The sequence below is a fragment of the Mauremys mutica genome, chromosome 11, assembly GCF_020497125.1.
Source record: "Mauremys mutica isolate MM-2020 ecotype Southern chromosome 11, ASM2049712v1, whole genome shotgun sequence".
Lineage (NCBI taxonomy): Eukaryota > Metazoa > Chordata > Testudines > Geoemydidae > Mauremys > Mauremys mutica.
This window is the reverse complement of record NC_059082.1, coordinates 39233381-39304060: the sequence shown is the minus strand read 5'-3', so window position 1 is coordinate 39304060 and position 70680 is coordinate 39233381. Positions and strand designations below refer to the sequence as shown.

At 52.2% G+C, this 70680-nt stretch overlaps 2 protein-coding genes across 2 annotated transcripts; both read right to left on the bottom strand.

Annotated features, from left to right (window-relative positions):
- Positions 1-22739: 22739 nt before the first annotated feature.
- On the bottom strand, positions 22740-32084 carry LOC123344757 (COMM domain-containing protein 4-like). The gene is made up of 8 exons (XM_044981240.1): positions 31913-32084; positions 30241-30312; positions 29498-29563; positions 28492-28531; positions 26263-26382; positions 25635-25715; positions 24657-24833; positions 22740-24381 (listed from the first exon to the last, which is right to left on the bottom strand). Exons 1-8 carry the CDS (start codon positions 31913-31915, stop codon positions 24341-24343), a joined length of 600 nt encoding a protein of 199 aa, XP_044837175.1. The 5' UTR covers positions 31916-32084; the 3' UTR covers positions 22740-24340.
- Positions 32085-46238: 14154 nt separating this feature from the next.
- Positions 46239-70355, bottom strand: LOC123344434 (zona pellucida sperm-binding protein 3-like). Its single transcript, XM_044980651.1, has 3 exons — positions 70176-70355; positions 46460-46578; positions 46239-46369 (listed from the first exon to the last, which is right to left on the bottom strand). Exons 1-3 carry the CDS (start codon positions 70188-70190, stop codon positions 46261-46263), a joined length of 243 nt encoding a protein of 80 aa, XP_044836586.1. The 5' UTR covers positions 70191-70355; the 3' UTR covers positions 46239-46260.
- Positions 70356-70680: the final 325 nt, after the last annotated feature.

Below are 70680 nucleotides of genomic sequence, written 5' to 3'. Positions count from 1 at the left end.
GTCAACCCAGGAAAACATTCTCTGAGCAGCTGGCACAAGCTTCTTTGGGGTCTAAATACAAAGGAGGCATTTTGAACTAGATCCAAATCAGAACCAGAAGCCCAATTTCCCGATTCCTCCCTGTGCCTAAACCACGAGAGCGTGTGTCCACTCTGCATCACAAGGTGTGCTGTGCTGCCAGTCATGTTGGCATAGCACTTCGTGTTGCCGGCTTACCCACCAGCCTGGCTTGGCCTTTGCACCACTCCTGCCTAGCAGCTCATGTCCAAGCTGTGTAGGAGGCCGCAGCTGGCATGCGATAGTTGGTGAATGGAGCATCAGTACTTTAGTCCAACAGCATTTAAGAAAGTCCAGCTCAGTTTTCAGTGGCAAATGCATGGTCCCAGTCCTAGAAGGGGGAGGGGGCAGTACCGGATTTACCATGGCGCCAGGCCCAGAGTCAGAAGGGGCCCCAGCCAGCCCGATCCCCCAGCTGGCAGAGCTGGCCAGGAAAGCTGCCTGCCTCTTCCCACCCAAGCCCCCTCCCCTGAGCTACCCTCCTGGGGGACTGCAGCAGGGGTCGGGCCCGCCCTGCACTCACCGGGCAGCGGGAAGTGGAGTGACCCGGCCCCAGCCTGCTCCGCCAGCTCCCAGCCGTGCTGCCGGTGACTGCTGGGGGGTGGTTCCCCCCTGTCCCCCAGTCCCAAGGCTGGGAGCTGGGGGAGCAGAGTGAAGCGGGCTGAGGCCAGGTCACTCCACTGTCCGCCGCCCCATGCGTGCAGGGTTGGACCAGCCCTGCTATCACCATGCAGCAGGAAGTGGAGCGATCCAGCCCCAACCCGCTCCGCCGGCTCGTGCTGGGGCGCGGTTTCTCCCCAGAACCCCAAGCCTGGGGAGGAGATGGAGCGGTGGGGAAGGGCCATGGGATGGGGAAGAGAAGGGGATCGGGGAAGCGGGGGCCCAGCATGCTGATCCCCTTGGCAGCAGCTGGAGCTGCCCTGTTAAGCAGGCCCAGGGGCGGCTCTAGGCATTTTGCCGCCTCAAGCACGGCAGGCAGGCTGCCTTCAGCGGCTTGCCTGCGGAGGGTCCGCTGGACCCACGGCTTCGGCAGCAGGACCAGCGGACCCTCCGCAGGCGCCAGCAGAGTGCCCCCACTGGCTTGCCGCCCCAAGCACGTGCTTGGCGTGCTGGTGCCTGGAACCGCCCCTAAGCAGGCCCATCAAACCCTCACCCTGACAAACCCCACCTCCTCTGCATCTGTACCACCCTGATGAGCCCCCCAGACACCCTCCTCACTGAGTCCCAACCACCTACACCTGGACCCACACGCAAATGAACCCCCCCCCCCCCCCCGCTGAGCTCCAACCACTTTCACTTGGTCCCACCTGCAGACTCCCATTACCCCTGCACCTGGAACCTCCCTGCGCATCCAGATCCCGCACTGAGCTGCCTGCACCCAGACTGCCCCACACGGAACCCTCTTATCCCCATCTGGATCCCCCCACACTAAGTCCCTCTGCACTTGGATCCTGCTGCCAGGCTGAGCCTCGCTGCCCACATCTGGTGTGCTGTTGTACAGACAAAACTACACAGGATCTTTTTCAGGGGGCAAGACAAAGATGCCACATTTATTATGATAACAATTTGATTTATGACCAATAACTAATATTTTCATCCTTATACACACACATTATACCTAATACCTAGACACACTCACATACACACACACATCCATCAGATGTTCTGCAGCTGCTGCATAGTTACCAGTCCTGAACATAGCTTGAGTTCGTGGCTTAATTTTGCAGCTTGGGTTCGTAGCTTGTGGCAGCTAACTGGCCAAGAAAGCCGGGCACAAGGACGAGCTGGGTCTCTGTTGGGCATGCACCGATTCCCTTCCATGTTGGCAGCAGAATGTTACCCTTCAAAGTCTTCCATCTCACCCATCCTTTTTGTAGGCATTAGTTTGAATCCAGAGTCTATAGGTCTTGCTGTGTCATGCTGCCTCTGGGTTTTGGTGATTGATCACCCTTGCAGACATGACTTTCAGCCTCAGACCTGGCTTTGATCTTCCTTCTATTGTACCTTTTCTTTTTAGGGTGGACTCTTCTTACTTTGTTAGGGCTCTTGTCTGCATCTTCAGCCAGTGGTATTTGAACTCTATTTCATCAGGACAGGCTCGGGCTGGAGGTTGATTCCATCATCCATACATACCTCGGTCACACATTTAAACTAAACTAATAAGATCACAGCAGGGTTTGCAAAAATGAAGTTTGGAGGAAGCTTTTACAAAATGGAGTGAGCATTTTAAAATGGGGTTTGAATTCCAGTATGGCAAACAGTGAACAGAAGTTACAATATAGACAAGTGTAGTGGATGGCAAACAGTGAACAGAAGTTACAGTACTGAAACAGTGCAAGTCTCAGTGATTTAAGCAGGAATTGGATTGATAGTGAAACGTACAAAGGCAGCTGACAGAACAGCTATGGCTCCTATCATTTGTATTGTCAATTAGCCAGTTATTGGGGTAACTGGTTTTATGAATGAACACTGTTTCATTCATAAAACTTTACTTATGAAGTTACATTAATGAAGTGAACAATTAAAAAACAATTTCATTCATCAGTTCTACAGTGCCTGGTGCAAAAGGGGCAGGGCCCTAGGGTGTTTCTGTGGCAGGCCTGGCCCTTGTGCTGTGTCAGGGTCAGGTTCAGCCTCACTGCCAAGTCCCTGTCCCGGGAGGTGGGGGAGGCTGCAGGGTATTCTCCCACCTCCATGCAGCCAGTGGCCTGTGCTCCTCACTGCCATGGTGGAGCTTCCACATTTATTTATTGTAAAAAAAAAAAAGTCAGAATTTTAAAATATTATGCACAGAATTTGATGCAGAATTCCCTCAGGAATATGGGGCGCTGTACAGCTGTGATGGTGGGACTGTGAAGGGGGTGCTGGACAGTAGGGGATCTGTGGGTGGGGGAGCTGGGCAGGAGGTATGATGTGCAGGGTGCTGTGTAGTTGTGGTGGGAGGTCAGCGGGAGGGGTCTCTGGGCAGGGGGTGCTGGGCATAGCGGGTCCGGGGGCACTGGGCGTAGGGATCTGTGGAGGAGGTCTCTGGGTGGGGGGGGGCGCTGGACGTAGGGATCTGTGAGGGAAGTCTCTGGGCGAGGGAGTGCTGGGCATAAGGGCAGGGCACTGGGTAGGGGGGCAGTGTGGAAGGGGCACGCTAGCAGTGCAGGGCTGGGCAGGCCAGTGTGCATCTAGCAGTTGTGGGTTTGTAAACTGCCCTTGTGCTGGGCTGAGTGGGGCCACTCCCACTGCGCTGCACCTCATTGCCCCCAACCGGCCCCTCACTCTGCAGACCGCCCCCCATCACATGCCCTATTTCCCCAATGGGGGCCCACAAATATGTTTGGCACTGGGCTCACAAAAAGTTAATCCGGCCCCGGGAGTGGGGAGTTAAACAGGGCACGGTGTCACCTTCAGTGTGATCTCTCCAGGAGATTTGAGTTTACTCCTGAGTTAATGGCAGCTGAGCAAAGTGGCGGCCCTGATTCACTCTCCTCAAATTAGCCTGAAGTGGCAAATATCTTGGGAGTCTCCCTACGAGATAGGGGAGCAGGCAGATACTGGGCACCGTGTTGGTATATAATCCACAAATACTCTTTACTGCTTACAGAATAAACCACTCACACCACATTCATAACCCAAGTGTACTACACCAGAGGCTGAAGATCAGAATTGAAGTCCCGATGGCCAGTCGACGTTCAGTCCGATCACAAGATGCGGGGAACCAGCATTACCACATCTTAATCCAAACAGGGCTCTGGATCCACGAAGGACTCCAAATTGCAAGTGTACCGGATTTCTTTCATAATCCACTTCCTCACCCGTCAGTTGTCTGGGCAAGTTCAAAGAGACAGTTCTGGGCAAACTGCCGAAACCCAAGATGTTTAGAAACAGTCCCAGGCCCAAGATGTTCTTCTTTCCCAAGTTCTCATTTATAACTGCAGGAAATATATTGCAACAGGTACATTGTCATGGCAAAGTGCCCAATGTTATTTCCTTATCTGGTATTTCTCCATCTTTCTCATAACAAAGTTATTTTTCACAAACAGCTCTTGACCACTTAAAACCTCAAATTCTTGCTTCAGTTGTCAACACGCAACTCACATCAAGCACATTTCATCCACACCAGGCCTATGACATATTACATGGATGTATGGATTATGTCTACATCTATAGATATGTATCCCAACAGTGAGTAACATAGAAATGCAAATAACAGCTGGCCTGAAATAAATCATGTGGATGAGGCCAGTTAAAGAAAAGGTGCAGAAGCTGTCACAGAGAACGAAATTCATTACAAGAACTGTTGGCTCTAGCAGCAGGAGTGCAGATGGATGGGAAGATGCTGTACAGGATAAGGGCCTACTCTGTGGGTGCTTCGTGGCTCAAGCACCCATGGGAAAAAAATAGGAAGTGCTCAGCACCCACCGGCCACAGCTGTATGGCAGGGCCGCCGATCAGCTGTTCAGCAGGGCTGATCAGCTGTTCAGTGGCTGGTGGGAGGCACTGGAGGGAGGGCAGAGAGCAACAAGTATGGATGGGCAGGGGGCCTCAGGGGAGGGGGCTGAGCAGGGGTGGGAAGAGGTGGAGCGAAGCTGGGCCGTAGGGGAGGGGCGGAGTGGGGAAGGGGCTACGGGGGAGCAGGGATGGGGCACCCACCAGGAAAAACAAAAGTCAGTATCTGCTGTACCGGCAGCTTAGTGGCATTCAGATGGGGAGTACGGCAGGATACTGATGAGGCTGAGTGCTGCGCACTTCACTCCTGCTTTGCGCATGGCAGTGATGGGGCAGCATTAAGGCTCTGATTCAGCAAAGCACTTGTGCATGCACTGAGCATAAGCCATGTGCTTACAGCTGGCCCTGCTCAGCAAAGTGTAAGTATGTACTTAAAAGGAAGCACCTGCTCCAGTCTGTTGCTGAGTTGGGGCCTGCAAGTACTGAGTTCCCTGCATGCAGTGCTCCCCCAGAGTACCCGTCCTGTCTGATAACAAAAGGCAGCAGCTCTGGGTAACATCTTGCGACAGCACTGCCTATCCCGACAGCAGCCATTCACACGGCTCCAGCAATTGCAGGTAATTGGTCTGCTTCCTGTTAGAACAATAACCAGCCCATGTGTCTTTTGCCATGTTACATGGGACAGGGATGGAAGGTTCATTTTTTGGGAGAACGGGCGGGATCTTTTCTACACTCATAGCAGTTATACGAAGCATGGCCCAGCCCCCCCCATGGTCCACTGTCCAGCATTTATTCTGAGAGCAAGTGCATGCAGCCAGAGGGCTGTAATGACATAGACGGGACAGTCCTGTGCATACTTTTTGGTTACAGGAAGTTGATACGGTTATGTTTGACGTAACTGACTAATCCTACTAGCACTTGCCATGCACACCCCAAACTCTCATTCATCTGAATACAAAAGGCCAAACTTTTCCCAGCTCTGCTTTGTTTATTCTCTCTGGGGGTTTTCTAGCTGTTTCATCTACTACATCCCATGTATAATGGGAGGCTGAGGCTACAGGATTAAGCGGCGTCTCAAGCCAAATGGAAAGTAGGAATTAATTTGCATCTCCCTCTGGCACGCGCGTCATTTCATCTCAGCGCTCCTCCGAGATGTCTCAGAACATTTAAGGACTATTTTAGGCGACAGCTTCTGAGGTAGAATTGTTCAGTGTTTGTTTCAGGGGGGAAGGTTTATGTTTGCCATTGTGTATTCGCTGCTTTAGAATTAGGTGCCAATCAGGCTGCGCTGATTTATGCCATTAAGAATCTGGCCTATAGATTAAGGAAAACTAAATGATGCTATTTTACACAAAGCCCCTTGTGGCGCATGGCTAGAAAGAGTTAAAAATCCTGCAAAATAAATAACCCTCAAAAGACATGTAGGCCGATAATGTTTGTGTTTTTGTGTATTTACATATGTATGAGTAGGGTCCACAATGTAATCAACAGTCCCTGTCTATGCTGTATTCTGACAGCATTTAAATGAATTGTAAACACGGGATATCTCGGTATTCATCTCTCTTTGAAATGTACTGTGAATGGCGGAGGAAAAAGCAAATGGCCTTATGTTAATTCACATAGCTAAGTACCAGTGCTGGACCTCCTTCAAAGTCATCCTAATTGCCCCTTGTTCCCTGCAGAAATCCCAACTTGTCAAAGAGGACATGAAATTGTATAAAAGATCCTTGGGTCCTGATTCTGTCATCGCAGATCTGCTTAGACTTCAGGGGAAGTTTGAGTCTCAAGCCTGAGGTCCCAGTTATGCTGGTACGCCCTGAATATGAGATTTGGACATTGGACTATGACCTATGACCTGAATTCGAAAGGAACTCTTTGCAACTACAAAGCTCACCATCTCCACTGTGAATCTGAACCTCAATGAACTGAACTCCTGTCTGTCTGCATATTGATCTTTTAACCGTACTCTCGCTTTTGTTTTTTAATACATTTTAGTTTAGTTAATAAGAATTGGCTGTAGCGTGTATTTGGATAAGACATGAAACATTCATTAACTTGGGAGATAATGTATCGGACCCTTTGGATTGGTAGAACCTGTTCTTTTCTATGATGAAATAAGATTTACAGAAATTTTCATCATATTTGACGTGGATATCTGGATGGGGGCCTGAGGCTGGATCATGTTAAGGGAACTGCGTTGTTTGGACTTCTGAGTAACCAGTGAGGTAATAAAGATGCTGTTTTGTGCTGGTTTGGTAAATCTAAGTATTGGAATATCCACCAGCTTTATGGGGATTGTCTGCCCCATTCTTTGCAGTTCACCGTAATTGAGTGACCTCAGCTGGCTCAGCGCTAGGCCCCCGGTCACAGCCCTGCACTCTGAACAGAGCAGGGCAGGGCGGGAACACAGCACTTTCCCAAGAGCACTTTGGTGAGTGCTTCACACCTGGGACAAAACGCTCAGGCCCAGTCCTACGCTGCTTCTAGCGCGGGGACCCTCCTCATTTTGATTTGCTGTATTCCCCCTGCCAGGTGAAGGAGTTATTGTCACACAGGCTGCTGGTAAACAGCAGGAGACCTCACATCCTGCAGTCTGCCAGCAGCTGAACTGTTAGTCCCCTGTCCCCCGCCCCCATGCAGTGTTCCTCCAAATTTGAGAACCAGCCGCCCCTTCCTGGGGGACAGGAAATGGGGGATGAGAGTGGGGTTTGCTCTCTGCCGATGGCTTCCCCCAGGGCTCTGACGCTCACTGCCGTGGTGTGGCTTTTTGCACTGCAGATGTCCCGTGCGAGGCTAGTTCTTATCCTAGCTCCTGTCGGGCCATTTCCTGCTGCAGGGCTCGGCTGAGTTCACCTGTCCCCATTTCAGGAGCTTCCCATTGGCAGTTGTTCAGTCATTGGGGCCAAATGCTCCATTGATATGGGTTGGTTTTAGCCAGCCCTGAATGCCCCATTCCGATCACCCCCGACAGTCATGTGACACAAACACGTCTCCTGCTCTGCTCCAGGAGCAGCCTTTATCACCCTTCTGCACCCCCCGGGGTGTGTGCCTGGTAAGAGCCCCTTTATGCCAATTGGCAAAGAGCGCATTCATAGAATCATAGATTATTAGGGTTGGAAGGGACCTCAGGAGGTCATCTAGTCCAACCCCCTACTCAAAGCAGGACCAATCCCCAAACAGCCCCCTCAAGGATTGAACACTCAACCCTGGGTTTAGCAGGCCAATGCTCAAACTACTGAGCTATCCCTCCCCCCATTGCTAGGTACCAGTAAATCTCAGCATGGCTGACAAACTCCCGACGCCCAGCACACTGTCAGACTATTTAGCCAGACTGGGTCTGGTAAGGTAACATGAAAACTGGTGACACGCTGGCCATGAATACCATTGTGTGCACTGTGTTCGGATGGTGCATAAAGCGGTAGGTACGTTTGCTGGAAATAGGTTCCTAATGTAGCTCGCGGGGGCGGCTGATAAACAAGGCTGCCTTAGCTCAAGGAATGTGGACTTACCGGTCTGCCTGGACCACGCTAACAGAGGGATGAGCAGTGGTAGATTTAGAGTTAGTGGGGACCCGTGCGCAGCTTCATTTTTGGGGGGACCCCTCAGGACCCAGCCGAGAAAAAGAACATTCTCCTCTCAAGTTTTAGACATTAGAAAGCAGGTTTTCTTTTTGTTTCACTTGGAACCTATTCTCTCAGCTCAGTGTCACTTCAATCTCTGCTCTTGGGTAATACACTTCATTGTAGACTTACCCTAAAGTCAGCACAGTGCTGTGATATTAAAGTGAGACGGGAGCCCTGTGTGACCCCACTAGCAACCCCCCACTAATGGATGATCCCATGTTAACGGCTGCACGTAAAGATCTAGTAGTTAGCCAGCGTCAGTTCATTGCTATGGGCTATACTGCTATGATAGAGTGATGCTGGCATGGATCAGTGGCAAAGACCTCGTCTCAGGGACAAGGTCTCCGTCTCCTGGGCACAGGCCTGCGGAACAGACTGCAGGGATGCATTGTGCATTAGCAGTGAGGAATGATTCCATCGGGTGATGTGTGCACAAAGGCCCGGTTGCAGGCACCTGTGGCATGATGCAGCTGCCACGGTGCACGTGTGGAGTCACACACAGAAAGGAAGGTAGAAAAAAAAAACATCAGCCCCCCTTTCTATTCCTCTCCCCATGCACACTGCTCTGCAGAATCCAGCTATCACATGAGCGCATGGGAAGTTCCCTATGACCCTTTCAAGGACTGCGACCCTAATTCACTGCAACCTGCAGAGCCTCGCTCAGCTCCATTTCTTTTCTGTTCCTGAAACATACGGTTCTCCTGACTGAAGACAGAGGGACTGGGGCATTAATTAGAGACAGATGCTTCATGGATGTCTGCGCAGTGGGGCTTGCTGGAAACAAGCAGAGAGAATGGGGCTTTTCTTAGGGTGGGTTTGTTGTTTTTGGTTTTTTTTTGCTTCAGTGGTTTAGTCTTTAATGTGCTGGGCCAGCCCCCTTCCCTGCTGCAACACTCCATTTGTGGTCCAGTCAGCAGCTGTCTCCTTTAACAAACCCCACTGCAGTCAGTAACCGTTTGGAGGCCTGGCGTGGCTTGACTACACCGCACACTTCACATTCTTTCCCTAGGCTTGAGGTCTCATCTCCACATCTCCCTCCTTCCTTCCCTAGCCAACCAGACACAGCTTGTCCCTTCTCCGAGCCTCAGCTCCCGTTCTTCAGACTAGCTTCTTCGATGGATGCTAACTGGGATGGGGTGCCCAGGGCTGGCCCTCTCTCCTAGGGACTGCCTGGCTGCTCTATTCAGATTTCACAGGCACAAACATGACCAGAATGCATCACCCCTCATCTGGCCTGGTTAGCTCTGAAACTGACAGATCACCCGAGGGACAAGGTGGGTGAAGTAAAAATCTTTTGTTTCAAACTTACCCAGAGCTCTTCATCAGCTTGGGTCTTCTTCAGGTCTGATCAATCAGCCCAGCCGAGACCACCACAACTGACAGATTTCTGTAAGCGGGGGGTGGGGGGGAGGGAGTAATCAGAACTCATCAGCATGGGTTCTAAAGGGTTCAACATCTGGGTTGGGGTTTGTGCAGTGGTGGATTTAGAGTTAGTGGGGCCGTGTGCACAGCTTCATTTTCAGAGCCCCCCCCTCGGGACCCAGCCAAGAAAAAGAACATTCTCTCTTATATCCTCCCCGTTTTTCATTCTTTTTTTTCCTTCATCCTCCTCCTATATTATAAGTAATAGGAAGTAAATGAAAATAAAGTGAGGTACCTTGATTGGGGCAGAGGGTTAGGGTGCAGGAGGGGGTGCGGGGCTTGGGCTCTGGGAGGAAGTTTGGGTGTGGGTTGCAGGTTCTGGGCTGCAGTGTGGGAGGGGGTGAGGGGTGTGGACGCTGGGCTGGGGCAGGGGGTTGGGGTGTCGGAGAGGTCAGAGGTGCTTACCTTGGGCAGCGTGGCTCCCAAAGCAACTGGCACACCGCTCTGGCGGTGGCTCCTAGGCGGGGGCAGGCCGGGGGGTCTCTGCATGCTGCTGTGCGCAGGTGCCACCCCTGCAGCTTGCATTGGCCGCAGTTCCTGGCCAACAGGAGCTGCGGAGTCAGCACTCAGCACGGGGGCAACACACGGAGACACCCCCATCCCCCCCAGGGGCTGCAGGGACATGCTGGCCGCTTCTGGGAGTGGCGCAGCGTGGAGGGAGGCAGGCAGCACAGGTAGGGAGCTGCCTTAGCTCTTGGGGAGAAGGGGGCAGCAGGACTCTGTGCGCTGCCTGGGGTGGGAGCAGCGTGCGGAGCCACCTCCCCGCTGCCAGGAGCACGCAGAGATGTGCCAGCAGCCGGCTGCTACTGGGAGCGGTGTGGGGCCACCAGCCATAGAATGCAGGCAGCCTGCCTGCCTGAGCCCTGCTGCGCCACTGAACAGGACTCGGGGGCAGGTTGTCAGATGAAATTTGTCCTGCATTTTTGGGGGTCCCCATCATTGGGGGCCCTGTGCCACTGCCCTGTTTGTTTTATGGTAAATCTGCCTCTGGGTTTGTGTGTCTTCCTTTAACGTGATTCTCTCTGTGTTCTTATTTGGCCCTCCTCAATGTAGTTGTAGGAGCACCTACAGAGAGTGGAACGTGTCATTATATACTTTCTATTCCCCAGTTAAGCGCCTCATAATGAATGAGCGGTGTCAGGGAAAGACGCATGTTGCAAGCCTAAATAATCAAGGCAGGAAGTTTGTTCCGTAATTGGATTAGTTCAGCTGGGAACAGACTTCGTCTTGTATCTCTGTCAGTCCTGGGCTGGCAGCTGGCCCCAGAGCCATGTGCAGCATTATCTGGAAGCCACCCAAATAGTGGGAGTAAGAGCACAGGCCAGACATGAATACTTGGTGGAGTTCACTAACTGAGGAATAACTAGCCTTCTAAAAACGAAATGGTCGTACATTAGCCAGCCTTCCCAGGGTGATGAAAGTGTGACGCAGGCAAGACTTGTATCCTTCCCTCCCCGCATCAGGCCATGTTTGCTCAAAACTCTCAGACAGTTCACTTATACATGTTACTAACTTTGTTCTGCACCCACCCCCATGCCTCAGCCTGCTCCCCTGAATCTCCCACTGCCTCTTGTCCTGCCCTCTGTTGCAAGAGAGAACAAACTTTTCTCTATCTTTTTTATGGCAACCTTTCAAGTATTTGAAGACCACTATTATGTCCTCCTTGTAACGGGGTACACCTGCATGAGCACCCCCTTGGCCAAGTGCATGTGCCTGCACACTCTCTCTCACATTGTCTCTAGGGAGGGAGCTCTGGGGCCCTGCTCTATCTCAGAGCAGGGACAATGTCTTCGCCCTCTTGGGCTTTCTGGCTACAGCCCTCCACCTGGGCCACTATAGTTCAGTTCCCCTTCTGGGATGCCTCAGTGTCCAGGCCACTTCCCCCCAGTGGCTAATAGGGGTTGAGGGGACCCAGGCCCACCCACTACTCTGGGTCCCAGCCCAGGGACCCTGTAGGTAGCAGCTATCTGCTGTGTCCCTTTAACTATGTCACAGGGCTTCTTTAATTCCCTGGGCCACTTCCCTGCGCTGTCTTCACCCTTACTTCAGGGACTTGTCCTAATAGAGTCCCAGCAACCCAGCTCAAGGCTCCTTGTTCTCCCCAGCTTTTGGCCACGCTGCACTGCCCGGGGTTCTGTAGCTCCATCAGCCAGCCACACCTCATCCACACTCCTACAGCTCCAGCAAGGAACTGAACTCCCTCTGGTCCTGCAGCTCTTCTTATACTGGGCTGCTGGGCCTTGACTGGCTGTGTCCCACACCGCCACTCTAGGCAGCTTGGAGGACTCTCCCCACTGCCCTTTTTTGGGGCGGGATGTGGCAGGGCCACAAGGCCTCCAGCAGGGGGCCTCAGAGGGTCTGGTATACCCTGTCACATACCTCCCCCCACAGAAATTATTGGGGGCGGGGCATCACCCTGAAAACAGTCTCGACCCCTGTTTGGGAGAAGAAATCTGCATTCCCATTTTGGGACCTCGGGGAATGTCCTGTTGTGAAGGCGTAAGGTTGCAACACCAGATATCGTGTAATCCGGTGGGTGGGTGTCTTTCACGGCTTGCATCCACTTCAAAGGAGTGTGGTCTGTGAAGAGTTTGAATGAGGTTCCCAGTAGGTAGTAATGGCACGCCACCACTGCCCAGTGGATAGCCAAACACGCTCGTTCTATGGTGGAGTACCTAGTCTCCCGCGGCTGAAGGTTTTTGCTCAGATAGAGGATTGGGTGTTCTGTCCCTTGGAAGTTCTGGGACAGTACAGCTCCCAAGCCTTCAGTAGACACGCCTGTGTGCAGGATAAATAGTAAGGCAAAGCCAGGGCATCAGAGCACTGGCTGCTGCCCCAAAATGTCTTTTATGCTTTGAAATGCCACCTGGCGTTGCTGTGTTCATAGTACCATATTTGGTGCCGACGTCTTGGTCAAATCTGTCAGTGGTGCCACTAGTGTTGCAAAATGGGGGACAAACCGATGGTAATAACTGGCCAGACCTAAAAAGGCCCAAACTTGTTTTTGGTTTTGGAACTGGAGTTTTTTTCTAGAGCTTCAGTTTGATCTTGTAGGGGCTGTATCTTCTCGTTCCCTCCCAGATACCCAAGGTATTTGGTCTCTTGCATACCAAACTTACATTTCTTTGGGTTCGCTGTGAGCCCAGACTCTCAGTGACTGCAGAATGGATGCTACATGTGCTAAGTGTGAACACCAATCTTCAATGAAGATCACTACTTCGACTAAATAGGCAGCTGCAAATTGACCATGGTGACGCAGTACCTGATTGTAGTGAGTCGGTGTGGCTCCCCTCCTGCCCTGAGGAGGGAGCTCCCTTACAGACACCCAAGTGGGCGGAGCCACCACCACCAGTCCCCGGCCCCCGGAAGTCAAGGGGCGGGACAGGAAGTAGAAAAGCCAGCCGCCAGAGTTCAGTCAGAGCCCAGCCACCGCCGGGAGCAGACGTGCCGGCGGGAGCTCCTGACTGGGAACCCTCCAGGACCCGAGGCAGCTGTCCTGACTGGCCGGAGCTTCCCCGCGCCCACTACGACGAGGAGCCGCCGGAGCTTCCCCGTGACAGGTACTGGGGGCAGCCGCTGGAACTCCCCCAGACCCCCTACGAAGAGGAGCCGCCGGAGCTTCCCCGCCCCTGCTGTTACCCGGAGGAGCCGCCTGAACAGGCCTGGCCGGACTTCCCCGAGGAGCTGCCGGACCTGCCACCAAGCCCTGGTCCCGAGGAGCCTATGCTTATTGACTGGCCTGGACCCAGTGCAACTGACGAGGTAGGCCCTGAGGGGGAAATGGAAAGTAGCCCGGGGGTAGCCGACCCCTGTCAGGCTGCAGGCACCGAAGTGCCGATGTCAGTGTGTTGCGGTCAGGACCCCACTGACCAGCAGCGGTGATTGCTGCTGCCAGGGCCCCGGGTTGGGACACAGTGGAGTGGGTGGGCCTGTGTCCCCCCTGCCACCCCACTCGTGGGTGGCAGTCTTCCCCCTCAACCCACCGCTCCGGTCTAGGGACCTGAGCTTTCTGTACGGTTTGCTGCTCAGCCCCTGCAACCAAGGGCCTGAGCTTCCTGTACTGCTTACTGCTCAGCCCCTGCCACAAAGGGCCTGAGCTCCTTATATATTTTTTGCTGCTCAGCCCCTGCAACCAAGGGCCTGAGCTTCCTGTACTGTTTACTGCTCAGCCCTGCCACAAAGGGCCTGAGCTCCTTATGTACTGCCTTGTCGCTCAGCCCCTGCCCCAAAGGGCCTGAGCTTAGTGTACTGCCTTGTCGCTCAGCACCGCACCAGAGGGTCTAAGCTTCCTAACACTGTTGACTATTGTTCCGTCGGTTCCACAGAAGACGTGGAGTGAGTCGGTGTGGCTCCCCTCCTGCCCTCAGGAGGGTCAAGCCCTGGCGCGATCGATTACACTGATCCATCAGGTGTTGGGAGGTGGCTGGCGCCCCATGTAATCCAAATGGCATAGTTATAAAATGGAACAGCCCTAGGGGGGTGGCAAATGCATTTTTTTCCTGGGAGTCTTTTGTAAGGGTTATTTGCCAATACCCCTTGGTTAAGTCCAGTGTTGTTATATATCTTGCCTTTCCAAGCTGATCCAAGAGTTCGTCAACTCGGGGCATGGGATAAGCATCAAACTGTGAGGCTGTGTTTAGGGCCCTGAAATCCACACAGGACCAGGTGATGCCATCTAGTTTGGGCACCAGGACTACTGGGCTGCACCAAGGGCTTTGGGATTCCTCAATAACCCCAAGTTCCAGTATTGCCCAAACCTCTTGTTCTAGAGCCTCATGGAGCTTTTCGGGAACTCGGTAGGTCTTGTGTTCGGGCTTGGCAGTCAGATTCACCTGGATTTGATGGGCCACTAGATGAGTCCAACCCGGCTGAGAGGAGAAGAGCTCACTAAAGTATCCCAGAAGGTTCCTGGCCTGCCGTTGCAGGCATGGAGGGAGACATTCTGCTATGGATACATCCGCAGTGCCTGCTGTGGATTGCACCTCTGGTCCCAAGTCATCCGGCAGGTCCCAGGGGTCTATAAATAGGCACTCCTGTCCCTTCCATGCTTCGAGCAAGTTTACATGGAAAATGTGTTTTTCCCTCCTCTTAAATTGGCAATGGATCCCGTAGTCCATGTCCCCTATTAGTCTTCTGACATCGTAAGGCCCTTGCCATTTGGCCAAGAGCTTACTTTCAGAGCTGGGTAACAATAGCAAGACCCGCTCACTGGATTGATAGACTTTCTCCCGGGCTCCTTTGTTATAGTGGCAGGCCTGCGTTTGTTGGGCCCGCTTCAGATTCTCTCAGGCAAAACTGGCCACCTGATCTAGTAATTCACACATTTGTAACACATATTGAGTTACATTTTGGGCTCGGGAAGGTTACTCTTCCCACATTTCCTTGAAGGTCGAGTATCCCTCGGGGTCACCGTCCACAAAGCGGTGCAAATGGGGAGAATCCCGCTGAGGCCTGTGGCACCTCTCCTACTGTGAACATAAGATAGGGCAGGACTTGGTCCCAATTGTGAGGGTCAGTGTTTTTTCAACATGTTTTTCAAGGTTTGATTGAACCTCTTCACCAGGCCATCCATTTGGGGGTGGTACATGGAGGTCCTGAGGCTTAAAGTTGATGTGGACACTCTCAGGTTAACAACTGGGACATGAAATTTGTCCCTTGCTTGGTCAGGATTTCGGTAGGTAAGCCCACCCAAGAAAAAAGTTGAACTAGCTCTGCTGCTACAGTTCGTGCCGTTATTGAGCGCGTGGGGACCACTTCTGGATATTGTGTGGCATAGTACACCATGAGCAGTAGGTGTTGGTGGCCCCGAGAACTTTCCTCTAGGGGACACACAATATCGATCCCTATCCTCTCAAAGGGCGTACCTACTAGAGGTAGGGATATTAGAGAACCTCGCCCTGAACCCTTTGGTGCAACTTGCTGACAGTCTGGACAGGACACGCAGAAATTAGCAGCCTCCTTATAGATTTTCGGCTAGAAGAACCGAGCCAATCATTGGGCTAATGTTTTTTCCCAGCCAAGATGGCTGGCTGAAGGTATTGAATAAGCCAGCTGCAAGACCTCCCTCCTGGCCTCCTTGGGCACCAGGAGTTGGTAGCAGGCCTCCCTTGTTTTTGGGTCAAGGTCAACTCAATAGAATGTATCATTCTTTAGTTCAAAATGGGGAAATTGGGCAGCTTGGGCCTCCTGGGTACCCATCCCATCAATCACAGCAATCAGGGCATACGACTTTCTCAAAGTGTCATCTTCCTGTTACCCACATATGAAGTCATAGGTCTGGGTTAAATGGGCTAAGTCTATCTCTGGAGGAGCCTCCTGGAGAGGTTCTCATGGATCAGAAGGCGATAGCTCAGTGGTTTGAGCATTGGCCTGCTAAACCCAGGGTTGTGAGCTCAATCCTTGAGAAAGCCACTTAGGGTTCTGGGGCAAAAATTGATCCTGCTAGTGAAGGCAGGGGGCTGGACTCAATGACCTTTCAAGGTCCCTTCCAGCTCTAGGAGATTGGTACATCTCCTTTTATTATGCTGAGACGATTCCCCTGGTTCTGTCTCGCCAGCCTGACAGGTCTCTCTCTTCTTCTTGGCATTACCTTCGGGACTTCTTAATCATCTGGGTTTGGGCAGACCCCCTCCAAAAGGTCAGATTTCAGTACAGGAAATATCTCATCTAGCTTTTGGGGTACTGATTCAGCCGGAGGAGGAGTTCCTGATTAGGGGAGGAGCAAAGAAGGGAACTGTTGCCAGTCTCTCCCAATTATAACCTTCCAAGGAAAACGTTTTGTTATGCTGACCCAAATTTTTGTTTCTTGATCACCCACCTTCATTTGTACACAAGCCGTGGGGTAAGAGTGGACATCCCCATGCACACACATCACCTTCAAGGGGTGGTCATATTGGAGGGTGCTATGGTCAAGCAGGGACTCTCGAACCAGGGTTTAGGAGCACCTTGAGTCCACCAGCCCAGGCATAGTGCACCCTCCCACGGTGACTTGGGCCACATAGGCCTTATGCCGCTGGTCCAGCCCGGGCTCAGAGCTGCTACACATTTCAGTGACCTCACAGTCTGTCGTCACATTCCATTACAGGACAAGATTAGCTGAAGTGTCCTGGCCTCCCACAGCAAAAGCAAATCAACAGGCCTCTAACAGCATCTGGCTGACCCTTTCTCGTCGGGGCTTCTGGGGTGCAGCTCTGGGATGGGAGGGCAGACACCCATCCTGACTGGTGCTCCAGGGCTGGATCCAGAGGGACTTCCCTCCTGTTCAGTTTGGGTCTCTTGGGTGCCCCCTTTGGAAACTGGGCAGAGTTCTCTGGACCCTGGGCCTGCCAAGTGTCAGGCCTTGGCGGGGTATATTTGCCAGGCCAGGAAGCAAGCAAATAGTCCTCTATAATCTGGAACGCAGCAGCAAGCGAGGCAGGGCTATGCCGCCGATCCCATGTTTAGGTATCATCAAGCTAATTCCTGAGTTTGTGTTGTAGTGGGAGCACATCTAGATATGGAGGATGTCAGAATTTCACTTGGTGACCTGGAGATGGGATTGGAGAACACGGCTTTCGAGCCCATGGTAAATCTTCCCTTCTCTTCTGCTCTGGACCTGCTCTGAGGACACTGACCAGGGCCAGCGCTTCCATTAGGTGACCTAGGCGGTCGCCTAGGGCACCAGGATTCAGGGGGCGGCGTTTTGTGCGCTCCCCATGGGGCGCGCGGGAGCTTCCGGTTCCACTCCCATCGCGCCGCCGAAGAAGGACCTTCTGCCGACGTGCCGCGGAAAACAGCAGCAGGCAATTGAGCAGCTCAATGACTGCCGCTGTCGCCTGCGACATTTCGGCGGAGGGTCCTTCTTCGGCGGTGCGATGGGAGCGGAACCGGAAGCTCCCGCGCTCCCTGTGGGGAGCTCACAAAATGCCGCCCCCTGAATTCTGCCTAGGGTGCCAGAAACCCTGGTGCCGCTCCTGACACTGACTAACAGGATGTTTTACAGGAAGGAGAGGGACTCCCTGAGGGAGCACAGAATCTGCCTCCTGAGAACAACAGAGAGGAGAGAGCCGAACGCCCCACCTTCTGGAGCTATAGTAACCCCAGGAAGCATCACTGCTCCCCAAACAGCTCCCATTAACCCTTCAGAGCTGAGTGGCCAGAGAGCAGTGGCTGCTGGCTGGGCGCTCAGCTCCAAAGGCAGCGCCACTGCCAGCAGCTGGGAGAGGTGACTATGGGGGGGTGCCTAAGGCAAATGTTGGGGTGACTGTAGCCCCCACAAGCCCCACACACACAGTGCAGCCCCTGGTCTATTGAGAAAGTTAATGCAATTTAACCCCACTGCTAAATATGTTTCTGGGGGAAAAATCTGGTGTTAGCAGGCACTCTGCCATGAGCCCAATCACACTCAGCTACACAGGAGCTCAAAGATGACGTACATGGATACTGTAGATTAATGGCTCTCAACCTCTCCAGACTACGGTTTCCCTCTCAGGAGTCTGATTTGTCTTGTGTCCCCCCAGGTTTCACCTCACTTAAAAACTACTTGCTTACAAAATCATAGAAATACAAAAGTGTCACAGCACACTGTTACTGACAAATTGCTTCCTTTCTCATTTTTACTGTATAATTCTAAAATAAATCAATTGGAATATAAATATTGTACTTACATTTCAGTGTATAGTAGATAGAGCAGTATAAACAAGTCATTGTCTGTATGAATTTTAGTTTGTACTGACTTCACTGGTGCTTTTTCTGCAGCCTGTTGTAAAACTAGGCAACTATCTAGATAAGTTGATGTACCCCCAGAAGACCTCTGCACACCCTCAGGGGTTTGTGTACCCCTGCTTGAGAACCACTGATGTAAATGCATACAGACCAGTGTCAGAAAAGAGACAACACCAGCTGCAACAGGCAACCCTGACCGACACACAACGACAAGAAGTTCTAAGTTACATGAGGGCCAGCTGGGCCAAGTATCTAAAGAACACTCCAGAAGTGAGAAGAGACTGCTTTGCAGTACATGGACAATTAAGCGAGTCAAATGGACACATGACTCAAAGCGATGGTATTGTAATTCCAAGTGAAATGAGAGGAGAAATCCTAAACCTCACCCATGAAGGACATACCATGTTGCAGTGTAATCCAGAAGCTGAAATGCACTTTTGCTCACTTCAAGAACTACTAATGATAGACAACAGACCACAATTCCCTACAGCAGAATTTAAGTACACCTCTACCCCAATATAATGCAACCCGATATATCACGGGTTCGCATACAACGCGGTAAAGCTCTGACACGCTGCTCTGGGGATGGGCCAGGGCTGAAGGGTTGGATAAGGGGCAGAGGGTCTCGGGGGGGGCTCCCCCGCCCCCAGGGTCTAGAAGGCAGGAGCTGTGGGAGGGGCAATTTTGGGGACCCCACAGTCCCAGAGTGGCCTGGGGGATTAGCGGGGGGCTGGGAGCAGCCCGCTCCATTTCCCTCGCCCCAGCGCCAGCCGTGTCACTTGGGGGAGGGGACTTGGGGGAAGGGATCCCCCCTGCACTCATCGGCAGTGGAACAGCCTGGCCCCAGCCCGCTCCACTCCGCCAGCTCCCAGCTGCGGCGCTCCGCTTCCAATCCCCCACCCCCGTGCCCCTCAGCGACACGGCTGGGGCTGGGGCTGGGGCTGGGGCAAGGAAAGCGGAGCGGGCTGGGGCCACATCACTCTGCTTCCCACCACTGGTGAGTGCGTCCTGTCCCCAACCTCTCTGCACTCACTGGTGGCGGGAAGTGGAGCAGCCCGGCCCCAACCTGCTCTACTCTGCCAGCTCCCAGCTGCGGTGCTCCACTTCCCGCCACAGGTGAGTACGGGGGGTGTCCTTTCCCCAACCTCCCCGCACTCACCGGCAGCGGGAAGCAGAGCACCGTGGCTGGGAGGTGGCAGAGTGGAGCAGGCTGGGGCCACGTTGCTCCACTTCCTGCCGCTGCGTGCCTGTCAGGGGGCAGGGGATGTGGATAGGGGTCGGAGCAGTCAGGGGACAGGGAGTAGGGGGTTGGGTAGGGGGTGGGGTCCTGGGGGTGATTAGGGACAGGGGTCTCTGGAGGGGGCGGTCAGGGAACAAGGAACGGGGGGGGCTAAAGCAAGTTCAATATAACACGGTCTCACCTATAACACGATAAGATTTTTTGTCTCCTGAGGACCATGTTATATCAAGGTAGATTGTAATTCCAAATGAAATATGATTTTGACCATATTACTAGCAGCCCACATTACCCATAAGCGAATGGAGAGGCTGGGAGAGCTGTACATACAGCCGAGAAAATCCTACAGCAGGAAGATCCATTCCTTGCTCTTCTGAGCTACTGATCAACACCAATAACACCTAACGGGTCTAGTCCGGCACCATTTCTGATGGGAAGACAACTCAGAACTAATGAACTGACTTAGGTTATTTTCCAGTCTCCAAAGTGGCCAGACATGGAGAAAGTAACCAAATCAGATAAAAAGGCTAAAAGAACTTGCACTTTTACACAGACATCATCACTTAGAGAACTGCCAGATATAGAACCTCGTGACCGTGTTTGTGCCGGAATAGGATGGACAAATCCAGCTGTTGTAAAGAAAAAGAATTCATCTCCCAGACCATATGTGATCGAGATCGTCAGTGAAGAGTTCAGCAGAAACTGTTGACATCTATAGTTTGTTCTTCAAAAAGAAAACAATGAACACAGCAAACTCTAAAGCTGACAGATGCAGAACCAGAAGACAACCAGTGCTTTCAAACCAACCACAGCCAGTCGTTGCAGCCGGATGACCAAATTTTTACATGTTTGGGTCATGTAATGAGTGTGACAAAGTGTTTTTTTTTCCAGAATATTTTGTATGTATAGTGTGTGTGCCTCAGTTTCCCCTATGCACTGCATGATTAACTAAGGGGAAGGGAAAAGGTGTTTTCTTTGCAGAACAATCCGGAGATGCAGGTGGGGTCCCCTATACATCCTAAACACCCACGCCCTCCCCCTTTTACTTGGTGTAAAATAATGCGGATGTTGGACATGCAGAAGCTGGGCTGGTTTTAAACTATCTCCCACCACTGAGATAGTCTGACAGCAACTCTTCTCCTTTGCTGAAACAGGGACACAGACTGCTGTTCGACACACTGGGCTAATCCCACTGAGACGAACAGGGAGGCCGAGACGGGTTAGTTTATATTGCATTTCTGTAGCACCTTTCAGCCAAACAGCTCAAAGCACTTTCCCAAGGGGAGTAAGCATTAGTCCCTGTAGTGAGGCTGCGGTCATCCCTCCCATTCTGGGTCAGAGGCAGGCCACCCCACCTCACTACCTCATTGGGATTACTGCCTAGTCACAGGGGAATTAGCAGCGCAGGCGTAAGTGTCCTGATCGCCTTAATGGGTGAAACCCCAACCAGTCTATAGGCACCGGCCCTCAGGCCAGGGCAGAGCAACAAAGGTTTAGAGGCCCAGGCCCTCAAAGAGGGTGGGACACCAAACGGTCTAAGACTCCAGCCCTAAGGCAGGGCAGAGCAGTGAATAGTCTAGTGTCCTAGCTTTGGTGGATGGTAGGCTAACACTGGCCACCTGACTTACAGTGGGGAGGCTGCCACCCCAGAGGTGGGTGGCAGTGGGTAGGGGGACCTGGGCCCATCCGACTCCACCAGGTCCCAGGCCAGGGCCCTAACAATGGCGGAGTGTTCCGCCCCTGGGGCAGGGCCACCCAGAGGGGGGGGCAAGTGGGGCAATTTTTCCCAGGCCCTGGGCCTCACAGGGGCCCACCATGAGTTTTTTGGGGCCCCTGGAGCGGGGTCCTTCACTCGCTCTGGGGGCCCCGGAAAACTCTTGCAGGGCCCGGGCCCCCGGAGCTTCCTCCGCTCCGGGTCTTCAGTGGCAATTTGGCGGCGGGGGGTCCTTCCGCTCCGGGACCGCCACCGAAGTGCCCCGAAGACCCCGCAGCGGGTCCTTCCACACCAGGACCTGCCACCGAAGTGCTGGGTCTTCGGTGGCAATTCGGCGGCGGGGAATCTGCTGCAACACATTGACCGCACTGCAGGCAGCACTACAGCCAGACTAGAGTTGGCTGCCATAGGCCACTTCCTACCCTCCGTTCTGGATCAGGGGCTGTCCTCCATCTCCCCTGGGGTAGGTGGCCAGCAGCAGTCCCGTCTGCTCCCCTGTGGACACAGGTTCCTCCAGAAGCAGGGCGTTTCTTGGCTTTGCAGTGAAGTCAGCAACCTGGAGAGAGCAGTATGCATCTGTCTCCCTCGCTATCTCAGCCCCAATTGAGCTGGATGCTTCGCCTTATATACTTCCTGTCCTGCCTATCCACTTCCGATGAGATGGGTATGGGTCTGGCTCTGCCCACCTGGACACAGACAGTAGTTCCTCCCCTTCTGGGTCAGAGGGAGGCCACACCACCTCACACTCACTGTTGGTAGCTCTCATGATAAATGCTTAAAGCCCCAGCTCCTGGAATCATATGATTCACAGCTTTCATAAAACAAAACAAAAAAAACCTGACTAAGTACATTTCTAACCCTCATGGTTGCTGAGATAATAATCAAAAACAGGAACTCTAAAGGCTCAAAAAGCAGAAAAAAAATAAAAATAAAACCCCAAGGTTTATTATTTTTGAGCCAATCTCATGATTTTGGTGGACTGATTCATGGTATGTGAACACTTGGGGTTGGCAGTGCTGGTCTCCCACAACCGCAGATGGGAAAACTGATGCACAGAGAGGCCGAGCTATTTGCCTGAGAACACAGAATCAGTGGCAGAGCCAGGAATAGAATCCCAAGCTCCTGCCCCTCTGGTTTACCTCCCCAGACCATGCTGCCTGTGATGGACAAACCAACCACCAAGAGACGATGGAAGGGGCAGAAGTGTAAGTCAAGACAAGAAAATGAGGATTAAAAATAACAAAATGGCTTTCGCCCCTCCCTCCAAGAAAAAATGTTACAAACGGATACCACATTTGGCCTTAGAAACTAAACTATTTCTTGTACCATTTTAACTGTATTGCCTTTCAATTAATGGAACATGGCCTTGTTCTTAACAATACAGGGCTGCCCTGGCCTCCGTTCAGCAATTTACCAAATGTAGTTCAGAGTCTGCAGTTAAAATGATTACCCACTTCACTGCCTTCAGGCTATGCTGGCTTTGCTCTAAAGGAGCAACTGCATCATCCCCAAGCTGTGAAGTTCCTGTAAATCAGAGCCCTGAGCTATAGCTGGGAAAGGGGGTTAGCACAATAGGGCACCAGTGGCAGGGGCCAATCTAAACTGAGCACAACTTAAATGAGGTTAGCAAAACCCAACTGGTCCCTCGATGGCTGTTACCAGAGCTGTGCCCGGGGCAAGGGCTGGACTAGCCAGGGTTGTTACGAGACAAGGCTGGGGTGAGTGAATAGTTTACGGACTTTGTCTACCCTAGCTCTGGTTTCTGCAGAGGTCAGGACTGAAGGAGCAGGGAGGGTGGATGTGAGACATTGACAGAGCTGCAGGGGGTGGGAATAGGTTATAGAGCACCTGCCCATATGATGAATTTTGTCTGTGGCATCAATCCCTCCCTTTCAAATAGGGAAGATTTACTCCAGTTATTTAAAGACACGTCTCTGCTCCCGGTCTGAGGGTGTCAGAAATGAGGGTGCAGGGGTGACAAGGGAGGCAGCGATGCAAATTAAAAATGCTCCTGCGGGGCGCTGTCTTTGTTAACCACATGGCTTTACTGGATCCCGCTGGCAAAATAGGAAACATCACAAATAACTGGCTTCGTGTGCCAAGGCCAACCGAAAACGCATGGAGAGATTCACAGATGCACGTTCCTGCTGATCCTTTATTCCATGAACTGAGCTGCCCTGGAAAAGGTGGTAGGAGCATGGGGGGAAGGAAAGACAGAAAAGCTGCATTTATCCCCCAGGGAGGGGGCTCCTTTAAAGGAAGTGGAAAGAACAGAGGCAAAGTGCTTTTTAGGGGAGGGAGGCGGGGGAGCAAGAAGGGACTAGCGAACGCTCCATCGCGTTTCGGCTGATGAAACTTTCCGACCTCTTATGTACAACTGGCAGAGTCACCCCAGCCCCAGGCATCCTGGATTGCTGCAGGAGTTCAGTCAGCGGGTGATGTGGAGCTGGCCTACCCGCAGCATTTGGTGGGCTGCAGCGCGCTAGTCTCCAGAAGAGACATGGGAGCCCAAGTGCCTGCCCTGGAGTAGGCACAGGAGACAATTCAGGCAGAAGCAAAAGGACAGATCAGCTCCCTGCAGCTGTTCAGGAACAGAGCCACCACCAAAGGGCTGGGCAGGGACGTCAGGGTCTCTCACTGTTAAAGCAGCCTCCAGCCGGCAGGCCTGGGTGTTCTTCGGAGGCGTGTGTGTTACACGGTGGCACGGCTCATGGGTTTGGACGCCTTTGTTATGGGAACCCCGAGCAGAAGCTGGTCTCGAGGTGGAGATCTCATTAGCAGATGCAGAAGCCACCAAGCTCCCATCCACCATTGCTCTGGGGACAGATCCTGGGGTGGGGCTCCTGGAAGCACAAGGGCTTGTGGGCAGGATGGAGGAGGGGCGGGCAGGAGGCTTCACAGCAAGAGAGCTGGAGAGGGGGCGAGGGGGACAGTAGCCAGGAAGAGTGGGAAGAGCAGTCGTCAGTTTCAGCTGCAGGGGTCTGAGAAGGGAGGAGAGAGCCCAGTCCAACCTCTGCCCAGGCGGTGTCTGCGGCTGTGTGCAGCAAGGGGCTTCCCCAGCGGAGGAACCACACCCACCAGACTCTCCGACGGGCCGCAGCACAATCAGCCGGCTCCTTCCACGCTCGCTGCCGTCCTCCCGGCTCCTCAGCTGAGAGTTTTCATCATGGCGTGGGCCTGTCTCAGCTCTGAAAGTGGAAGAGGAGACGCAAACAACCAATGGGGCACAGTGACCTGGATCTCAGCAGGGGGCGCTGCAGCCAGTTGCCAATTCACCAGTCACAGCAGGGCAGAGAATAACCTCTGCGCTGTGAGCAGGAACAGAGAAATGACATGACATGGAGACAGCCGATCTCTGCCTCGGCCAGTAGGGAGAGCAGCGGGGACACAGGAGAGGAAGCACCAGCCGGCAGGGCGGGGACGAGGCGAGCAATTCCAAGCTGCCCATCTGCCATCTACTCACCTGCCAGTAAGACCCGGAACTTCTCTGCAGACACGGTCATGGCAAAGGGCTCCGTCACGCCTCGGTCCCCGTCTCGCACGGTGAACTTCAGGTGCACAAGGGGCTCATTGACCTGCTGGAGCTCACTGGAGCTGAGCGTCTGATCCACCCTCCAGGACACAGAGTCCAGATGGTTCACTGAGGACAGAGGTAGAGCCAGTCTCAGGTTTGCGCTGTCAGTGTAAAACTCTCTCTCTATGCACAAGCCGGCGATATGGATTTGAGAAGCATTTTTCAAAAGCATTAAGCGGCTTCACCCAGCCCTGAAATGCAGCCACCTCTGGTGTGTGCAACACAGCAACTGTCTTACTGGCCCACAGCGACAATGTAAGACATTACAGGAAGGAAATGTCTCCAGTTGAAATACCAATGGAGTTTAGGTCAGTGGAGTGGAGCCCTCCGAGATGGAGCGTGGCTGCGATAACACAGCTAACACCCCTCGTTGCAAAGATTCCCATGAGTCCAAGTGCTTAGCACCGCCTCAGCTGTGTCTCTCTTTATGGCCAAGAAAGATAATGCAGAAGGCAGAGCACTGCCTAGTGCATCACCTGCCCTACTCCCTGTTGCACTTGGATTGTCCTGGAGGTGAACTAACCTGGCCAGATCCTAACCTGTCGGGCTGGCAAGGTCACAGCCCAAGGGGGTCAAACAACAGGGTTCTGGTCCCAGCTCCTGGTCATCCCCTCGGTTACTGCGGAAAACCCATCCGCTCTCAGCAAACTCTGATCCTATCCAACAGTCCTCAGGAGCAAGTTCTTCTCAGGAAGTCCCAGAGGAGAATGGCTGAGAAAGTCCTATTGAACTTCCATCCATGGACACAGGGGAACAGCTAGAGGGGTGGGGGCAGTGGGTGCCAGCCTGTATCCCTGCTGAAGGACCATCTCCCATCCGCTGCCTGGAGCAGTGTCAGGTTTGCACAGCCGGAGGGGGAACACTTACATCTCAGGCTGCGTGTCCTCAGGCTGTCCTGCAGGGGGCTCTGTTTCTCCTCGTAGGACCGGCACAATCCTGTGGCATGCTCTACAAAACAAGGAGACCAAGAAACCACCCACCAAAGAGCATCAGATCGGTCCCTGCACAACACGACTCTGGTTCCAATGGGCTCAGAAGGGACCCTGGCTGCAAACTGCTGAGCTGGCCCGTTTAGCAGGGGGACTCTAGCAGGATGCTGACATTGGGGCGCATGTGGGATAATGGGGGATGATGGTACCGTGGGGCATTTCAGTCAGAAGACGGCCTAGCTACTGCTCCAAAGTCTTTCCTGCTGGTTGACACAGCGAGTTCTAACTTCTCACTGATGGGAGAGTGCGGGAGACACACAACCCAGCAGCCTCCTCCCCCAGAGAGCCAACGTACTGAAGTCCACACAGTGCTGGAGCAAGGGTGGAAGGACACAGTTATCCAGGGTTACAGCCTGGTGCATGGGGTAGACAGACTCTGCTCTGCTCCCCGGCGCCCTCCCCTGGCTGACATCGCACAAGACAGTCAGGCTGCTGCTACTGACCCCAAGGCTCCGCAGTGCGCTGCAGCCCTCTCCGAGGGACCCATCCCCTGGCACTTCCCCTACCTTTGGGCAGCCCCAGCTGTTGCAGCTCGCTGGACAGAGAGTCGCTGCCTACGCTGTGTTTGGCTGCACTGGAGAGGATGAAGCTGAGCACGGCAATAGTGGCCTTCACGTCCCCGGACTCTGGAGAGAGGAGAAACCTTTGGGACTCTGCCTGGCAGCAGGGCTCTTCCCTGCAGGGAGGCAGCTTTGACAGACCCATACAATTGACATAGGATCCAACAGCCCTTGCTGTGGCCTGCCCTTTGCAGTTCATCGTCTGCAAGAGACTAGAGAGGGTGCTCGGACAGACGCCACCTCGCACTGGGCCACGAGGGGCAGCAGGGAAACAGGCAGAAAGAGCTGGGCTCATTGTCACCAAGCTGGGTAAGAAGCAGTGATGGGCAGGGGACTGTGTGTGTGTTGGGGAGGGGGGAGCAGATCTGGATTTAGAAACTGCCAGTGATGGAGAGCACTTGGGCAGTTGTTCCAATGGTAAATGACCCTGTTAAAACACCTTATTTCCAGTCTGAGGGCTTGGCTACACTGGAGAGTTGCAGCACTGCAACTTACACACTGTCCACACTTGCAAGGCACATACAGCGCTGCATCTCCCTGGCTGCAGCACTGGCTGTACTCCTGCTCTGCCTCGGGTATAACTATTGCAGCGCTGGTGATGCAGCGCTGCTCTACCAGTGTGGCCACCAAAAGCACTGTAATTGGCCTCCAGAATTTTCCCATAATGCTTTTAACTAAAGAACTCTCTTTGTTTTGTTATGATACCTCTCTTTGTTTTGTTGTGAACTCAGGGCTCCTGGAAGTGCTTATCTAAAAAACAAACACAGCTCCTGTTTGCTGTGAATGAGGCAGGCAGGGGGATGAATGTCCACAGCTAGTGTTTGCTTTAGGAGAGAAACAGCATGGTGGGGGTGGGGGAGTCCGTCGGAGCAGCTGCTTATCTGGTCTGCAGGCCATTTGTATTTAAGAGTGAATGAGGGGTCGGGGAAATGGTCAGAATTTGCAAGGCAGGGAGCTGACACAGTATCGGCTCCAAAAATCCACTCTCTCTCTCTCTCCCCCCCGCCCCCACGGTCCCTGTCACACTCCACCCCACCCCCCCTTTTGAAAAGCAGGTTGCAGCCACTTGAATGCTGGGATAGCTGCCCATAATGCACCACTCCCAACACCGCTGCAAATGCTGCAAATGTGGCCACACTGCAGCGCTGGTAGCTATCACTGTGGCCACACTCCAGCGCTTTCCCTACACAGCTGTATGAAGACAGCTGTAACTCCCAGCGCTGCACATCTGCAAGTGTAGCCAAGCCCTCAGTTTGTCTAGCTTCAACTTCCAGCCATTGGCTCATGTTAGACATCTGTCTGCTAGACTGAAGAGCCCATTATCAGCTGTTTGTTCCCCATGTAGGTACTTACAGGCTCCCATCAAGTCTCCCCTTAACCTTCTCTTTGTGACGCTAACCTGGCTGAGTTCCTGGGACCCCTCCCCTCCCCTCCCCATTGCCACACTAAGACAGCAAGTTCTTCAGGGCCGGGACGGGGACTGTTTGGGCAGCACCTGGGAAGTTTGGATTGCTACTGTGATCACCACAATCACCAGGCCCGGGGCACTTCCACACACTCGGGAAATGGTGTCTCTTCCCCCCCCCCCCCGACGCAAGGCCCAGAACCACCCAAAATATAAAGCCAGGGCAGTGTTTGGGGTGAGAAGGGGGAACTCATCAGGCTGCTGATTAGCAGCATCTCCCCCCAACAGAACAGGGGCAAGGACCCTGGGAGATTAGCAGGGCTCCTGTGCTTGCTCACGAGCAGAGCGTGCGGTCGGTTTCCAATGGCTGGGCATTAACTCTTCAGGCCTTCACTGCTTCAGGACGTGCCTCTCCACTCGTGACCCCAGCCAGTAACGCTTTTCAGGCAATGCGGCTAACAAAACCGAGCCCAGCGCCCATAAACGCTGCAGGTAAAATGTTCTCAGGCCAGGCACTGGGGTGTGGAATGGGCCAGGGGGGAGGTAAGAGTCAGCCAAAGCCTGGCCTAGCATCTCAAAGCCACCAGCTTGCCGCAGCCTCCCTGCCGTAAGCACAGACAGAGGAATGGCAGTTCTAGTAATGAAGCCAGCAAAGCTCCCTGGAAGGCGGGTGAGGCAAAGAGCCAAATCCACCGTGACGGCCTCACGGACAGCACTAGAGGAGCCCAGGCTACGGACACTCAATAGCTCTGAAAAGGAACAACACTCACCAAACTTGGCATCCGACGTTAGCTTCAGGATCTTTTCATACTGCAAGAGAAGAGCAACACCCAGGTCCATCAGCCCCAGGGGACCCCGCTCCCAGTGCTCACGGCACGGTGCAGAATGATCACTGAGCCCTCGCTGAGCAGATCCCCCATGGGGCAAGCAGAGCCAGGGTAAGGCCAACACTCCACAAGGGGCGTCTGGTTTCGGGTGCACTTGGAGTCAATAGGAGCGGTGGGGGCTCAGCACTTCTGAGTAACGGGGCCGAGGTGTCTCAAGGGGGGGCCCAAATTACTAGAAGCTGCTGGATTTAGCCTAAGTAACTTGCCCAAGGCTACATGGGTGATCGGGACTAGGACTCCTGGGTTCCTGGCTCCCACTAGCCCAAGCTGCCTTCACAATGGGGGGGTACAGGATGGGCCATTCCCACTGGCTGCTAGTGCTCCAGGCGTGTCCTACAGGGAACCTCCATGATCCAAACAGCGGGCAGCTGCTGTCTGCGATGGGCGTTACAAATGGCGCAGCCCCATGTCCCTGAGCGGCCAAACCCCTTTGCTGGGAGACCTCAAGGGAATCCGCATTGTCAACCACCGGCCACTCCCCTAGCGATGGCAGGGCCAATGGGTGGATGAGGTGAAGCAGACCACACAGGACCCTTAGAGAAACAGACACTAATACTTACTAGTAAGTACTTAGCAGCCATACGGGCCTTTCCACCAGCAGATCTCCCCAATGGGGGAGTGTCACTGGCCTTATTTTACAGGTAGGGACACAGGCTTTAGGCATCCTGCCCAAGATCAGTGGCAGAGCTGGGACTAGAACCCAGGTGTCCTGATTCCCACTCTGAACCCCCCCCCACACACACACACTCCACCGCACTGCCTGCCCTGAGGCCGGCCAGCTCGACATGGCCCACGCCACTCAGCCCAGGGGAGGGGAGACTTAGTCTCTGCGATCACTGGATCCCTGCTCAGCAGGGCTGAACGTGGGAGAAGAACGTCCTGCACTTACATCAATCCCCTCTCCCTGCAGGTCCTTGAGCACCTGGCCACAGATGAGCTTCAGTTTCACCGAGGACTGGAAAGGAGAGAGCAAGAAAATAAAACCCCATCGCAGCGCTGGGCCCGGCGGGCACTGACTGGCAGGAGTCTGAACTCCCCTCAAAACACACGCTCTCTGCCACATCAGGGGGACCCATTTCAACCTTGCCTGGCCTGCCCCAGCCAAACAGTCACTGGTTTGGGTTGTTTAAAAACTCGCTTCTCTGCCACTTTGGGGAACACCATGGTTTGGATTCCACAGAGAGAATCCCTGAGCTTTGGATGCAACGGTCAGGCTAAAGCCCCAGCCAGCTCTTGTGCTGCACTGAGTGTATTGCTCGAGGCCTCAATCAAAGCCTGTTCTATGTTCCTGAGCCTCTCCCCGCTCTCTTAGGGAAGCCCGGTCAGCCAGAGACAGGCACAGAGCTCATGCCAGTCGCTCAGGGACCTGAGCTCTCCCCCTTCACCAGATACTCTGAGTCCCAGAGCTCAGATCGGGATGCATCACTCAGATATTCCCATTGCTCCCCCAGGCCGTAGATACCCCTCTTGACAGCCAAGGCTTCGTGCTGATTGTCTGATTTCACAGCACCCGATACCATCTCGGGGGGGGGGGGGGGTTAATAGCAAAAATGGCTCAGACCCCAGGGTACCAGGCACCGGGTAAGATCCAGAAGAAAATAGAGAAAGAGAAAGCTAAAGCTTCCACTTAACTATTTTGGCCAAGGTGCTGATTTCGGCCAGGACCCAGTCGGGACAGTCCAAGTCTCCGCAGAACCGGAACCTCTGGAAGGAGAAGATTGGGGGCCGTTAGGACCCAGGCGGCCTTTGGGCCAGGGGACGTCAGCGGTAGAGTGTCCTTTGCAGGGCAGCCCAGCTCTTCTTGCCAGAGCAGGGGAATCCTCATTTCCCACCGTTATTGCTGCCCTGCCCCCGCACTGCACCAGAAGAGCCGCCCCTAGATTTCTCTCCTCTCTGGGTACTTGGCTGCCCTCATCTCCGGTCTCTGCTCTTGCTGAGCCTGCTAAGGAGTTGGATGGCAGCTGGGTCGATCCGGAGCTGTACAAATAACTCTCCTCCTCAGGCCCTGGGTCCCCACTGTATAACGCCCCTGCGAACTCAGGCACAGCGGCTCCATGCACAGAGGTCATCAGCCTTTGGAGCAAGCTCCTGGGGAGAACGACCGGATGCAGCTGGCCAAGCTCAGCCCTGGCACGAGGGGATACAACTGCCCTGAATTCAATAGGCTTCTCCCGCGGGCTGAACTGGGCCCAGAGTCTGAGAGAGAGACACTTATCCCCAGAGAAGGAAAGAGATGGATGGGGCTGGGGTGTGCCCAGAGGGATCAGTCTGACGAAGGGGTGGGGTGAAGGTGGGGCAAAGGTGGGGCAGGGCAGATGGCCCCTTCCTGTTCCTAATAGCTACCAGTTAGGCCGCAGCTTCAGCAGTTTAACCCAGCAAACACTAGTACAGACCATGAGCCTGCATCCTGGAGCAGCTGCTTTATACCCGCTGCAGTTACATAGCGAGAGCAAGGGCACAAGTCCCTGGCGTCCCATGTGTACAGGTCCACAGGCTACAGAACCAGGCATAAGCCTCTCAGAGCCGGGGGCAGATGTCTGGGTTGAGGGGAGCAGGACAGCCGATCCCCCCCACACACAGGTGTTTAACATTATCATGGCTATGAAATTATCCGTTCCATGCCCACTCGTTCCCCTGCACATCCAGTATTGATGCCTTTATTACTCCCTGCTTTAGAAACACAGGTGCTGCTACAGCAACAGCCCATCATGACCAGCATCCGGCCCCCAGCCCTGGCCAGAGCTGGCTGCTTTGGAGGAAAGATGCATTACAAGTTTTCACTTGCCCCATCCTGCCGTGCAACACTTTGGGGGTGGGGGTGAGGCAGGGAAGGCAGCGTTTCCTTCCTGACCCCTGCAGGCTACTGGCCTGCACCCTAAGCATGAGATTCATTTACCCTGAGCACACTTAACTAGGAGAGGTATTAGAACTCAAAGGGCTGCCCCTGTGGGTTCCCTGGGCCAATTACCTACTGTGCAAAGGGGCAGCTCGTTCTGTTTGCTCCAGCTCCTTCCCGGGGCCCCACTGATCTCAGGTCACTGGAGGGAGGGAGCAGTTTTTAAGCCAGACCCGTCACAATATTTAACACACACACACACACACCCCCGATGCACGTGTTAGAAAGCTGGTGACACTGGCCTGGCTAATCCCAAGCACTGGGCTAGCAACGGGGAGTCCTCAGCCATGGCTCCAGCTGTTACCCGGAGTCCCTGCTGCCCCGGGGACACAGCTCTGCATCGCCCCAGGCCCCCAAATCCCAGCAAAGCACTAACACCCCCCAGCCATGCACCGCGCCTGCGCTCACCATGGTTTCCTGCTCTCTCTGCAACGCCTGACCACGCCCACGGCAGGGCCGGAACCCATCAGCTGATCTCGGAGCGCGGTCAGCTGATCACAGACCTCCCGACGCTGCAGCCTGTCAGCCGCTCGCTGAGCCGAGTCAGCTGAGCGCAGATGTAGTGACGCTTCAGCCGTGGAGCCGGCTGGCTTATTGCACAGACTGAGGCTCAGCCGCGGGCAGCTCTTCTCTGCCTCCAGCAGGGGGCGGCAGAGGCCTTCAGCTCGGGTTCGCAGGAGTGCTATTCTCAGCTGCGAAGCAAACACTGTACCTTGCTTCTGCCCCCAGGGCTACCCTGAAAGGGAGGTCAGTGACTGAGCAACTGGATGTCCACTGGCCTGTTAACCCTGATAGCTAAGGTAGCTGCGGCCCCCTGCTGTACAGGATGTTAGCATCTCATGCTCATAATGTATTTGTCCTCACAATATTCCTCAGACCCATAGGTGCTGGTGCTGGGGGTGCAGCCACACGCCCTGGCTTGAAGTGGTTCCCTTTATATACAGGGTTTACAGTTGGGTTCAGTGGCTCTCAGCACCCCCACTATATAAATTGTTCCAGCACCCCTGCTCAGAGGGAGGGAAGTACATAGCACAGAAGAGGCACTGAGGCAGAGAGACTAAGGGCTTGTCTACACTACGAAAAATAGGTCAAATTGACCTGTAGCCTCCGATTTTACAAAATCGATGGTGTATGTCCCCACTATGCACATTCCATCTGCGGCACGCATCCCCACTACCATGGGTAGCACTGACTCACGGAGCGATGCACTGTGGGCAGCTATCCCACAGTTCCTGCTACCGATTGGAATTCTGGGTTAGGCTTGTCAGGGACTCTAACCCCAACAGCGAAGTTCGTTGTCTGACCGCAGAGAGACAGGCAACACCAGCAAGGTCCGATCAAAAGTTCTTTATTGACAAGTGCACGTGTCAGTAAAAGAACAGCTCGTATCCGAAGAGAACCAGCCGCCCCTTTACAGCTTAGTATTAGCTTATATAGACAGTTTTATTACATCATAGATCATTCACTTGAGCAACCCACCCCCTTTGTCTAACAACTAGAAATTAGACACCTTTTAATATATACGCATGCCTAGTCTCTACAATATTGAATTGTTAATATCTTAACAAGCGCCAAAAGTTAGGAATGTTAGGGAGTTAAAGTTAGAGTCAGAACTGTGGGATAGTGTTTCTTATCAGTTCTTCAAACACTGTGTCTAACATAACACAGCTGGTACCAGCCCCTCACTTATCTCACTTTTTCCCAGGGCTTTGTGAGACAATGCTGCTTCTCAGTATTTTTCCACGCTGGGATTACCCAGAAACCTCTGTTAGCCTGACTTCAGTCAGGTTGGCATAACTGGTTTTGTGCTACATCTTTATTCAGGCCTAACAGGCTCCCACTGCCTGATGGGACAAAAACATTTTCATGAAGTGTTTTGGGTACATATTGTCAACCTCCCATGATGCACCTGGTTCCTACCTTCCTCCCTCCCTTCTTGAAAGCAATGGCAAACAATCATTTTCGGGCCGCAGATGCCATAGCACAGCAAGCATGGACCTCACTCATCTGTACACTGTTGTTGTGAGCATCACAAACACCATGCACATCGTCCTGCAGTATTTGCAGAGCCTAGCCAGGAGCAGCCGCGCAGAAGAATGTGATGCCAGGCAAATAGCCGTGTTGGAAGCCATGGAACGGAGCAATTTGCACATACTGGCAATGACAGCCAGGCTTGTTGACACAGTGGAATACCACTTCTAAGCCAGGGAAACAAGCACAGACTGGTGGGACCGCATTGTGATGCGGGTATGGGATGATTCCCAGTGGCTGCATAACTTTCGAATGCATAAGGCCACTTTCATGTGTTAAAGTTAGACTCAGGACTTACAGTTTGTCAGACCACTTTGTTTTATTAGCACAGCGCTTTGCTAATAACACCCAGATAATATGAGCACCATGCAAGACACAAACTATCTTATTTATACAGATAAAAGGGCGAGAATTTAACAAGATAACAAAGGAAGCAGAATCTGATCAGTTTATCTAGGCTAGGCATGCATATCTTATTTTCTTACTAACTATTACCGATTTTCTGTTAATGTTTCGCCATTAGCACCATTGTTTATGCCTAATGCTTCTTTTCCTGGCACCTGTATTTCAACATTTCTTATTTCTGCTTAAAGGTACATACAACATTTCTTTAATCCATTTTTATTTTTACAATATAATTTATTCTACTTTCACACATGGAACTTTGCGAATTGCTTTCCCCAACCCTGAAGCACAGAAATACCAAAATGAGACCTGCTCTGACAGTTGAGAAGCGAGTGGCGATAGCCCTGTGGAAGCTTGCAACACCAGATTCCCGATTGACCTGTAGCAATCAGTTTGGAGTGGGTAAATCTACCATGGGGGCTGCTGTGATCCAAGTAGCCAGGGCAATCAGTTCACTTGTGCTAAGAAGGGTAGTGACTCTGGGAAACGTGAAGGACATAGGGAACCTCATTGTGGCAAAGCCATCCACTAACTGTGGTGGGGCAATAGACGGAACTCACATCCCTATCTGGGCACCAGACCACCTTGCCAAAGAGTACATAAACTGGAAGGGGTACTTCTCAATGGTGTTGCAAGTGCTAGTGGATCACAGGGGCCGTTTCACCCACATCAACATGGGATGGTCAGGAAAGGTACATGACAAGTGCATCTTTAGGAACTCCAGTCTCTTCAGAAAGCTGCAAGAAGGAACTTCCTTCCCAGACCAGAAAATTACCATTGATGATGTTGAAATGCCAATAGTTATCCTTGGAGACCCAGCCTACCCCTTGCTCCCATGGCTCATGAAGCCATACACAGGCAGCCTGGACAGCAGTAAGGAGTAGTTCAACCATAGGCTGAGCAAGTGCAGAATGGTGGTAGAATGTGCCTATGGACATCTAAAGGGGTGCTGGCGTGGTTTACTCACTAGGTTAAATCTCAGCAAAAGCAATATTCCTATTGTTGTTGCTGCATGCTGGGTACTCCATAATATCTGTGAAAGTAAGGGGGGAAAGTTTCTGGCGGGGTGGGGGTTGAGGCAGATCACCTGGCTGCCAATTATGAGCAGCCAGACACCAGGGCAATAAGAAGAGCACATCGAGGCGCATTACATCTCTGAGAGGCTTTGAAAACCAGTTTCATGAATGATCCATCACTGATGTGACAGTTCTGTGTGTTTTTCCTTACCAACCTGCCCCCTTTTTTGCATGTACTGCCCTGTAAACTAAACCCCCACCAACCACAGTGTGCACAGTGAATAAAGATCAGAGGGGTAGCCGTGTTAGTCTGGTTCTGTAGAAGCAGCAAAGAATCCTGTGGCACCTTATAGACTAACAGACGTTTTGCAGCATGAGCTTTCGTGGGTGAATACCCACTTCTTGCATCCGAAGAAGTGGGTATTCACCCACGAAAGCTCATGCTGCAAAACGTCTGTTAGTCTATAAGGTGCCACAGGATTCTTTGCTGCTTCTAGTGAATAAAGAGCCTCTTGTCCTCAATTCATGCATTTTTATTATGCTAACAAACACTGAACAGAGACAGCAATGAATAGCAAAGATAACCAGGGTCTAAGGGCCTGATAACACAGGGAAGGAGGGGCAAGGACACATAGCTTATTACAATTGCACTGTCTAGTAATCAAACCTGTAGGAATGGGAGCCTTCTGCTCCATGAACCATCCCCTGGAGTTGAGTTCAAGGAGCTTCTCCCTCCCCCCCCCCTGCATTCTAGGACGTCTGGGAGAGGAGGATATGGTACTTGGTGAGGAGGGCAGCTGGTTCATCACTGGGTGCAGCAGGACTCTAAGGTCTAGCTGCCTTTCCTGCACCTTAACCAGATGCCTCAACATGTCTGTTTGCTCCCCCATAAGCTGCAACATCTCTTGCGTGTTACACTCTTGTTCCCTGCATGCTTTCCTGCCCTCTTGGTCAGTGCACATGCTCTCCAATAGCAGCCTCCATGCATTCAGCTGGGCCCTGTCAGCCTTGGAGGAACGCATCAAATCACAGAACATGTCTTCCCTTGTCGGCTTTTTTCACCTTCTAATCTGGGCCAGCCTTTGTGCTGGAGTGGAGGAAGCACCCAGAGAACACATTGCAGCTGCAAGGAAAAGCATACATTGTTGAAAACAAAAGGTGAACTGTTGCAATGAATGAAACAATTCACAGCAGTAAATACATTCCCTGAGGTACTCAGCCAAATTTTGTGTTATAAAAGAAGAGCCTGCCGGTAAGGTACAACACATGGCAGCGCGCTGGGCAGCAGATTTCGGTTTGCAGGCAGGCATGGTGAGCACACAAGAAAGGGCAGGTTGTGTCAGGGCACACCTGGGGAAATTTTTTACTGTGGAAACTCTTGGCACATAAACGGGCTTTTCTGGAGATCACCCTTTGCGTGGCTGCACTGGCCACCACTGTATCCCAATTGTTTACCTCATATTAAACATCAACCACAATTGCATTTAACCCCTATAATGTTATTACAAGGTGCCTTCCTCGCCAACACAGTCCCCGCACCAGTGGGTCCTGGGAGGGGATCGGCTCCAGAATTAGGTCCTGGCTGTCATGGAAAACGGATCCTCCACTTGCCTGCTGTGCATTCTCCTCCTCTTCTTCTTCCTCATCAACAATGTTCTCCTCGTTGTTGGTTGCTTGGGGCCCCTGGGAGGTATCCACGGAGAGTGTTGGGATACTGGTGGGGTCCCTGCCTAGAATCGCATGCAGATGCTCATAGAAGCTGCATGTCTGTGCCTCAGCACCAAAGTGACTGTTCGCTTCCCTTGTCTTCTGGTACGCTTGCCTGAGCTACCTTATTTGTGTAAGGGGACTGTTGCCCCCTTACTAACATTCAGTGGGGGTGTTTTGGTTGCTAGCTCCCAGCACTAAAAGGGGAAGGATCGATGGCAAATCAGGACCCTGAGACTGACACAGGAACAGCTCTGCGTGTGCTAAGAGTACCTGAAGAAGATCATGTGGACTTCATAGAGGAGCACCTCAAGGGCCAGGCCAAGGCCACAGTAAAGTTCATGGCAGTGGCAGACAAGAAAGATGTGGAAAAGGTATTTGAACTCCTTCTAGAAGTGTATGGAGACAAGGTACCTGTTGGAACCCGACTAAAGGAGTTCTTTGAGAGAAAGCAGGAGCCTGGTGAAACTGACCGGGCATACGCATACGACCTCCAGGAGAGAATGAGTAAAGTGGAGCGGCGAGACCCTCAACGAGTTCCAGACCCAGATACAGTTCTGAAAGAGCAGTTGGTGTTGGGGCTTCGTGATGCCTCCCTCCGACGTGAAATGAAAAGGAGGTTTAAAGAAGAGCCCAGTAAGAAGTTCCATCAACTCATGCAGGCTGCCATTATGTGGTCAGAAGAAGAGGAAGTTCCTGTGGCAGAGACAGCCAAGCCTAACCCCCGTACACGAAGTGAGGGCCTAGTGAATGCAGCTGCTGGGGAAAAGGCCCTGTCCCAAACAGAGCTAACATTGGATAGCTTAAGTGAAGCTGTCCAAAAACTGATAGTCCAACAGGGGGAAATGCTGAAAGTGATGACCGAGTTGATGAAAGAAAAAAATCCCATTAGTATGCCAAAGTATCCAAGGGCACCGGGATCCCGAAGAGCCCCACTGAAGGATGAGCTGGGAAGATACATTTGTTACACTTGTGACAGGCCAGGACATACTAGCCGAGAATGTTCACTGAGAAGGAGAACAGAGTCCCAGGCACTCGAAACCAATGGGGCACCAGGAGTGAGTGGTCCATCTAGAGTAGAAGGCCAAGCAGTAGCAGAAGGATTCCTAGGCCTGTCCTTGGTGGAAAATCCCTCTGCATACAGTGAGAGGAACGTGGTCAGTGCCAGCATATCTAGCGACTTCTGTAAGCGAGCATTTGGAGACTGTCTAACTGCTGAAGTATGTATAGCAGGGGTGAAGACCAGATGTTTGTTAGATACTGGCTCAGAAGTCACCACCATTACAGAGTCGCATTTTAAAAAATATTTGAAGGACAAGGACCTGACCATGCACAGCACACGGTTTGTACGTCTAACAGCTGTTAATGGACTGGCAATCCCAGTGGTGGGGTGCCTTGAAGCAGACATAGAGTATATGGGCCAAACGCTGCCAGGAAAATGCATCTTCATCCTGAAAGACAAAGCCTCGAAAGGGAGCCATATGGGAGAAGTCGTCCCAGGGATTCTAGGAATGAACATCATTAGTGAGCTGAAGGAGCTACTCTTACCAGGAGAAGGAACCAGGAGGATGAACTGTCACGAGAACTCTACGAAGAATGCTGTGCTGAGTAGAGTACTGGCTCGAGCGGAGAGGCAGAGTCATTCCCTGGGCCCCACAAGGCATACTGGAAATGTTAAAGTGGGCAGAAAACGGAAGACCATTATTCCTCCGTGGAAAGGGAAGATCCTTGATGAACACCGCTGTGTACCAGAAAATGAGCTGCAGGTGATGAGCGAGAAGGGAGGACGAGTTACCTTTCTTCAAGAAAGATGTGATGGGAGACTGCCAGTTCCTGTTCAAGTGGCACGCCAAGGGCTGGTTCCTGCACATGTGGCTAACATAAGGGCGTTGCCAGAGAAGCATCAAGAAGTCTTTTCTAAGGATGAGGTGACCAATTATGATGACCAAGTCAAAGGTCACCATGACAGGCTGAAGATAGCCTGGAAAGTTGCTCTCAGTACAACTAAAGACACAGCCCAAAGTAGGAAAAGGACTTATGATCGCAAGTCCAGTGGGGCTCTCATCCGATCTGGTGACTGTGCACCAGTTCGTAGCAGTAGACGCCGGAGATGTAATAAAATACAGGACAAATGGAAGCCAAATCCCCACACTGTGGTCACCCACAACAATCCCGAACTGCCAGTGTACGCTAACCAGCTGAACAAGGAGGTGCAGAGCGAGTAGTACATAGGGACCAGCTAAAGCGTTGGACTATTAATCTGACCAGGGCTCGTAGGAGGCATAGTGCAGAATTTCCCGAGGAGACTGAAACCAATGGGGTAAACCCAAACCCTAATGAGAATGGGAAGATCCCTCAAACTGACCCAGTATTACCCGAGGATAGGGAAACAGAAAATATGGGTAACGAACCACCAGTCTTAAGAAGGTCCCAGAGGGCTAATAAAGGTGTACTTCCTGTTAGACTTAGAGATAATTATGTTATTGGTTCTATGTAGTGTGTTGATTAATATTGTTATGTATAGTATTAAGAAGTAGATGTGGAGTGTTAACGATGTTGAATGTTCTTTTCGTAATTGTTAATGGGTTTTTAATATAATATGATGTGGATATATGTTGTTTTTATTGGGCGCGGATGTGAATATTGTGGCTGTGGCAGAATTTTAGCAGGGGGGAATGTAAGGGGACTGTTGCCCCCTTACTAACATTCAGTGGGGGTGTTTTGGTTGCTAGCTCCCAGCACTAAAAGGGGAAGGATCGATGGCAAATCAGGACCCTGAGACTGACAGTCCCCAGGAACAATGGCAAGAGGCTAATGCTCCAGGTCAGCCTGATTGACAGGGCGGGCCGGCTAATCAAGGAGACAGAAGGCCAGGGTGGGCCCCGTCCTCCGTGTGAGCAGGAATGTGCCTGGAGTCAGATGGAGTGGGGCCGAGCTAAGGAGAGAGCGGGGCCCCAAGCTAAGCTGATGGGAGCGGAGCTGCAGCCCAAAAAGCCAGAGCACGGCCCAGAGAGAGCAGCCCTGCCCTGGGAGCAGAGCTGTAGCAACCAGAGCCAGAGGGGCCAGACAAGCAGCCCAGGAAGCAGATGAGAGCTCAGAGCAGAGTCACAGAAGCAGCCTGCAGAGCAGCCCTGCCCTGGGAGCAGAGTGGTAGCAACTGGAGCCAGAGAGGCCAGAGAAGCAGTCCAGGGAGCTGAAGTCAGAGCAGCAGCAGCCGCCGTGCTGAGGCAGAGTGGAGCTGGAGCTGGAGCAGGGGCAGTCTGGAGCTGAGTGCGGTGAGCTGCTGGGCAGAGCGAGGGGGACCCCGGGCAGTGGGCCCAGCGCAGGGAGATACCTCAGCCAAGAGGCCCTGCAGGCCAGACTGGGAGGGGGATTGTAACCCTGACAGGGCGGGGGTGACGCTGGAGAGAAGGGTCCTGCCACCCAGAGCCTGAGAGTGTGTGGCCACCGCCGGAACAAGTGTCCGACCTGCAGCGTCCCTGCAGCACAGCCAGGGCCTGAGAAGGAGGCCTGGGACCTACAAGGAGCAGGCTGTGAACTGCCCTGACCTTTCAGAGACACTGTTTGTGATGTTCCCTGCCACAGAGCAGAGTGATGTGTTTCCTGTAACCTTTCCCATTTTTCCTTATTCTTTTTTTAAAATTAAGTGTTAATTAAATAACTTGTATTTGCTTTAAATTGTATGATGTGATCAGTGGGTCAGGGATGTGCGCAGTGCAGAGAGAGTACCCCAGAGTGGGGACACCCTAGCCCCTGTCCTAGGTGACCACAGCAGGGTTGGGGGTCGAGCCCCCTAGGAATCCTGGGCCCAGCCTTGTTGGGGTTACGAGGACTCTGCCAGACAGGAGAGTGGAAGGGGAGTCCTCAAGGGCAGGGAGGCCTCTGGGTAAAGGAAGTGGGAGCGAGGACTCAGATCCTTTCGCTAGCCCACTTCACCGGGGTAGTGCAGAAGCCAGGAAAGTTCCCCACAATAGCGGGACCATTCCCCCGCTTACATTTGTACCCAGCGCTGCTGTGTGTCCCTGGTGTAGCCTTTCCCCCACATGCCCTGTGCGATTTTGGCATAGATATCAGCATTTCTTCTGCTGGTTTGGAGCTCTGCCTGCACAGACTCTGCTCCCCACAGAACAATCAGATCCAGTGTCTCCTGTACGCAGGGCTGGCGCTTCCATTAGGCGACCCTAGGCGGTTGCCTAGGGTGCCAGGATTCGGGGGCAGCATTTTGTGCGCTCCCCATGAGGCGCACAGGAGCTTCCGGTTCCACTCCCATTGTGCCGCTGAGAAGGACCTTCTGCCGATGTGCCGCGGAAAACAGCAGCAGGCAATTGAGCAGCTCAATGACTGCCGCTGTCACTTGCGGCATATCGGCGGAGGGTCCTTCTTCGGCGGCGCGACGGGAGTGGAACCGGAAGCTCCCGCGCGCCCCGTGGGGAGCACACAAAATGCCACTCCCCGAATTCTGCCTAGGGCACCAGAAACCCTGGCCCCGCTCCTGCCTGTATGCTCCATGCTGGAGCGCGTTTGCATACATGGTCAGCTGTGGTGGTGAGCTCTCCATGCTACTCAAACAGGAAATGAAATTCAAAAGTTCCTGGGGCTTTTCCTGTTTACCTGGCTGAAGTGGAGTGGAGTTGAAAGTGCTGTCCAGAGTGGACACATTGGAGCACTCTGGGACACCTCCCGGAGGCCAAAAAAGTCAAAATACACAGTGCTGTGTCTACACTACCCTAATTTGACCCAGGAAGGTCGAATCTAGTGCTACTCCTCTCATTGAGGTGGAGTACAGGTGTTGATTTTAAAAGGTCAGCAGGAAGGGCTCTGTAGTGTAGACAAGAACATTATAAATTCGACCTAATGTGGGGAATGTTGATTTAACGACATTGTGTAGACCAGCCCTAAGGTCCAGATCCTGAAAGCTACTTTGACTCCTGCCTTCCCTTGATTTAAATTCAATGGAAGTTGGGAGTCTAAATATCTTTGAGGATCTGGGACTAAGTGACTTGCCCAGAGCAGGGCAGGGCAGAGATGGGATGGGACCCCCCAACTCCCAACAGCAGAGCCCCTTGGAGGAAGGCACATCTGCTCTGGAAGCCAGTGTCTGCCAGGGCTGTCCCGAGGCAGCGAGCTGGGCCTGGAACAAAAGGCAGCAGAAAAACCATTCCATGGGCCACCTTTCCCCGGAGAACTCCCCAGCCCCACTCTGGACGCAGCTGAGAAGAGCTCAGCTCACTGGGTTGGGGCAGAGCAGGTGGATGCTGAGCTTTACTGAAAATCCGGCCCTGCTTATCTGACCTTTGTCACCATAGGAACCCAGTGCCTCACAGTCACTAATGGATACTCCCCTCCCAACACCCCTCCAGGCAGGGACATGCTATCCCCATGTGGGATAGCAACATGGGGCTCCTGGGAAACAAAGCCCCACTCTGAAATGCAGCTCCCTACTGCGCACCCTGCCTCTCCCAGGGAGGCTCCTGAAGGGGACTAAAGGTGTTTTCCGAAGAGCCCACAGGTCTGACCTCCCGCCTCCCTGGCTCATGGGAGAGTCTGAGATACAGCTAAAGGGGTCACTTCCTTCCTCGCCCATTCACTAGTGGGAACATCTCCCTCAGGAAGGCAGCAGGCTGCTCAGTGCTCTTCATTTACTCTGCACCGATGGCAGAGTCACCTGGCAGCTCAGGCAGGGACTGGCTGCAGTTTGTGCCTACAAGAAAAGGTCCCAGAGTAAGACAGGCCAAAGCTGGAGTAGCAGCTGCTGCGCATAACCCCACCAGCACCGCAGGCTCCACAGCTGCTGGAAGAGGAAAGCCAGGGTTCGAACTGGAACTGAGAACTTCTGCTGCATCCCTGGCACTTACACATCCCACAATAGGGAGGTCACTCTGCTTCATGCATTAGCAGACACTGCAGCTGGAGCAGTGGGAGTTGTGTTTGTGCAGCACAGAGGGCTCTGGGGTGGTGCTGCCTAGTATGATGGCCAGCAATTGCTTTATAATTCCTCCTGCAGAACTGTTGATCATAGACCACCACTTGGTGCACCAGCCTAGTTGTGATGGGCTGGGGCAGGTATTCAGTGGAAAACCCCCTGACTCTGGTTGTGCCGCTTCCCTCTTCAACCCCCACTGTTATGAATAATTCCCCCCACCCTGCCCCAGGATGAGACTTCAGGATTTTTCCCAGGTGGGTGGAAGCTCCCAGTCCTCCACCAACAGAGATGCAGCTTCATAACACAATGCAGAAAGCTCTCCAAGGTGCATGCAGGTCAGTCACCAGATACCATGTGATGCTGCCTGCATTGCTTCCTGTCGGTCTTCTAGGAGATCCTTGGACCCTTGCTAGGCATCAAGGATTAATAGGGGTCCTACCACAACATGATCCTCTGCTACCCTCACTGAGGAGTCACCTGTGTTGGGATACAAGACTGTTACCAAAAGTCCATTAATATTTCATTAGATACACCCTCCCCCACTCACTTTGGGATGAGGACCCCTTAAAATGGCGGGTCAGTTTGACCAAGCCAGCCTCTGTTCTTCAGGTCAAAGGTTATATCCTGCCTTCCTACATAAGTTGGGTGGGGATCACAGAAACCTACATGCCTGGGGGCCACATCTCTCTGGAAGCATCTCCCTGGCCCACTGTCCCCAGGGCTGCCTCTCCTGGACTCTCCTCCAAGCCAGGGGTTCTCAACCTTTTTCTTTCTCATTCCCCCCCCCCATGCTATAAAAACTTCATGGCCCATCTGTGCCACAACAACTGTTTTCTGCATATAAAGGCCAGGATCAGCATGAGGGGGTAGCAAGCAAGGCAATTGCCTGGGACCCCACACCACAGGGGACCCCATGAAGCTAAGTTGCTCAGGCTTCAGCCGTAGGTGGTAGGGCTCAGGGCCCCAGGCTTCAGCCCCATGTGGTGGGGCTTTGGCTTTCTGCCCTGGGCCCCAGCATGTCTAATGCCAGCCCTGCTTGGTGGACCCCCAAAACCTGCTTGCAGGCCCATAGGTGCCGACTCCGTGGGTGCTCCAGGGCTGGAGCACCCATGGAAAAAAACCCCATGGCAGCTCCCTGTGGCCCCGCCCCTCTGCTCCAGCTCACCTCCGCCTCCTCCGCAAGCCCGCCCCCACTTCCTGCTTCTCCTCCTTCCCAGCGCTTGCACCGATTCGCGGAGCAGGGAGGGAGGGGGGAGGAGGGGGAACGCGGCACGCTGGAGGAAGCGGGGCCAGGGCAGAGATTTGGGGAAGAGATCCAATAGGGGCAGTGAGGGGCAGAGCAGGGGTGGAGGAGTCTGTGGCTCAACCCTGGGAGAGAGGCAGTGGCCTTGTCTTCTATCAAAGCAGACACTGTGGCAGATGTGCTGCTGACCATTTTCAGCCGAGTGGGGTTCCCCAAGGAAGTCTTGACAGACCAAGGATCCAACTTCATGTCAGCCCTGCTCCGGTGCTTGTGGGAGAAATGTGGGGTCTGGCACACCTGGGCCTCACATATCACCCCCAGTCCAATGGGCTGGTGGAGAGGTTCAATGGAACTCTAAAGATGATGCTGAAAACCTTTATGAACCAGCACACGCAGGATTTATGAACCAGCACACGCAGGATTTACCTCAGCTGCTGTTCGCATACAGGGAGGTGCCCCAGGAGTCTACCGGGTTTTCGCCTTTTGAACTGTTATGAGAGATGAATGGGAGGGGAAGGCCACTCCAGATGGAGAATCAGTGGTGGAGTATGTCCTGACCTTCCGAGAAAGGCTTGCTGAGCTCATGGGTCTGGCCAAGGAGAATTTGGCCAAAGCCCAGAGGAAACAGACGGTCTGGTATGACTGCACAGTTTAGGCCCGCGCCTACACCACCGGGGATCAGGTGATGGTTCTCATCCCCGTGAGAAAAAACAAACTACCGGCTGCCTGGGAAGGCCCTTTCAAGGTTGTCAAGCAACTAAATGAGGTAAATTATGTGGTGGAACTGTCTAACCGGGCACACCGCCACCGGGTGTACTGTGTTAATATGATGAAGCCATATTATGATAGGGGGAATGTGGTGTTAGCAGTGTGCGGACATTGGGAGGAGCAGGGAGATGACTCGTTAGTAGATCTATTCCCTGAGACAGGAACTGGCTCCTCCCTGGAAACAATTCCCCTCTCTGATCAGTTAACCCCTGTCCAGCAAGCTGAGATCAGAGGGGTGCTGCATCTGTATCAACAACTGTTTTCCAACCAGCCGTGACTCACTAATCTGACTGTTCCCCAGGTGCAGACGGAATCGCACCTGCCTATAAGATGCTCCTCCTTCTGAGTCACAGGAAAAACTGGTCAAGACTTGGAAAGAGAGGTCAATGACATGCTGGCTTTGGGGGTGATCCAGCCATCTTCCAGCCCTTGGGCCTCGCCTGGGGTGCTGGTCCTCAAAAAGGATGGGTCGATCCAGTTCTGTGTGGACTATCGGAAGCTTAATGCCATCACTGTAGCTGAAGCTTACCCCATGCCCAGGCCTGGCGAGTTTATAGAGAAGCTGGGGGGAACTTGCTACCTTACCACTATGGATCTTACAAAGGACTACTGGCAAGTGCCACTGGATGCAGATGCCCGGCTGAAATCAGCCTTTATCACCCCTCTGGGGCTCTATGAGTTCCTGACCCTGCTTTTCGGCCTCAAGGGGGCGCCAGCTACCTTCCAGCACCCGGTGGATCAGCTGCTGAGGGGGATGGAGAGTTTTGCTGTGGTGTACATTGATGACATCTGTGTCTTTAGCCAGACCTGGGAGGATCATGTGTCCCAGGTTAAACAAGTGCTGGACCGACTCCAGGAGGCTGGGCTGACCATAAAAGCTGAGAAGTGCAAGGTGGGGATGGCCAAAGTATCTTACCTCAGCCACCGGGTGGGGAGCGGCTGCCTAAAGCCAGAACCAGCCAAGGTGGAGATGATCAGAGACTGGCCCGCTCCCCAGACCAAAAAGCAGGTCCAGGCCTTTATTGGGATGGCAGGGTACACTCATAACGTCACAGGTCCTACTCCAGCTACTCACATGTTGCCTGCTTTGTTGAAGGAACCAGCCCTGTTCAGGGAATCTGGGGCTTGCTCAGCTGCAGTGACTTTCAGGTGACAAGTGATCTAGATCTGAGGGGAAGTGGGAAGAGGGGTTAGGACATCCCCGGGGACACTAACACCTGCTTAGCCTGGAGACCTGACTGGAGCAGAAATCTGGGAGCTGACCAAGTTTCTGGCATCTCATGCAAACCTGAACATGTCCACCATGAACTGCAGTGTGTCCTGCCTGGGCCTGGGGAATATGAAGTGCTGAGGTGGTGTCATCTGATCTCCCATCCACCAGGCATCTACATACAAGAACCAAGGGGCAGTAAGAGTCCCTGATCAGTCTTACCCATTGAAGTCAATGACAGCATAGCGGGGAGAGGAGTCCCTGTCTGGGGTCAGGGTGGCCACAAAGAGCCTCAGAGCCACATGGTTCCCAGTGCTGACATCAGCTTGGATATGCATGACCTCCCCCAGCTGGAACCCATTGGAGGGTCTCTCAGAACTCCAGTCATCTGCAAGGCAAGCTCACAGTGAGCAGGACAGACAGGCAGGCAAGGCTTGGTTCCCCTGAAGGCATCTACCCATTCATCAGGTGCAGTGAGAAACTCAGCCTCTCCTCAGCAGACAGGGTGGAGCTGAAGGGAACCCAGGTTGGCTTGATGGCTTTACTGCTCACATTGTCCTTCTTGTGAGAGGAGCAAATCTCAGTCACTGAGCCAGATCCTACAACAGGGACTGAATGGAAGGGAGGGGACCTGAACATCTCAGACACTCACCTGGGATAGTGACACTCAATAGGAATCACAGCTGGATTGGTTCTCAGGATCACTGGGTTGCTGGCAGGGGTGGGGTTATAATTCAGGCTTGTGCTGTAAACCAGGGAATCTGGGGTCATCTGGGAAGAACCAGACGTGGAAAGGTTAACACTAGCATACAGGGCATTTGAAAAGCCATTGACATGAGCCCAAGAACAAGCCTGAGCCAGATGGAAACAAGAGTTCAAGTCTTCCAACAAGTGCCCAGTCAACTGGGAACTGTCTTTGGAAGGGCTGGACCCTGGAAACAGGGGATTGCAGAGCTCAGTCTGCCAGAGCAGCCATAGGAATACGAGAGTCACAGCAGAGCCATTTTACACAGCTCTACTCACTAGTTTCCTCTGTGCACATTGTGAAGGAATATCAGACAGTAAAACCCCTTCAAGTATAACCTGTTGACTGCTTGCAACATACCAGGGTGCAATCCAGAGCAGTGGGAAGCTGTGTCACCCCTTGCCCTGTAACCAGCCACTAGCATGCAGGTCACCACCAGATGTTTTTGTGTAACTGCAGCCTGGGTGTCACATCTTGGCTCTCACCAGCCTGGTTCTACTGCAGGGGGACCCTAACACACTCCCAGTCCTGGACGTCCCCCAGAAATGTATGTACACACACCCTGCTGGAGGTTGGAAGAATTCCGCTTTGCAGATATGGTTTCCCGTCCTCTCTGGTAAGTATTTTTTTTAAACTGTATTTGTGTCTTTGGCCTTTTATTTTACTTCGATTTAAAAAATTGCCCATTAAAGTTGCTTATGTCATATTCCATTGGTTCTTTATTCCATCACTTCAATATTGGCTGAAGCTCATAGACAGGCTTCAGGCAGAGTCTGCTTCACTTTATAACGTAATACCTAGTTTATTTGAACTACATAAAAAGGGGAGGGGAGTTTAAAAAAAACCTTATTTTTGCTTCATAGTGTTTCATACTTTTTTGTTTCATTAATTGCACAAGCATTCACTGCATCATTGAAAGGCATTTCAGTGTTGCCTTTGAAAACTATTTAATACAAAGATAGTAATCAAATCAAATCTACACTATTGTTATATTATTTTGTTTTATGCTTAAAAGTTTATTTTTATTTTTTTCCAGTGTATATTGGAACCTGTACCACTGCAGCAGAGGAATTTTTTTTAAAAAGAAAGGCCCCTGACAATAAAAATTGTGACAATGAAGAGCCATCCTTGAAAATGAACTGTGTAAATGCCTCCTTAAGTAACATTGTCCTGCAGTCAACACAACAAAACAGACTGGATAATGTTCATGGGTGGCGCGTAATGGAGGCTTGGGGAGGCAGGGCTCAGAGCTCCTCCGGGCAGCTGGGGCTCGAGGCTCTTCTGGCCACAGTGGGGGGCTCGGGGCTCCTCCAGTCCCAGCAGGCAAGAGCTGGGGGACAGAGCCTCAGGCAGAAGAGGCGGGGCAGGGAGCTAGCATCCCTGACTGGGAGGTTCACGCGCCACTCATGATAATGATCCTTGGGCCAGTACATCAGTGGCCACCAACTACACCTCTAAGACAGGGCCGGCTCCAGACCCCAGCGCGCCAAGCGCGCGCTTGGGGCGGCATTTTGTCGGCAGGGCGGCAGGCGACTCCGGCAGACCTTCCGCACTCATGCCTGCGGGAGGTGCACCGGAGCCGCGGGACCAGAGGACCTCCCGCAGGCATGACTGCGGATGCTCCACCGGAGCCGCAGACCAGCGAACCCACCGCAGCTGCGGGACGTCCACTGGAGCCACGGGACCAGCGGACCCTCCGCAGTCATGCGTGCAGGAGGTCCGCTGGTCCCGCGGCTCCAGTGCACCTCCCGCAGGCATGACTGCTTGGGGCGGCCAAATTCCTAGAGCCGCCCCTGCTCTAAGAATGTCCTTCGTGCTCTGACCTCACCAGCGGGGGTAGAAGGTTGTGTTAAACAGAGTTTTACCTATTCATGACAGGAAAAACAACATCTCCACAGCCATAGATATTTCACTGCACAAAGAGGAACAACCAGTACAGCCTAAGATGGATTTATATCCTTCTGCAAATGGCGTTTCAAGTGTGGTTGGATTTCTTTGTACCCCTTCATTGAAAGCCCAGTTGTAGAGGATTCTGTTTTTAGCTTTCCATGCCATCACTTTGCTAGTCAAAACACAATCGGAGCAGGAGAACAATTCAACAACAGAACATTCACTGAGCATGGCTTTAAGAAATGGAATTTTTTTCATCATGTGTTAAAACTCAGTTGCTGGCATAAGTCAGCTTTCATTTCAGGGCAAGACTACTTGAAAATGAGGGTCAGCAGTTCAAAAAGTGTTGCAGATCAACTTGTTTCCAGTCAACAGGCTGTCATAGCTGAAAAGCGCCAGTATATTGAAAGAGTCTTAAAGGTCTTCATGCTGTGTGCAAGGCAGGGTATTGCTTTTCAGGGGCATGATGAGATGCATGCCTCTAGCAATCAAGGCCATTTTATTGAAATTCTTTAGTTGGTTGCTTTCAATCAGCCCAGTCTTTTGAATTGACAAAGAAGCAGATATGGATACTATACCTCTCACCAGCACCAGAATGATTTAATCCATTCTGCTACAGAAGCCCTGAGAGAAAGCATTGTTGAAGAGGTCAGGCAAGCCAAGTATTTTCTGTCCTTGCTGATGAAACTAAAGATGCATCAAAAAAAGAACAGCTGTGTCTTCTTTTATGCTACTATCCAAAAGGAATCATTCAGAAAAGAGCTCCAAGCTGCTTTCACATGGACAAATCTAAATGCTGAATCTGCTTCACAACTGATTATTGAAGAACTACAGCATTTGAAGCTTTTCGTTAATTACACTGTTGCCCAGGGTTATGGTGGAGCTTCTGTGCTGATGGGCACTTAACAGGAGTACAAGCTCAAATTCAGGAACGGATAACACATACCATTTATGTGCACTGCCAGGCTTAATCTTGTCATTGCAGACACATGTTCCAGCATTGCACAGTGTCAGGAAGTCTTTGCATTTCCTCAAGAATTGTACATCTTCTTTAGCTTACTGCACTAACTGCTTGTGACCCAAAGAGGGAACATTTTCTTGATGATGAGAAACTGAAAATAATTGCAGATCATTATGGGTCAACAGGCACTGATTTTGGCCTTCTGGATGCAGAAGTCGAAGTTGCCAAGAAGCACATTTCACCCAAAAAATTGACTTAAATTTCCAAATTCTGCAGTGTTCTCCGTGACTTACCAAGGGGTTCCCAGTTTTTGCTGTGTATCGTAGATATTGTGTTGAGCCTTCCAGTTTCTACAGCATCAAATGAGAGGCACTTCTCTGAATTCAAGAGAGTGAAGGACTATGTAAGATCCACAATGGGAGAGGGTGCTTAGGTGACTTGGTAATTTTAGCCTGTGAACGTGAAGCTTCAAAACACCCAGATATCAACAAAGTCATTGACAATTTTGCCAAGATGAGACCATGGCGTTATCCATTGTTTTAGATCATACCTGGAGTGGTTGGTTGGTTGTTTAAATAATTTGTTTCCCTTTAAACATTCCTGGAACAAATTAACTGTCTCATTTGGAACATAAGACATTTTAAAAACCAACAACAATTGCAGGGGTGAGCAGATTTTATTCATCTCTACTAAAGATAGTGCACAGAGTATCAAACTTGTGTTTCTCATATAAGACTCCCAAACTGGTACCTCAAGGTTTAGGAGTGGGAATATCTTGCTGTATTAGCTCCTGATTGTTCTAAATTTATATATAAACTTAAAATATAGCTTTATTTGGTGTTTGTTTAGGTTTCTTTCTTTATATAGAAATCAGATACAGTGCTCCTGCCAGCTAATTTCTAAGTTATTATCTGAAAAAAAAAACCCAAGCCCCAAAACCTAGAGTTTTCAGGTGCCTAAGTAGCCCCTGGAATCACAGTTAAAGTTGCCCCCACCCACCAAAATCTGAAATGGCGCTTCATCCCTGGAACAGGGAAATAGGACCAATGGGAATCAGTCCCCTGTTGGTCAGTTCATCAGCTGCAGTTTGGGAAATTCCTGCCCTGTTTTGGTCAATGGAAGGCTAAGGGTGGGCTCAACCACAAAGGGACCCAGGCTCCCTAATCCCAGATTTAGGCCTGTAAATCCTGGGTTTGGCTCCACTGTGATCCACAAACCACACAGTGAACTCTGTAGGTGCCTAAATTCACTCAGCACCTATGTTTTTACAGTATAAAGCTTCCTAGGTGCCCATGTTTCAGCCTCTGGGCACGTGCACAGACACCTAGAGGAAGGCACTATCTCCCCCCTAAGCCCCAGATGAAATCATGAACTGGGGGAAGTTAGGTGTTCCACTGCCTAAATTGCATGTGGGGCCCAATCCAATAGGTGTGTTTAGAGGCTGCTTATCAGCTAAGGCCCCATTCACAATTCCAGCGTGACCCTGGCAGACCAGGTGCCAATTCATGCCAAGGCCCAGGCCTCATTGCACACTGACAAATGCAGAACTGGAAACCAGTCTGGCTCCCCTGTGGGTTACGATAGTTAAAATAGATACTAGAGTTATAAGAATGTGTTTAGATTTTATGAAATGCTTGTAGGATGCTGCCTGTATTAATCTTACCTATAATATCTGTACCCCACGTTATAAGGTAGTGTTCAATGCTCATGCTGTAACTATAAAAATGTTTGCTAAGATTGTAAATCCCCCACAGCCAGGGAAGAAGCATTACCGCGTGTGAAATACTTGTTCACCACAAGAGGCGTTACCTCTTCCCCAGCAAGACAAAGACTTGCTTCCCCGCCCCAGCCCTGAAGAGGGTACAGTGCACAAGCCTTCATCCCATCACAGTTTGAATGCTGGGCGAAGGGTGTGACATTGCATTATAATGCTGCATAGAAATATGCTTGTGAATGTAAATATGACATAACTGGAATATGTTTTATGCTAGATATGCCATGTAACATGTCTTTGCAAAGATTATGTTCTACTGCCTGTATTCATCCTATTCGTATGCATGTATCATTTTTATATCTGAAGTTATGAGCATTGGCTCTATGCTTGTATTTAAAGTGTTTGCTGTAGAAAGCACCTAAGGCAGATTTGGTCAACATAGTGTGAAGGGGTTATTCAAGTAAATGGAAGTACTTGGCTAACAATGGACCTTGATAGACACCAATCCACATCTGAGCTTTCCTGGAAACATTCGGGCTAACATGTGGGAAATGGCTTGGCCTGTAGAGAACTGAAGTCATGCATGGACATGTGACTTGCCCATGTGACTCCAAAACTCCATCTTGTAGCTGTGATTCCACACAGGGGGAGAGCGGGGTTCCAACCAAAAGAGAGACTATATAAGCCCCTGGAAATCCCTCCATTTTGTCTTCAGATGACTCAAGAGATGGCCTCTCCACCCCCAAGAGATGTCTGAAAGAAACTGAAACAAAGGACAGTAGCTACAGGGGTGTGAGTGATTGCTGGACCCAGACTAGGAGGAAGCCTAGTCTGTAAAAGAAGCATATTGGAGCATCTCTGAGGATGAGATTTACCTGCATTTAGTTTCTTACTATATCAGGCTTAGACTTGGGTGTTTTATTTTATTTTGCTTGGTAATTTACTTTGTTCTATCTGCCATTGCTTGGAACCACTTAAATCCTACTATTTATATTTAATAAAATCACTTTTTACTTATTAATTAACCCAGGGCAAGCAATTAATTCCTGGGGGAGCAAACCACTGTGCATATCTCTCTGTCAGTGTTATAGAGGGTGAACACTTTATGAGTTTGCCCTGTATAAGCTTTATACAGAGTAAAATGAATTTACTTGGGGTTTGGATCCCATTGGGAACTGGGTATCTGGGTGTTGGAGACAGGAACACTTCTTAAGCTGTTTTCAGTTATGCCTGCAGCTTTTGCGGGGATGTAGTCCAGATCTGGGTCTGTGTTTGTAGCAGGCTAGCATGTCTGGAACAACCAGGCAGGGTACTGAAGTTCCAAGCTGGCAGGGAAAACAGGCTCAGAGGTAGTCACAGCACATCAGGTGGCAGTCCCAAGGGGGTTTCTGTGACCCAACCCATCGCAAAGGGCATAAAAATGCCCGTTAAGGAGAACTTATTATTCCTTTGCTGCTTGATCTCTCAGGGGCGTGTTTTTTTAAGCATAAGCAAGGAGTCCCCAGGTGTTTTGCCTGGGTTACCCTAAAGGACATACAGAGTCTGCTTATTATAGAAGTTGCCACTACCTTGTGCGACCTGACTGTAACTCATTTGTGTGTGTTTACCTGCTTTAACCTTGTAAATAACACATAACAAATGACCCAAGGAGTTGGGGGTTAGTTAGCCCCTTCCCTGTCCCTAGCTACAAGCAACACACAACTGTTAGCCCCTCCCCACCCCCATTCCATCCCCTTCCCCCAAGTCTGGAATAACAGAGACTTGGTGGGATGACTCACATGATTGGAGTACTGGCATGGATGGATGGATATAAACTGTTCAGGAAGGATAGACAGGGCAGAAAAGGTGGGGTAGTTGCGTTGTATGTAAGAGAGCAGTATGACTGCTCAGAGCTCCAGTATGAAACTGCAGAAAAACCTGAGAGTCTCTGGATTAAATTTAGAAGTATGAACAACAAGGGTAATGTCGTGGTGGGAGTCTGCTACAGACCACCAGACCAGGGGGATGAGGTGGACGAGGCTTTCTTCCAGCAACTAAAAGAAGTTGCTAGATCACAGGCCCTGGTTCTCATGGGTGACTTTAATCACCCCGATATCTGCTGGGAGAGCAATACAGCAGTGCACAGACAATCCAGGAAGTTTCTGGAAAGTGTAGGGGACAATTTCCTGGTGCAAGTGCAGGAGGAACCAACTAGGGGAAAAGCTCTTCTTGACCTGCTGCTCACAAACAGGGAAGAAATAGTAGAGGAAGCAATAGTGGATGGGAACCTGGGAGGCAGTGACCATGAGATGGTCGAATTCAGGATCCTGACACAAGGAAGAAAGGAGAGCAGTAGAACAGAGACCCTGGACTTCAGAAAAGCAGACTTCGACTCCCTCAGGGAACTGATGGGCAAGATCCCCTGGGAGAATAACATGACAGGGAAAAGAGTCAAGGAAAGCTGGCTGTATTTTAAAGAATCCTTATTGAGGTTGCAGGAACAAACCATCCCGATGTGTAGGAAGAAAAGTAAATATGGCAGGCGACCAGCTTGGCTTAACAGTGAAATCCTTGCTCGTCTTAAACACAAAAAAACAGCTTACAAGAAGTGGAAGATTGGACAAATAACCAGGGAGGAGTATAAAAGTATTGCTCAGGCATGCAGGAGTGAAATTAGGAAGGCCAAATCACACTTGGAGTTGCAGCTAGCCGGAGATGTTAGGAGTAACAAGAAGGGTTTCTTTAGGTATGTTAGCAACAAGAAGAAAGTCAAGGAAAGTGTGGGCCCCTTGCTGAATGAGGGAGGGAACCTAGTGACAGAGGATGTGGAGAAAGCTAGTGTACTCAATGCTTTTTTTGCCTCTGTCTTCACAGACAAGGTCAGCTCCCAGACAGCTGCACTCTGCAGCACAGTATGGGGAGGAGGTGACCAGCTCTCTGTGGAGAAAGAAGTAGTTCGGGACTATTTAGAAAAGCCGGACGAGCACAAGTCCATGGGGCCAGATGCGCTGCATCCGAGGGTGCTAAAGGAGTTGGCCGATGAGATTGCAGAGCCACTGGCCATTATCTTTGAAAAATCATGGCGATCGGGGGAGGTCCCGGATGACTGGAAAAAAGCTAATATAGTGCCCATCTTTAAAAAAGGGAAGAAGGAAGATCCAGGGAACTACAGGCCAGTCAGTCTCACCTCAGTCCCTGGAAAAATCATGGAACAGGTCCTCAAGGAATCAATTCTGAACCACTTAAAGGAGGGGAAAGTGATCAGGAACAGTCAGCATGGATTCACCAAGGGCAAGTCATGCCTGACTAACCTAATTGCCTTCTATGATGAGATAACCAGCTCTGTGGATGAGGGGAAAGCAGTGGATGTACTATTTCTGGACTTTAGCAAAGCTTTTGATACAGTCTCCCACAGTATTCTTGCCAGCAAGTTAAAGAAGTCTGGGCTGGATGAATGGACGGTAAGGTGGATAGAAAACTGGCTAGATGGTCGGGCTCAACGGGTAGTGATCAATGGTTCCATGTCTAGTTGGCAGCCGGTATCAAGTGGAGTGCCCCAAGGGTCGGTGCTGGGGCCGTTTTTGTTCAATATCTTCATTAACGATCTGGAGGATGGTGTGGACTGCACCCTTAGCAAGTTTGCAGATGACACTAAACTGGGAGGAGTGGTTGATACGCTGGAGGGTAGGGAGAGGATACAGAGGGACCTAGACAAATTAGAGGATTGGGCCAAAAGAAATCTGATGAGGTTCAACAACGACAAGTGCAGAGTCCTGCACTTAGGACGGAAGAATCCCATGCACTGCTACAGACTAGGGACCGAATGGCTGGGCAGCAGTTCTGCAGAAAAGAACCTAGGGGTTACGGTGGACGAAAAGCTGAATATGAGTCAACAGTGTGCCCTTGTTGCCAAGAAGGCTAATGGCATTTCGGGTTGTATAAGTAGGGGCATTTCCAGCAGATTGAGGGACGTGATCATTCCCCTCTATTCAGCACTGGTGAGGCCTCATCTGGAGTACTGTGTCCAGTTTTGGGCCCCACACTACAAGAAGGATGTGGATAAATTGGAGATAGTCCAGCAGAGGGCAACAAAAATGATTAGGGGGCTGGAGCACATGACTTATGAGGAGAGGCTGAGGGAACTGGGATTGTTTAGCCTGCAGAAGAGAAGAATGAGGGGGGATTTGATAGCTGCTTTCAACTACCTGAAAGGGGGTTCCAAAGAGGATGGATCTAGACTGTTCTCAGTGGTAGAAGATGACAGAACAAGGAGTAATGGTCTCAAGTTGCAGAGGGGGAGGTTTAGGTTGGACATTAGGAAAAACTTTTTCACTAGTAGGGTGGTGAAGAAATGGAATGGGTTACCTAGGGAGGTGGTGGAATCTCCTTCCTTACAGGTTTTTAAGGTCAGGCTTGACAAAGCCCTGGCTGGGATGATTTAGTTGGGTTTGGTCCTGCTTTGAGCAGGGGGTTGGACTAGATGACCTCCTGAGGTCCCTTCCAACCCTGAGATTCTATGATTCTAAGTCCCCACCCCTGCCCCACCTCTTCTCCTGAGCACGTCCCATCCCTGGTCATTCCCCCCTCCCTCCTGGAAAGTCCTACGCACCACCAAACAGCTGTTTGGCGTCAGGAAGCTCTGGGAGGTAGGCGGAGGAGCGGGGACGTGACGTGCTCAGGGGAGGAGGAGGAGGTGGGGCAAGAGGAGCTTGGCTGCCGGTGAGTCCAGAGCACCCACTAATTTTTCCCCATGGTGCTCCAGCCGCAGAGCACCCACAGAGTCAGCGCCTATGACCACGGGGAGATACTGGGGTGATTGGGATAAGGCCCCTTGGTTGTATGAATGAGCAGGCTGTGGAATCTGCAATCCCCCAATCCTAAATTATTTTCATTTGTGTTTTCCCAGGGTCAGAGCCACCCACCCTGCCAACGCACTTGGTCAGTGTGACCCCCTCCTCCTCAGTGCTATGGGACCTCCCCCATTCCTGTCACCAGCCGCTGGAAAAGCCGAGTGCAATAGCTGAGTGAGTAGCTTCTACCTCTGCTGCTGGCCTGAGAGCTGGGGGTTGGGCCGCTCCCCTGGGGCTTCTGCAGGGAACCAGAGATAAGGGTTACCCAGTGGCAACTGGGCTAGCCAAGCCATTGTGGTCCAAAACTCCCTTTCCCCAGACAGCCTGGGCAGCGGGTGGGATTGCAGGTGAGGGGGTGCCCAGCCTTACCCACACTCTGGTTCCAAGGAGAGGGAGATGCTCCCCCAGCTACAGCCTTTTGTGGCGGGACATCAGATTCAGCCTGCTCATGCTGAACTGAAGCACCAGGAGCCTCCCTCTGGGCAGGGGAGAGAGGAGGTCCCAAAGGGGTGGGTGACGGAAGGGACACACCGCATCCCCCATCCCCCGAGGACCAGCTGAAATATTTGTCTCTCTCCTAGGAACCTGCCCAAACATTCCCAGGGCTCAACCCTGAACCAGAATATTTTCTGGCTTCCAAGACACTGGGTGGGAAACACCCCACTTCCAAGCCTGCACCCACTGAGCCAATCCCCGCCCAGGTAGCCCCGGAGACACAGCGGCAGTCAAGCAAGGCTCCTACCTGAAACATTCGGGCCCTGGAAGCAGTTTCCAGTGTTGGCTGAAGAGTTCTCAGACCTGGCCTCTGGTTGGAGAGAAAAGACCCAGACCTGACGCCTGGGGGATGGGCCCCCAGATCAGTGTCTGCTGAGAGCTCCCCATGCCACGTGCTAATGGGGCCTGGGCACAGACACCAGAAGGGAAAACCCAGAGGTCAGCTCTGGCACATCCCAGCCAGGGCCCCCCACGCCCACTAAGACACACATCATGGGGCCCCCACTCCCTGCTGATGGGTTCACCAAGTTCCCAGCCCCCACCCACCTCATCCCCAGTCCCTGCTACAGAGACTGCCCCATTCTCACCCCTCCCCACCCCATCATACCCAGCTCCCAAAGCTCCAGCCCCAACATCGCAGTCAAGGGCTAAAGCCAGAAGCGGCTCCTACCTGGGCCCCTGAGGGGCCAAATCACCGGATCCCGCTGCTCCTTCTGGTGGGCAAGGAGGAAACCTCTGGCTGGGGACAACACCAGGGATGGGCCAAGCCACACGGCTAGAAGGGGGCAGACCCCCCCATCACCCCTGCATCCCAGACCCTACTCCATCCCCCATCCCAGCTGATTGTGTGGGGCTCCAGTGGGGCTATAGGGATGCACAGACATGAAGGTGGTCGAGTTCATGGCATTTAAAGTGCCAGACTCCTGGCCACCCTTATGCGTAGCCATGCTAAGGCCCTCCTCAGTGATCCTTGCTTAGCCCAGCACAGTTCTTCAGTAGCAACAGGGCCCTCCATATAGGTTCTTGGTCAATATGGTGCATTAATGGACAAATCCTCAGCCCGGGGCCGAGCCTGAGTAGCTGGCCCAGGCAGTGGGAAGCCGGGCAGGGGGGACGAATCCCCTCTCCATCCCCCATGCCATGGGATGGCTACAGTCTCTGCTGTCAGGGGAGGGGTGGGGGGAGGAGAACAGAGGATGCCACGCAGCAAGAAATGGGTCCTCCAACTCCACCTCCATCTTGCCTCCTTCCCTGTCCTCACCCACTTTGTGTCCCGGCACACCTGGACCTGATCCAGAACTGAGCTCTGCGTGGTGCCAGGGCACTCAGTCCTCCTGCAGAACTTGGCCTTCCCTCCCTTCGTGCAGCAGAACCCCGCCGCTTCCCCCATGGCCCTGCCCATTGCTGGGGCAGTGAGGGCACCATTCTGCCCTAGATGCCTGCAGTACTGTGCTTCCCTCCCCAGCACGGCCTGTTGTGGAGAGACCTCCCTTTGCAATGCTTCCTTGCTGCCGGGACCCTTTCAAGAGCTGCTCCTGTGACTGCAGCAGGGCCCAGCGGCTTTGAGATACTTCACCTCACTTCCCCCACCCACCTGCCTGGCCTGGGAACAATGGGCGGAAGGGAGAGCTACAGCATCCCAACAACAACCTCCCAAAGGGAAGCGAGAACACTGCCATCCAGACAGAAAAGAGAAACACTCCTCACCTCGCCTCCCAGTGAGCTAAAGCCAGACTCCTCTCTGGGTCGGTGAGGGCTCGACCCCGGGAGACAACCTGATCCAGTTGCTCCCTCCTATGCTGGACAGATTATCCAATGTAGATCCTGCCCAGGTGACCACAGACCCTGCCCTGAGGCCCCAGGAACTATCAACAGTCCCCCCACTGCTGAGGGCTCTGATGCCGTACAGTGCCCAGATTGCAGGAAGAAAACCCCAGAACTCCCCCCCTGCATCTCCCCACTCCTAAGGCAGGTCAGGACTGAGATGCCTGGGCAGAACTGGGATCATGGGGGGGGGACAGGGAGGGGGAAGGCTGTGGGTCAGGACTGATGGGCATCAGGCCTGCATCTCTTCTGGCTAAAGCACCAGGAAGCACTCCAGCTCTGTATTAAAGTGCATTAGCACCGGGCAAGGTCACCCAGCCCCTGCCCACGCCATGCCTAGCCCTCCATTATTCCCTCTCCTTGGGGAGAAGAAAAGCCAGGTAGCAACATGTGTGAGAGGAGGGGGAGGGGGAGCCAGTGGTGAATGCACAGCTGCAGGGGCCCCTCGTCCCCCTCCACCAGCTGCTGATTCACTGCCTGGCACCTCTGCTCAGCCTCAGCTTCTGAACTCGGGGAGGATGCACCATGAAAAACAAACATTCTAAAGAGAGCAGAAGAGGAAGCTCCTTTTTGCAACTTGCACTCCTGGCTAAAACATCTGGCAGATGGATGTCCTAGATGAGGCGTGCACTGGGTGATGTGCCACGGGAAGGAAGGCTGAAGGCTGGAAAAAACCCTCCCTTGTTCCTCTCTCACCCTGGGAGCATTGTCATTCCCAGCTTCCCACTGCAAGGAATGGGGCTGATATCTGGAGGTGGGACTTGTCCTCAGTTGACAGCATCATCCTTTCAATGCGCCTCCATAGCGATTCAGGGCCGGTGGAAGCATTTTGCTCAGAGAGGAGAAAGGCTCGTGATCCACGTTATTGCTGTCTGTATCGTTTCATTATGAAGCTGGAAGAGGTTTGTCTGCAAGAAAGGCGGGGCCAGCGGGGAAGAGACACCATCTGTGGGTAACGTTCCTTTCTGTAGCATCCATCTAATCTTGCAGGGCCTTGTCAGAAAATGTCCTACTCAGAGTCAGCCTCGACAAGCACGTCAGCAGAATCCGGACCTACCACCCTGTGCTGTCGGCATGGCAGAGCCAAAGGGCGAAACGGGGGAAGACCTTGTTGGTTTTTGCCTAAGAGATAGCGCCAGAACCCCTGCATGACCCAGTGGAGAGCGCTTTTCCCTCAGAGCCAATGCCCCGCTGCTGAATTAGCAGGCGCTGTGCTGCTGGAGTCACTGTATTTCAGATTAAATGAAAAAGCAAGGTCCTATCTGCTAGTGCCTGTCACCAATCCCCCCAGTCTGCAGGCTGTCAGTCTCACGTTATTGTTTGTATTGCTGGAGGGCCTGGGAGCCCTAGCTCCGAAAGGACCCCATTGTGCTAGGGGCTGTACAAACACAGAACAAAGATGCTCCCGCCCCCCAAAGAGCTAACCACCTCCAACTTGGGTAGCAAGGTTCCACCTCCCTAATTTCCCTCTGCAGAGGCAGCTGGAGACAATCATTTTCTCCCCTTCTGTCCTAAACTGCTGCGCAACAGTGCTGTGTTTTAGTACAGACTTGAGTGGAATCCTCCGGTAGGCATGGCCAGCTCTGTATCACTCCCTTCCAGCCCACCACAGAGGGGGCACAGCAAAGGAGGTTGTGGCCAGTGTATCCTTGCACTTCAGCCATCCGGCTCATAGCGTGGTCTCACAGGGGCTATTTCAGCCAGGCCTGAGAATCACCCATCTTAGGGCCCTTCCACCCCCTTTGCACACTGCACCAATGCCAGGTGGCCGGTCCTGAGGATCTGGCCCAAGTTGCAAGTCAATAGAGACTCAGGTCCATCGTCTCCATATTTGGTGCCTCTTTGGCTTCCTCCCACTGCTCCCCACCAATGGTCCCTTGACCGTCACAATGTCTTTGCACACTGACAGTGTATGCACTGATCCTCACTGGGGGGGTCCCTAAATCTCTCTGGTTCTAGGGCCCCACACCCCCCCTAATCAAATGCTGGTTCCAATCCAGACTGAAGGGGTGAAATACAAAAAGGAAATTGAGCTGCCCCTGCTTTCTGTTCTGCTAATATCGCCCCTGCAAGGAGCTTGGAGAGGAAGCTGGTGGTTACACCGACTGCGCACGACACTCGGATGCTCAGCTCACAGGAACTTGTGTCGGGGTCCCTTGCTGAAGTGAGCTTAGTGGCATGGGGTGAGGTTTTGTCTCCTTGCAAAGTCACCCGCCCACACCTGCCTGTTGGACTTGCATGTATTAGATCTGTTTGCTCCATCCGACAAGATGTGGTAGTAACTTTGATGGAAACACTAGCGTAGACGCGGCTCTGGCATCTTTGCCATGCTGGTGTCTCGCTTAGCTCAGAGCAGGTCTGCACGATGCAGTGCCTAGTGCCACAGTCTGCACCAGAGATCGTGCAATTGCTACCACTGGTGGAGGTGAACCTCGGGCAGCACTGATGAGAAAAGGCCTTCAGTGGCCAAATCCCACTCAGTTACCCAGGTGTAATAATAGCACTCATCTACACACAGATAGCACTTAATGGGCCAGATCCTGCGCTGGCATACACTGGCATATCTCCAATACCTTAAATGGAGCAATGCTGATTTACACCAGCCAAGGGTTTGGCCCTACGTGTTCAAAGCATTTATTCCCGGGACAATTCCTCCCAGTACCCCCGTGAGGCAGGCGCCAATGACGTCTGCAGAGTCGCTCCAGATTTGTGCCGACGTAGCTCAGAGTAGCAGCTGGCACAGCCGCTGCAAAGCGCGGAGCTCAGCAGCTTTGTCTGGCTGTACAAAACAAAACCCTTCTGTTTTCCTAACCACTTCATCTTTCATGCTGCCGTTTTAGCTCTGTCTGGTTCATGGTCCTGCCACCCTGTGCTCTGGTTGGTTTTCTGGGGTTGGCTGTGAGCCAGCCTGTGTGGGTGGTTTGAGAAGTGAGTAGGCCTGACCCAAACACCACCAAGCTTTGCAGGGGCTTGATATTCAGATCTCAGATTACTGCCACAGGCCTATCTCTTCTCAGTCATAGACACGGCTGACTGGAAGGAGCCTTGAGAGGTCAGCTAGGCCAGTTCCCTGCAGTCAAGGTGGTGCTCATGATTTGCTAGCCATCTGTCTGATCCATGTAGGGTGACCAGATGCCCCGATTTTATAGGGACAGTCCCAATTTTTGGGTCTTTTTCTTATGTAGGCTCCTATTACCCCCCACCCCCGTCCCGATTTTTCACACTTGCTGTCTGGTCACCCTAGCTCCAGATACCCCAACCCCAACCTACATCTAGTAACCACCTGAGGCCCCTGCTCCCCAGATCAGAACAGCAGCATTTCAGCACCCCACTCCACAGGTATAAATGACAGCACAAGAAGGGATGAAGAAAAAGCGTCTTCCACAGACACAACTGGAGCTTAGCCCAGGTTTGCCCTGATTCTCACCTGCACTAACAAAATATATTTCTCTGCAGCCAATGAGCCAAATTCAGCTCCCACTTCTTCAGAGTGATGATAACATAGTAGTCAGGCCTGTAGATTTGCCGGAGATAGAATTTTGGGTTTTGTTTGCCCATTTGACTTTTGACATTTGTCTATTCTTACCAATATGTGTGAACAAAGACACACTGTGTTACATCTGCCCACAAGCAGACAGGGTGAAAAGAGATAGAGCTTTTGTGTTACTGGGTATGGGTATACGAGCGTACACTTGAAGACTACCTCAACTCCTATCTCAAGACAAGGCCAGTCAGGAGGGGCAAGGAGGATGGGGGTGGGAGGAAGGCATAAGAAACAACAACAAGCCAGAGAAAAGGTATCCCTGCCCGGTACATACCCTCACTCCCTACCCCTCCCGTGGGATACAAAAGAGATGGTACCGAAGGCCCCAGACTCAAGACCCTCCAAAACAGAATATGACCATAAATTGTAAGGGGTGGGGCTAGGGGTGTGCACTGCAGGTATATTTGGGCCTGCTAAGGAGGAGGAAAGGGGAAAAGGCTCTGTAGCATACAGAGCTGTGGATATGCTTTCTTGGATTAATCCCAATAAATATCGCATTGCCTGCACTTCGGACATCTGGTCTTCCACTTTCTGGCTGCGTGACAAAACCAGGGGAAGGGCGAAGGGAAAGCCCTTGACACTGCTTATTCTGGCGTAACCCCACTGACTTCTGTAGGAGCTGCACCTGCTCTGCTGCCGGCATGAGCGAAAACATCCAGTCCCATTTCAGGCAAAGCTTCCATACTATTTCCACATTGATACTTGGTGACAAGCTCCAGGCAAGATGGGAAATTGCTTCTTGCTAGTTTGTAGCTTGACACTGGGGCAGACAACCCCTCATCCAAGTCCTAACCCACCTGCGTGACCTACAGCAGCTGAGACTGGAATCAGGGCTCTGCTGGGTGAACCAAAACGGGGCCTCCTCCTGCTTGAGCCAAACTCATCTGAGCTGGAAGCAACTCCAAGCTGCATGCAGCGTGGGAGGAGAATGAGCATGGGAGTGCTGGTAAAGCCAATGTGGGTGACTGTAGTTGGTAGCCAACTGGTGGAGCAGCATTGAAAACCAAACAAACATGGGGAATGAATTCCTCTCTGCTCAGCCCGGAAGGGGGATCTTTCCAGGCTGGAGCAGGAGCACAGACACACTGGCAGAACACTGAGGGAATCCCAAGGTGAAAGAGTTCCCAGCTCATTGCAGAGGATTGTCTTGAAATTTACACCAGGAATTTAACAAGCAGCTTGTGTTTAGCTGCAAGCTCTGGGGCTTGAGCTCCTTATCACCCTGGGATCCCCATGTGACAGGAACTCAGGCTAAATTAAACGGGCCCCCTCGTGCCCTGGCAGCTCAATCCCAGCACAGAGCAAGTTGCACAAGCAGTTGTGTGGTTAGCAATCAATTGCATCTGCAAGCCCCCACAAATCTGCAGCCGTATCAGCATTGCTCTGCAGCGAGCCAGGCAGGGGAGAATGAAGGTCACGGCTTCCCCAAATAGAACAATCTGCTCAGATCAAACCAAGGAGCTAAGGGGCCAGATTCACCAGCATACTCCAGCTTTTTGCACCACTCCAGTGACACCAGGTCTTAAATTCTCCCGGAGTATTTCCCGGAGCCCTGGGGCTTCTGCCCCGTGGGGGAGGGGAAGAGCTCCAGGGCTCCCACAGGTTTGAAAATATTTTCCGGCGCTCTGCTCCAGACTGCTCCAGTGGAATTTAAGCCCTGAGTGACAGAAAGCAGCTAGGGGGGTGGGTCTGGTTTGGGCGGGCAGTTAGCACCATCGTCTGGGGAGGGGTCCGGTATGGGCAGGGATGGGCAGTTGGTGCTGTCATCGGGGGCGGGGGGGAGGTTGTCTCCTTTAAGTTATGCCCAGGGTAGAATCAGCCTCTAGCTGCCCTGGAAATTGGGAGAGTGTTGGTGCCATTAGGCATATCCCTAGATAATTCAGGAGGGTAGAAAACCACAGTATTAATGAAGCTTTTCTGTACCAGGCCTGAAATGGACCAAAGTTATTTTATGCTTGTCTAGAGTCCCTCCATATTAAACTCTGGTTGAATTCCCAAGTTAGAAGTGAGAATGGAATGTGTAACTGCTTCTTATCAGTACAACACGGACAGCAGGAGATAGTAAAAAGAGGCCCCTTTTTACTACTTGTGTTTAGTTTAGAAAGAGGGGAGACAAGGTAATAAATCCAGGAGTAAACCAAGGTAACAGCCTTGAAAAGTTACGAGATAAATTGTTTGCTGTCAAGTATGATTTAACCTGTTTGACGTAATTGTTAACTATACACTGTATGTACTATATAGAAGGGGGGAGGAGACTAGTGGGGGGTAATGAGGATGCCTTGTTGAAATCATGTATAAGAAGAGACACACAGCTTGTATCTGTGTGCAGGATTTGAGGTTGTAATATCTCCCTGGCACCTTACTTGAGCTCAAATAAACTTTTTCTGCATTCTCCACCCTGGTGTGATAATTAGTGCGACGCACACCGGGCAACGAACCACTGTTTGCTGCCTCAGGCCTTTTGGGCCGGCAACAAGAGCATAAAAGTAGTTTAAATCCACCTCTGGCTCCTTTGCTGTGTCAGGCAGAGCTCTGGTACTGCTCACAAGCTATTCCATGCTATCATACCCAGCCCCCATGCAGAGGCATAGGGGGTAGAGGACAACTCCTTGTGCCTGCTTCTCCACCTTGCATCCACTGCAAGGCAAAGCGCAGCCTGGCCCCAAATGTATAAAGCACTGAAAGGGTTAATGAGCCACACTCAGCTACTACGGGACAACCAGCACGAGAGTTTTATCGGAAAGATTATCCGGTGGAGACGGCCCTGCCAGGAGCCGGTGGTGAGACGGGGGCGTTGCTCCAAAACTGTCATGGTTCTGGGGCTGTCGTTCAGCCCCTCTTTCCCACTGTGACTCATGTGTAGTCCAGTAGCACAGAAACGCCCCCCACCCCCAACTGCTCCATTCAAGCTGAACAGGTCCAGCCCCCAGTCCTAGCCAAGCCAAGTGGGCACCTCAGAAGGGGGCCGGGGGTATTTCCAGAGCTATTCTTGTCTCCGAGGGTGGATACGATGGTTTCACTTCCTCCCCAAATGCACTCAGGTGTCAACTCTGCTCCCCTCCTCAGCCAGCCTGGGGATTCACACCTTCACACATCACCTCCCAAGCAAAACGCCACACTTCCTGTTCCAGCTGACTCACTGCCCATGTCATTCTGACTCAATAAGATAACCAGAACAGAAACCACATGCCCATACCATCCTGTCTGTCTGTCTGTCCCTGCCCAGATCAGTCACGGCCTGATCCTTGGGAGCAGCTTCTCCACCTGTACAGATCAGGTCATTCCTGGAGGCACGTCTTCCCCTGCTGAGCGACAGCTATCCTCTAGCTCTCTCGGCCCTGTTAGAGCTGCCTCCAGGGCAGAGGGATGTGAAACTCAATCAGTGCTGAACTGATGACGGAAGTTCAAGCGGAACTTCACTTCTAGGTGAGAGACCTATTCCTGAAGCTTAAGAAGCATCTCAGCTGTGTTGACTCCATGCCTGAAATGGGGAAGCCTCCATTCTGATAGCAATCTATAGCTGGGGAGAAAGGTGCATGAGTGTATGAACAGGCAGCTACCTAGGAGATCATGGGGGGATGGGGGAGTAGATCTCTATATACTAGAGACAGGCCAAGCCCTGGGCCACGTTACACCACCGACATACTGTCCCTTGCCCTTTAACGCTGGTGCTTTGGATGGAACGGAGATCGGAGTCACACTTGTTTGGTTCCCCTGCTGCATGGCACCACATGCTCCATCAGAAACACATGGCCTGAGATGGCTGCACTTGGTCAACGAGAAGGACCAATGGAACCCAGGAAATGCTTTGAGATTAGAATCAGACACCACGACTGAGAACAAAATACAGAATGGAAAGCGCTGTGGACGTAGCTGGCATATTCCCTTGAAACCAGGTTCTCTATAGTGACCCCATCCACCCACGGCTTCTTTCTAACGCCTCTCCCCCGATGACATGTTTTCCTGCTAATACAGCCAGTGGTGCTGGAACAGTTTTTGGAGTGAGGGTGCTAAAATGCACCCCTCTTACCCCTGTCCGTGCCCCTCACTGCCCCCTAGAGCTGGGGCCGGGAGCAGGGTCATGGCTCCGGGAGGGGGGACGGAGGCTGGGGCCACAGCTAGGGGTGGGTGCAGAGCCCAGGCATGGGGCTGGTGGCTGGGACCCCAGCAGAGCCCCCAAGCGCAGGGCCGGCAGCCGGTTGGGCCCCAGGCCTGCAGCAGAGCCCCCAGGCAGCAGGAACCCCTGGCTGGCAGGGGTGCAGAGCCAGCAGCTGGGACCCCAGGTGCAAACCTGGGGGTGCTGCAGCACCCCCTGCATCCATACTTCCCATGCCTCTGGATACAGCAGCTCCTTCCTCCCAGCGCTCTCCCCATCCCATCGCACCCCCGGCTCCAGAAACAGGAATGGGTCTGGATTCACTAGTGCCCAAAGGAATGCAGGAGTCCCATTGGGCCATAGGGAGTGGAAAGAACCATCAACACACCATGTTGAATAACAGAGCCTGCAGCCAGTGAGCTGAGACAATGATTCTGCTGTTTCAACAGCTAATAACCCATAGGGAGGAGAGATCATGCAGGGTTCACACTGAGATCAGGGCAGCAGCCGTTGATTACAAAGCCATTCAGGAAATGACTCTTTCAGGAGAAATCCTGTTCTAGTGGGAGCAGGAATAAAAAGAAAATTATCCTGAAAGAGAACCTGGTAATGATAAATATAAAGCACGTTTCCCCAGCCAGCCATCTCTTGCCTTATGTTTTCCCTCCCTATAAAGTTATGGATTGTTACAGTGCCAGTCCTTTACTATTTATTAGTGAGCCAACCAAGAGGGCCCCAGTTACGCTAGGTGCCGTATAAACACCAAGTAGCACATAGTCCGTGCCCCAAAGAGCTTACAGTGTAAACTAACAAACTGGACAAAGGGCTGGGGAAAGGGAGAGAGAACTGGCTGATCAGCTGGCAGGTTAGCCTCCGTTACACACCAGCTCGGGAAAGCTGAGCGCAACGGTCGCTGAGAGAATGAAGTGAACTTTGCCCGGACGTCGTGAGCAGAATTGAAATAGGGCTCACGCGCTGGCCAGCCTTGCACACCTGCCAAAGCTCACACACACTCCCGAGGAGACTCCCTCCCATAACGGAAGGATAATTAAGACTCTCCCCACTGCAGGGTAGGATTTTTGCAACCTATGCTTCAGTGACACATTTAGGGTACATCTACACTGTGACAAAAGACCCACGGCACGGCTGTGGCTGGCCCGGCCTCAGGCTGCAGGACGTTCAGCCTGGTCTCTAAAACCCCATGAGCGGGGTAGGTCTCAGAGCCCTTGCTCCAGCCTGAGCATCTACAATGCAATTTGTAGCCCCTCAGCCCAAACACTGTGAGCCCAAGTCAGCTGAGCCGGGCTCTGAGCCTGGCTGCCGTGGGTTTAGCATCGCAGTGTAGACGTACCTTTAAAATCTCCCCCAGGATTTTAGGAAACCTCCTTCAACCTGACAGTCACCATTTTACCAGCTTGGATCACATACGCAGGAAACCCTTGCGTGGCGAGCCAACAAGAGGCCTTGACACCCCATTAAATCCCACTTAAACCAGAGTTTAAATGATGCATGGGCCAAGTCCGATCCCCCTGCACAGGAGAGAATTTCACCCCCTGTGCTTGATTATGGGGGACATGGTCATAATCAATGTGAAATATGCTAAGAGTCTAGTAATATCCATGGGCCCCAGGCAACGTCCTGTACGGAGATCATTATTCCTATGAGAATGAAAAAGTATCAGGCACAGAGTCTGACTGATGGGCAGAGTGGGTCACTTAGTACATCCAGGGCGTGAAGTCCTTCTGCATTAGCCAATCCCTTTCCTCCTCTCTCCCAAAACCACACACCTCCTCAGCTGTATTGTAAACAGAGATAGGCCACACCCATCTCCCTGGTTCAGAGCCAGTGGTGCAGCCTGAGCCATTCCCATACTGTGAATAATGAAGGATGATTCACGGGGTGAAACTTGAGCTCCTACACTCAGTGGGAAGTTGCTCTGTAGAGGAAGGTTTTAACCATGGAATTAGTGAAACACCCAGCAGAACGTGGGATCCTCGGGACAGCTCCAAACCACATCTGCCCTAGAAGAATCACTTCCCATCACATCAGTGCCCCCACCCCGCCCCGCCAATCAGTTTCACTATGATTTCTATCAAATGTGCAATTGTGTCTCTAATTCATCCATGTAATTATCCAGGCTGCACATGCAACCTGGGTCCCTGCACACACGATTGCATGGACATGACACAGGCCAGCTGGGAGAGTGACAGCAGTCGTGGTGATAGGAGACTTGCCATGCAGACTGGTAACTGCACTGGTGCAGCGTCAGGCTCTCACCTCAGTGTGTGGTTAGACCTGTAAACATTTTCACACACCCAACTGCAGGCACGCACGCTCGCTCTTCTGCAATCCCACTGTCAGTTACTGGATTACCTGCTCCTCTGGTCTCAGAGCACCCAGCTCAGGTGCTCAGTCTCAATGGGTTATAATCACCAGCCTGACAGCTGTCTCTCTCCACAGCCTATTGATAGTATCTGATCCTGTTAGGCACCAAGCAGATACATCACATTTTGGGATGCAGATCAACATATGCAATTAATAAAAAGAGCTAGGACCATATTTCATCACACCTGCCTTCAAGGCTTATATGGTTAAAACGTGAATGGAGTAAAGGGGGGAGGTAGGTTATGCCATTCCAAACAGTCTGACTAACCTTGATAGTAAAAACGGAGAACTAGAAGAGAAAAGAGAAGACACACAAACAGGGACGAAAGAACAATAACAAGGGGAAAGAAGGAAGTTGATTCTTAAAAGAAAATATTTGCGTGTGCGATGTAGGAAGAGACCTCCCAGCCAACTCAGAGCTCATCTCATTTATAGTAAGTGACTCCCGTTCCCAGGAACGAGCGTCTGTCTGCTTTCCGACCCAGCAGGCCTCTGACTCCTACACTCAGAGGAGGACATGGGAACAAGCACTTTGCACTGGGTGGGGCATTCTGGCCACTATGAGCCAGGGGCAGAGGTGTATCAAAGGGAATCTAAGCTATTGTCATTTACACCTCCTTCATGCCCTCCCTGCCCCCCCCCCAAGCCATTAGGTGGTAGCTTTTGGGGGGCTGGCACCATCTTTCTGGTGGTGGTTGTACACCAACAAACACAATAATAATAATTATTAGTAGTAGCCCACAAAGCTCTTCTTGAAAATCATCACTATAGCTGATTATGTCACTCCCCAAAGCAGCATGTGCGATATCACTGTAAAGTAGCAGGCCCAGTCTTCAGCCGCAACCCCAGCACAGCACAGAGAAAGAAACATGGAACAACCGAAAAACACTGGTTCTGTTCCCAGACTGGGCTGCGACCCTTACTTAGCCTTTCAGGTTGCAGCGGCGGCTGCTGCTGCTTCAACCCCTGGCAAATCCAGTCTCATCCCTCTCCTAGTCTACTGCCAGGGCCCTAATTTATATTCCCTAGCTGGGACCCATCACTTCAGCCCCACTCACTTGATGCAGGCCAGCTGGGTCCCACAATTCCAAATATCTGTCTGTCAGGCTCTTCCCCAGAACAGGGCAGGCTGCTCCCCAGCCCCATTGGCTCCTCAAGGGGCAGACAGCCCTTTTACAACTGCCAATAGCACCTCCATGCTGGCATAACTAACTGCATCTGCCCTAGGAGGGCTTGGATTGTATAGCGCTCCTGGTAAAACTTCCCTACTGTATGAGACTATCTCCAAAGCAACTTACTCAGCTCCCCTCCCAGCAGAAGACAATGATCCTAACACTGAGGGCTTGTCTACATGGGGAAATTGATGAGAATAGCTGCTGCAGAATAAGTGTGTACACCCAAGGAGTGATTCCACAATAGCTATTGTGCTTTAAATCCTCGACCCACCTCATTCCAGAATAACTTCCCCACATGGACAAGCCTGATGACGCACTTCTCATGTTCAAAGTCCTTTACAGACAATACCTAATTGACATTTACAATGGCTCTTTGGCATAAAGAAGCATGGTTTTTCCCACTTAGAAATGGTGAAATTGAGGCACCAAGCAGTGAATTGAATTGCCCAAAGGCCACAGAAGAAGGTCGTGCCAGAGCTGCAGTTATACATCTAGACTCATCGACCACACCTGTAATCAAACCGGACGTGCAAAGTCTGTGTGCTGTTCCACACCCTCAAGCCCTCGTTCACCCTGTGACATCCAGGAAACAGTGAAACCTTCGCTCTCCTGCCTTGCCTTGATTCCCAGAGAGAGGCTTTGACTCGGATCGCATCATCCAGCATTCCCGGCTGTGTCACAGACAGTATCAGCCACAGAGACATACATACCAGAGTAGCCTGCATACTCGACACCCTCAGTCATCAGGAAAGTGTCCAGCCACAGATGCGATACTCCAGGGAGCCTTACTGAGCAGGATGGGGATGGAGTCATGCTGGCTCATAACTCCGGTCACCCCATATTTAGCTGTATCCCAGGATCACCTGTGTTGTCAGCCTCCTTCCTGTCCATCACTCATGCCAGCAATGCTGAACCTGGAAAGGGAGGTCACAGGAAACATTGTGCAAGTTATAAGCGAGACCTCGTGCATTTCCCAGCTCCTATCTCCTATGCCATGTGCCGCTCTGTCCCCAGGGGCAGGAACTTATCCCTTCTTGCATGGTTTGTAATAGCCATAGCAACGGCTGTGTTCAAAGCTGGGCTGTTTGTCAGGGCTCTGCGGAGGTTCTTATCTGGTCCACATCACCTAAGCACATAGGCACCGACTCCCTGGGGGCTCTGGGTCTGGAGCACCCATGGGAAAAAAATAGTGGGAGCTCAGAAGCCACCAGCCAC

Excerpts from the sequence above, each read along its gene's own strand:
- LOC123344757 (XM_044981240.1), bottom strand. Across the intron at positions 29,564-30,240 it reads TCAGCACCTTGGCCAAAATA|TCCTCGGTGAAACTGAAGCT; the intron begins GTTAAGTGGAAG and ends TCTCCTTTCCAG. Across the intron at positions 26,383-28,491 it reads AACGTCGGATGCCAAGTTTG|AGTCCGGGGACGTGAAGGCC; the intron begins GTGAGTGTTGTT and ends TCCTCTCTCCAG.
- LOC123344434 (XM_044980651.1), bottom strand. Across the intron at positions 46,370-46,459 it reads ATTGAGTGTCACTATCCCAG|GAAGGACAATGTGAGCAGTA; the intron begins GTGAGTGTCTGA and ends CTCCTCTCACAA.